General features: G+C 41.1%; 9 non-coding genes across 9 annotated transcripts; 8 read left to right on the top strand and 1 right to left on the bottom strand.

Annotated features, from left to right (window-relative positions):
* Positions 1-12,366: 12,366 nt before the first annotated feature.
* On the bottom strand, positions 12,367-12,438 carry trnam-cau (transfer RNA methionine (anticodon CAU)). The gene has a single exon. It is a non-coding gene; the product is annotated as a tRNA-Met (tRNA).
* A 4,254-nt stretch (positions 12,439-16,692) lies between these two features.
* trnan-auu (transfer RNA asparagine (anticodon AUU)) lies at positions 16,693-16,766 on the top strand. The gene has a single exon. It is a non-coding gene; the product is annotated as a tRNA-Asn (tRNA).
* Positions 16,767-25,950: 9,184 nt separating this feature from the next.
* trnap-agg (transfer RNA proline (anticodon AGG)) lies at positions 25,951-26,022 on the top strand. Its single transcript has one exon. It is a non-coding gene; the product is annotated as a tRNA-Pro (tRNA).
* A 4,379-nt stretch (positions 26,023-30,401) lies between these two features.
* trnai-uau (transfer RNA isoleucine (anticodon UAU)) lies at positions 30,402-30,495 on the top strand. The gene is made up of 2 exons: positions 30,402-30,439; positions 30,460-30,495. It is a non-coding gene; the product is annotated as a tRNA-Ile (tRNA).
* A 5,943-nt stretch (positions 30,496-36,438) lies between these two features.
* On the top strand, positions 36,439-36,520 carry trnal-aag (transfer RNA leucine (anticodon AAG)). Its single transcript has one exon. It is a non-coding gene; the product is annotated as a tRNA-Leu (tRNA).
* A 12,681-nt stretch (positions 36,521-49,201) lies between these two features.
* On the top strand, positions 49,202-49,259 carry LOC148667292 (U7 small nuclear RNA). Its single transcript, XR_015938975.1, has one exon. It is a non-coding gene; the product is annotated as a U7 small nuclear RNA (small nuclear RNA).
* Positions 49,260-50,205: 946 nt separating this feature from the next.
* On the top strand, positions 50,206-50,263 carry LOC148667291 (U7 small nuclear RNA). Its single transcript, XR_015939060.1, has one exon. It is a non-coding gene; the product is annotated as a U7 small nuclear RNA (small nuclear RNA).
* A 12,987-nt stretch (positions 50,264-63,250) lies between these two features.
* trnar-ucu (transfer RNA arginine (anticodon UCU)) lies at positions 63,251-63,343 on the top strand. Its single transcript has 2 exons — positions 63,251-63,287; positions 63,308-63,343. It is a non-coding gene; the product is annotated as a tRNA-Arg (tRNA).
* A 5,401-nt stretch (positions 63,344-68,744) lies between these two features.
* On the top strand, positions 68,745-68,832 carry trnay-gua (transfer RNA tyrosine (anticodon GUA)). The gene is given in 2 exon segments: positions 68,745-68,781; positions 68,797-68,832. It is a non-coding gene; the product is annotated as a tRNA-Tyr (tRNA).
* Positions 68,833-71,866: the final 3,034 nt, after the last annotated feature.

Raw genomic sequence — 71,866 nt, 5'->3', positions numbered from 1 at the left:
GTCGATACAAATAATCTGCCAGGCTGATTTACTTGTCCGACCACCTCCCTCCGTCCCCCTTTGCTGTTAGCACAATTCTTTCAGTTTCTTTTCTTGTATTTTCCTTGCTATTTTAGTGTTCCCCATGTATAGATGGATCCACAACCGAAACCGTTTTCACTCTGTGTTTCTGCAGCGTCAGTCTGTATGAGGAGCACACCTTGCACGGGGCCAGTGGCACAATCGGTCAGCTCATGGTACTTATACAGCAGTGCATAGCGGAGTTATGCTGCGGTTGTGAGTTCGAGCCTCACGTAGAGCAGTGTCTTTAGCTACTGAAAGCAACTGTCAAGTTTAGATACTATCAGGTATCTGATGGAGATAAATTAACATCAAACGAAGAAGTAAAGGTTTATTGTGTGTGATTGTGACTTCGAGTCACAATCAAATAAGGCTCCACAGCTGGAACATTGTGTTTCCTTCTCTTTTCAGCATGGAATAAACCTTGACTTTTTCCTTTGAAGCCTGACGCTTGCTGACGCAGCTCCTTTTTAATGTTCTTTTTCTTTTGAAGTTGTTGCGTTTGTTTGTTTTTTTCGTAGTTGTTAGACTACTACAGGGATTTACCTAGGTTCCTGGAAGACTTCTTGTTTTGTGTTTGTTGTGTTTTCGGGTTACAACATTTTTTTTTATTCTATTGATAGGACCCCACGCATTACTATGGGAGTAGTTAACTTTATTTCTTACATTGTACCTGAAATTACCACATAAACTACTACTCTGTTTCCCTTTTTTTAAAAGGCACAAGTGAAGTTTGTTTTTCCTTGCTGCTGATTGGTAGTTACAATGGGTCAATTGCAATAAACTTATATACAATAAACTCAGCTGAAATTTGTCAGCAACTCTGTACTAAACCTGTTCTCAGTGGCAACAAACCTAAAATAACAGCTGCTGCCCGTTAGATGTTACTGCATTAGGAGTCTAGCTTAAACCACCTCTTCATAGGTTTTAAGCAACTCAGTAGCGCACTAAGCAGAACAATTGATCACATTAGAACTGTCTTGAATGTAATGGAAATAAAGTACTCATTAAGTAACAAGCTTATGCACCACTTGCTTGAAAATTATTATTATATTTAACTAAAATTGCTTTCCAGACACCACAAATATTCACAATGAATGTTATCATTACACGTATTTATTAATAAAAGTGTTATTTATTAATAATTAAGTTCCATGTATATCTTTATTAGTAGCTGTATTACAAGTAATGCATATACAGTCTTTATTATAGTTAGTTTTCAGTTATCCTGGGGAGGGTAGAGAATGGAAATTAAGGAAATAAAAATTTAAAGGGCTTTTAAGTCTTCAATGTGTTCTGTCATAGCTGTGTGTTGTCATATCTGGGTGTTAATTTAGTATATTTGTTGTATTATTTTTTGTGATTTGACACTACACTTGTGTTTCTCATTAGAAAGCAGTAAGATTTTTTTTTATTTGAGGGTACAGAAAATTGTATTGTACGGCCAAATTTAAGGTTATGTTAAGAAAGCCTTATTATTACCTTTTGCAACGTTATTTATTGAAGACGGTTCTTCGGAATAGTGTCCCTTACGTATCTGTGACTGTAGTCCAACAATAACGGTGCTGAAATAGCCGGAATGTGTGGGAAGAAGATGGAGATGGAACAGGAGGCTTATTCAGTCGATAGAAAGGTTGTGTCGGAATGAACACACTACGGTTATGGTACTGGGTTTAAGAGCATTACGATCCTACAGTCTCCTGATCCGTAATCAGATGCGTTATCCAATACGCCACTGACCCTTGTACTGCATTCCTTAAGTGCACCACTGTGAGCTTGCGCCGCTACAATAATACATCGCCCCAGTCCAAATTTTCTCAATTAGGTTCACGTTTTCTATGTGTATTTAGTTAATAAGTCTTTCATTTTGTCTGTTTTAAAAATTGCATCTCTTTAAAACAAACGAGTTTATGTGTCGCGCTGAAATTCACACATGAGGGAATTCAAACGAAAGAAATCACAGAAAATATATTGCGCTTAAAAAGAAATCCAGAGTGGAGACGCTGGTGATAGAAAACAGAGCTTCATACGATGCATGAGATGCTTTACCTCTGAACTAAACTCGGCTCTTTAATCATGTTAGGAAGAGTGTATAGTCAACAGTGTACATTTTAAAAATCAAAGCAAGACAATGAGACACGAAGTGAATTCGGAACACGAGCCTCTCCTTCATTGTTTAATGATCTAAGTGAAAGACAAATTCACTATTTTCACTTTGTGATTAAAAACCACTTTTATCACACGTTAAGCACTCCTGATGGTGTCGAATAGTTCTCTTTTCTACCCTCATCATTTGAGGATCCCCAGCTAAAATATCTTTTTAAACGACAACAAAATTGCAGTATTTTGAATACTATTTAAGTTTACATAGTCACATTCCCGGTGATATTGACTTAGGCGCTCAACTATTAACTTGTTGTAGTTTGACTTGTGCCAAAAGTTTGAAATATCTGCAACTATCAGGATGCTTGAGGACATCCAAAGAAACCCCATCTTTTTTGGGGAGACGGTGTTGAGGTCGGATTAATTTGAAATGCGTCTCTGGGGACTTTTGATTTACCAACGTCATGTTTAACTGAAGGATACGCTGACTGACTGTGCCATAGAAACTAATGCACATCACCTTTCTTCTACATTCACAGGTTTTTGGCTAAAGACAAAAAAATCGTTTTTGTTTCCTTGCCAGCTGGCAGTAATTCCTCTGCACTGACAAAACAGATGAATATTTTATCTTTCGTAATTTGTATGGATTTTTTAAAAAACAAGTTGTTCCAAAAATTGAATGAACACTTCCATTAAATTTAATGTAGAAGCATGTTGCTGTCCATAATGATAAACTGTGTGGCAAGACAGGCACCACTGAGACTCAACCCCAGGATCTCCTGTTTACTAAACAGGCACTTTAACCAACTAAGCCACAGCATTCTCTTATCCTAGTGTTAATCCCGCATCAGCAGGGTCAGCTTGTCGGCACGCCCGTCTCCATTTGGTGGTTTGAGCTGATGTTGACATGACGTTGCCATTAAAGGCGACCGAGAATACTCCAACCGGCGCGCCGCTACGCCTGCCGTCGGAGAACTAAGCCACAGCACTGGCATCAAATATCCCTTTTACAGCCACTTGGACACATCTCAATTGCTCTGAGACACCTGTATTCAGTGTGCGCTGAGCCTGGTCGCTGAGCAAGTGATGAGAAATGGCTTATGTCCAAGGAGCTCAATATGCTTTTTATGTTCAACGGGGTGTCCACTACAGCTAACACTGAAACGCAGCACAGGCTCTGTGGTTTGACATCTCCCAAGGTAAATGTTGAAATTGTAGGTGGAAGAGGAAAATTACCCTTGAGTACGGGGAAAGTAGCCAACTCATGTCCGGAGGGGGCTAAAGTGTGTACGGAGGTGGCCTAGTGGTTAAGGCAATAACCTATTAATACATGATACTCTGCACAAGTAGGTTTGAACCCCATCCTCGTCGAGGAAGGGCTTTGACGCATTTTGACCTTTTTAAACTTGGTGTGCTTTTGTTTCGTTTGTTCGCTCCTGTACTACAGCAGTAATATTTCTATTAGGTGTATGATCATGGTAGGCTGACAGCAGGAACATGTGGCCCACAAGCAGTGACAATATCAGAGGTGTCTGCAGTGTGTTGGTTTGTGAGCAACGATAAAATAACTTGACATGGAAGCAAGTGTGTCTGCATTAATACAGCTCCATTGAGAGGAAAAAGTAACACAAGAACCAACTTAAATTCTGCAGCTGAAAACGGAACCTACAGTACTCCACGTGATGATTGAGCTCACAACCTTGGTATCACTCCACTACAAAAGCACCACACCCTGACCAATTGCGCTACTGGAGCAGCACGGCACAGTAGCAAATTTTTCTCAGTGCACTCAAACAGTGCTTCTTCCCTAGCCTACCAGCTTCAAGACTTTTTTAAATCGATCAAAGATTAATTGGAAAAGGTTTGTAGATGGGTCAGGTGGGAATCACACCCGGATTCACTGCTTGCAAGGCAGCTATGTTCATCATTATACCCTGGACTGGCGCCATTGGAATGATCTGTAGGGGGGGGGGGGTCTGAAATCCTGAGGGGGGCAGTGATATTTTGGTTTAAACGGAGCCGTTGCAACCATCCAAGTGAATTCTCGCAAGCATGCCACTGATTAGTATTTCATGTCAGAAGATAACGACAAGCAATCTGGTATTTAGCGACGAAAAACAGTTCCACGTTCATCAGAACTCACGTGATTATTTTTGCCTGGAGCATCAACCATATGTGTTCTTTTTTGCAGCAACATCAACGGTAACGAGGTTCTGAATCATTAAGAAATCATTGTAAAACCAACAGAAAGTACAAACTTCTATAACTACAGTCCTAGTTATATAACGATTGTACTATAAGTATAAGGATAAACTACTGCAAGGCAGTTGTCCACCTGAGCAAATAAGGTCGTAATAATGTTGACACCCCAAAACATAGACACTATGTAACATGCTGTTCCTGGACGGATAGCCCTCCTGCACATCAAATAGTCCGATGTAGTAACTGTGAATTCGGGGATAGTGTAGTTATCTGACCATTGACAAAGTACAACTATTTTTTACGGCGCAAGTTAAGTGAAAGTGTTCAAAAACTTTTTATCCAAACCTTTTATCCAAAACTGAGGGGGGTGGGACTGTTCAGTTGAGGGTTCAATTTTGGCATGCCAGTAACATTTTCACAAAACGTCCTAGAGTTACAAAAACACTTACTTTGTGTATAAAGTGCATTGTGTACACACTGTAAGTTCACAACGCGAGAAATACTGCTTAATATGAGATCCTGTCCAGGAATATCAGGGCTGTAGGGGGTCAGATCTATAGATGTAGTAAACACATTATTGGAGTCGGTGTGTCTGCTCTCTGTGTGAGAGCCAGACAGGAAGAATAATCTGTGGTCTGGGAAGAAGACTTTTTCAGGGACGCTGATTTTTCTCCTTGGGGGAATTAAAAGCACTTGTATGGAGTAACCTGGTGGCGCAATGGTAGCACATCTGACACCACCTCAGAAGGTTGTGTGTTCGAATCATGTCGAGGTCGGCTGATGTGTTTTCAGGTTCAGCTGGTGCTGAACCCAGACATTACACCATACAGTCCAGTTTTATCTGTATACCACATAGATAATCTAAATGAAATAACAGAGCAGTACAGAACACACATTCAAGAGATTGCACAGCAAGTCATTTTGAACACGACAAGAGAAAAGGCACACTGCACATCCGTGAAACATCACGTACGACTTTAAAGACAGTTACATCACAGAACGGAAGTTTCAGGCCCCTTTTTTATTACAGGTTCAAGCTAACCTGAAAGTTACAGAGTTTTAGGTCACTTTTGTATTAAATAAAATAAATATTATTTGCCCTTTTTTAAATTGTGGATGAATCCACTCCCATGTACCAAGACCTTACAGTATATTCATGTTAATTAAAATGACCAACGCTATTGGACATTAGCTGGTGCTTTTTGAAACAATTTGCTATTTCATGCAGGAAAGAAAGGAAACCTGACCCAACGTTTGCTTTCAGGTGCGGTTCATTCACATAATGGACATCTATTTCTGAGGAGCCTGATTTAAAATCACACGAATCCGGTAGAAGTCGAACCTACAATATCATGATGCAAAATCAGATGCGCTATCCATTAAACCACCGGCCAATCATGTAACCGAATTGCACCATGGTGAGTTCAGCACTGCAACTAGTAATACACCACCCCATCTAAAATTTCTAAGTGGGAAACGTGTTTTCTACATTTTTATCAGTTTTAAAATATCATATCTTTAAAACAGACAAAGGGTTTGTGTGTCACTCTGAAATTCTGATTGATTTAAAATTCAAAGAAAAAATGTTTTCTTTAACAAGGCAGTGAAATTATGACATCTTCACTCTACTTCTCTCTTGTAGTAAAGCAGACCTTGCAGTGTGAGCATTTGCTACAGTAAATTAGGTAATGTATCATGTTAAATCACTTCTTCAAAACAAAACATTTCCTGGTGCACGTTTTTTCTCCATGAAAAAAATACATTTTTCCCTTACATGCTTTCTCATTTTTTTCCATCAGAGTACAGAAAGAAGATAAAAGGGAAAAGCAGTGTCACAAAAGAACTCCGTCACCCTTGGGAGATGTCAAGCTCATCGGATATGAAAAGTGCCCAATAAAAGCAATTTCTCTTCATTTATCTTAGCTTTAGGGCTGCTATTGTGTGTGAGGAGGCAACTTGCTCAGCCAGCAGACTCAGCGCTTACTGAATACAGGTATGTTTTGAGTGTCATGCTGATCGTCTTATAAATACAAAAGAAACTTTTAAAGCTGATGAAGTAATTTCCATGTGGCTACAACATCCCTGGAAGAGAGATTTTATCAGTTGCACATAATCGGTATTTTTTACTTTTTGTTCAGCACTGGAAATATATTTTTTTAGGTGTTCTTACGAAGATCTCATGAAGTATTGCCAGGACCTACCTTTAGCACTCAATAGCGATATTAATGGAGTAGAAATGTAAGATACATTGATGATCTGAGCTAAAATAGTCCTTACGCGCCTCATGTAACAGTGTTCGTATTCATAGCAAGTAATAATCTTTTTGAACCCCAAACGTTGCTATTGCATTAAGCTTTGTGCGACCATTAGAGGTTTCGGTAGCTTCTGGAGAGCGCACTTTTCCAAACCAAAACCTATAAGAACATTGTAGCGGCAATGCTTGTTAATAAGACAGAATTAAGTGTTTCTGTGCTTTCCCAAATGAGGCCTCATCTCTCCCTTCACAGGCTGCACCACAGAGAAACTATTCATGCAGGCTGATTTAAAGATGTTTTCTTTTGATAAGGGACAGCTCCCAAATGGGGATGCACTTAGCTAAGCCTGGCTATCATGATCAATGGACATCCATTGGTGCCTATCTGTCTAGGGAGTGCCAGATGGACATCTGGACTGCATTCCTAGGTGTCAGGAGTAAATGACTCATATCTCACCTTGATCAACCAATCAGGGACTGGTAGGGCCGAGTAACCCATGTGGGACTCTGATGCCCATGGAACTTTCAGCCATGAACGAGCTGAAGTTCCTCCAGGTAAAAACAGGCAACACGGAGGGCCTGAGAGAATTCTGTGGACTTTTCTAAAGATAATTCAAAGGAGAATTCCAGGGCAGGACGGCCCAGGAGTAGAAGGCTTCCAAGGGCAGAACATTCTCGCAGCGCGCCTCCTGACCATCCTGAGACTCAGCCTGGACAACCACGGAACAGCCAGTGCGTCTGAGTGCCAGAACTTTCCTTTGTTCTAAGAGTCTAGAGCGGAGGTTGCCAGAGAGTAACCAGAGGATCCACCCGAGGTTAGCACCAGCAGCAGGCCTCGTGAACAGGTCAGAACTGTGGACAGCTGAATCACTATTCAGAACTAGCTCTTCATCAGGAACGAACCGGTCCTCTTCCTGACCTGCTGGGACCCACAGTCATCTTTTCTCCTTAACTTTGCTAGTTAAAGCCAACACTGACTAGCCGGTCAGTGAGCATCAGCAGCACACTGTCGCAAGCTGCACAGCACAGCCTGGCACGGAGCCAGAGAGCCCGCAGGAGATCTTAATCCCCAGAGATTGGATGAGTATTCAACTTCAATGCATTACAGCTCGAGAATTCAATTGTTATTCCAACCAGTTGATATCAATTTAATTCCTAAGAGTTATGTACTTGTTTTGAGTATCTAATGTAGAAGTTGTAACCAAGTTCAATCACGAAACGGTCTAAATGAATGATATACTGAACGTATGTCCTCTTGATATATGTAACTCTTCGTAACTGACGGAATATATACCTTTTGTATTCTGATAACCCTCTTGATAAGATCTGTTAGGTTTACATGCATATTCTATGTATTAATAAATGTATCCTCGTGTATTAGTACCTGTGTGTGCGTTGTTTGAGTTATATCGCATGGTTGGATTCTAAAGCCATCAAAAGAATCAATTTTGTGATTTACTGCTACAATTAATAATTGTCCCAGTAAATGCCCAAACCCCACAGAACTGGTGCCTTCAGAGAGCACACTACAACATTATTCAAGGTACACCATGTCCCAGAATCGCTCATCGGGACTAGGATTAATATCAATGGAAAGTACTTCAAAATAAAAGTTTTAACTGAAATATTAAAAGAGTAGGAAAGCATTTAAAATAGAAAAAATCAGTTCAGATGATATTTAATTTTTGAGAAATGGGCACATACATCAGCTCAGTGAGCAGTGCGAGGTGCTCTCCTGGAGATGATGTTATATTAGTTAAAATCATGTGATAGTTGAAAAAGCTTAATACTTAGTGAAACAGCCAGCACAAATGGTTGCGTTTGTGATTATGCCACTTCTCTACTATAGCAGCGTCGATAAAAGACCCTCTGAAAGCAGTAAAGCAATGCACAACTGAATTCATTGCTATTTGGAGAAATCCACAAACTCGTGTTTTTCATGTGCTTTAAAAGACAGCCATACTCACCAAAAAAATAATGACACTGCAGCTGATTTTTTCCGAAGCACAGTTGACCTTTCTGAGCCAATGATGAAGCTCACCCAGTGAATACTATAGCAGAAGGTGGAGTAAAGTGCAACTTTGTAACTACTGCAACCATAGGAACAACTGCAAGAAGCAGAATCAATTTCCCATCGAATGGTGGTGTTGTCTGAGGTACGCGATGTGAACGTGTGGAGAGAATCCCACAATTTCTTCAAAACTTTGACAAAGTATTTCTAATGGAGCGCTGTGCGCAAAGATTGAATAAGCTTTGCTCCTGCCGATGATTCTGCGTGAAAAAGCACAGCATTCAAGTTTCACAGACAAATGCACCATGCCTACAAAACCAATTTAAAAAACAATTGCGGCACACTACGATTCACACTGACTCAAAAGTGATCACGGCAGATGTTGTTCCTTGCATAATGCTAAAGGGACCAAAGAGCATTGCTGTTGGAACACAAAATGAGGCTTTTTTATACCTTGATGTTAAGCTGACAAAGATTATCTTGAAACACCTAGTTCAGTCTCTCGACAGACTGTCAAGCAAAGCTTTTACCCATTGAATTCGCAATAGAAGGAAGGTCAACCCACCAACACTTAGCAGCGGCAAGATTCAAACCTAACCCAGCGAAGAAAATGGAGCATAAACCCAGCACTTAGACCACCCAGCCACACTCCCAACACCTTACTCTTTTGGAGAACGTCGGGTGTCAACAGACAACACCGTTGAAATCGCTGAACTGCCTAGCGGACACTTTGTCGCCTTCTTCTGACCTGTATTTAATGCGGTTCTCTGAAAACTTGGCAAGTTATATCTGTGCTACCTTTATGGAGGGCACACTCATAAGAATCATAGATTCGATCACAAGCGTCAAAAAATGAGCATGAGAAAATGACATCACGCTATAAGGCTGAATGGCACAAATTCTCCTGTTACTTCTGCAGCAAATGTGTGTTTTTTGCTTCTTAACACTAAGATAGTTGGAGATATTTGGCAGCAGTGGGATTCCAACTCACACCCCCAAAGAGACTAGAGCTTTAATCCAGCTCTAAATTAAAAACTGGGTGACTTGTAAGGGCTGGTAGGAGAGGAAAGGTATAAATGCTTCTTTTTTGGACAAAGTCTTTATCTTTACTAAAAGAAGGAAAGAAATATTTGATTATTATTTTTTCACCAGTTGTTTTGATCAAATTATTGTAACGCAGTGCCATATTAAGGTATAATATGTACATGAACGTCATGTCTGAGTCGATGATGGCAGCTGAGTATCGCTGGAGGACAGTTCATCATGAGTGGGTAAGCCTGCATAATGAGGGAGAAGAGATCGGCCTCTCTGACGCAGTGTCCAGTGACACTAACCACTGTTCTCTGCTAATGTAGAGGGTGAATGTTGATTTAGGTGAATGGAAGGTTTCATTCTTGTTTCCGAGCACTTTTTTTGTTGCTGAAAATTAATCTTGTGCATTTGAATGAATTCCGATATTGTCACCTAATTCTATACATTGTTTCATCAACATTTAGAGGAGCTCAATCGCATTTATGAATTGCATAGTGATAGTATTTCTTGTTGTTTAAATGCTTCAGTCAAAAATGTAGGTGCTCCTGTTTTCACCATTATAAGAACTGTGATGCACCAGTAATATTTACTCTCACAAAAGTATTTTAATTGTATTGTTCTGTAACAATCCTGAGTGACACAAACCTTCTCCAGAGGCCAGTTCAGCACACAAGGATCCTCAGTGAAACAAACACTGCAATCACTTCATAAACGCCATTTCTCATCCTTTCTCTTAGTGTCGGTTCTACTATTTTATGCAAAGGAGGCAACTTGACAATGAAATCTTAAAGAGAGTCTTCATGAAGGTGTGCGTCGGCAAGCTGGGCAATTGACTGGGCTTGTGAAGAAACCAATCTCATTCATCAACCATACAAATTACACATCTTAAGGCACATGAAGCGAAATCTGTGAGCTGATTGACACAAAACAATGTCACTTCACATTATCTGCAAAGTTGTTTTGCTTGTCTGACCACCTCTTCCTACTTTACAGTGAGCACATATATTTCAGTTGCTTTCCCCCATGTGGAGATGTATCCACTGCCAAAACTGCTGTCTGATTATTTAAATTATCTATAAAACTGTTACATGACTTCATCTAATTGTAAATTTATAAGACGGTCTATGAGACATTTGTGAGAGTAGCTGAATCCCAGGGCTGGTATGGAATAACACACAGACGGGTCTTCTGTGTGATCTGAGTCCCACTGCTCAGAGCTACAGACTGGTCAAATGGTCACTATTGTAGACACTACCATCGGACCATTGGCTACAAATAATCAATATACTGATCATAGCGTCACTACTGGTGTTTATTACATAAATACTATATATAAATAATAAGATAATTCCACACTCATATGTGTTATAAAACATTTATAAACATTTTGGGAGGCTGACATACAGTAAAGAAAGTAATACTGAAGGGCTGGAAGTCCTGGAAAGGGTTAATAGAACCTTCTTGCTTTCGACCTGGAACAGAGCCCACAACTGCCAGATCAGTGACCCCTGAGCCCAGTTCACAGAGAGGAGAACCAGGAGCTTTTTTATGTCTCTAAGAGGGCTGGGAGGAAGGATAAAAGGGGGAAATGTGACATGAGTCCAGGCTGTTCTGTTTGATATTGTTCATGTAGCAGCACTGATTGTCTGAATATCTTCTGGTTCTGGATTATGAGGATTGAGAGCAGTACAGAGTTGAGATCCTGTGTGAGTGTGAGCCTGAGCTGTGAATCTGACTGAGAAGAGAATAATGAGTTTTTATTCTGCCTAAGAATTTTCCAGAGAATTTTTCCTGATAATTTTTCTTCTTTTCCAAGTGGTGTTACATCCCCTTCAGATACCCTGCACAGACTGCCAGAGAGAAGAGGAGAGAGATGGACAGATAAAAGCACACACAGCAAGAGACACATATGTCTTGATTTACTTTGAAGCAAGTGTTCATTTCTTTTCTGGAACAAGTTGTTTCTGAACTTCAAGAAATTCATACAACTTCTGAAAGATAAAATACAAATCTTGCTTCTCAGGACAGAAGAAATGCTGCAAAAAAAATGCCAGTGATTTGTGAAAAGCAACGGGAATGTGTCCCTGTGCAGCTGTTAAACAAAGGGCTGGTGGGTCAAACGCACTCAGGGACGCGCTTCAGATTGTGATGATGTAAACATAATCTCCCCTAAAAATTGAAGGGATTTCTTTGCAAACCCTCTTGAATGTTGCAGGAAATCTTCGTGTTTTACTCGTGTGCAACTACAACAAGTAAACAAATAAGTACCTAAGTCAATGTCCAAGAAAACCATCTTCACATGTGGAATTTTTCTTTAACTGGCTGTTGGGAGAATTCATTTATACACCCGTTGTATCCTTAGCAAAAATATTTTAAAATTAGAACACAGATTTGTTGGAGAACTTGACAATCCTTGACAATCAATATTAAATGAGCATTATACAAATGTGCGTTGATATTTTTAATATGTACCTTAATTGTAATATATATATACATAATTGCTTTGATATGGATGTTCATTTGAAGGAATTGAGGAAACTATGAAGGATCGCAGAACAACCAAAGATACATTTGGGCATCTGCTATTGGTAAAGATGAAAGAGTACCTTAAGTGTGAAGCTTTCATACACACGAGAGAAAAAAACAGTTTTAATGCACTTCATTAAACTGATGGTATGCTTATCAATCGTGCATAAAGTGTACATAGCAGAGGATGGTTTCGATCCATCGACCTCTGGGTTATGGGCCCAGCACGCTTCCGCTGCGCCACTCTGCTGACAGCTGTTATAATGTGATTCAACACAACTGCTCTATCTTTGCTTTCTAAAAGTGCACCCGAGATGAAAAGTCTAAACACTAAACGCAGACGTCACTTTGAGCACTTTGTCTTTTATAGCACAAATCATCACCTGCTGCTCTACATGGGCGTGTCTTCAATATCGTTGAGAACCAAACCTTCTGCTTTCCGAGGCAACTGATTCTTTCGTCGTTAATTCCCAAATCTTCAATGAGAATCAGTGAAACGAAAATCAAACACATGTACACACTCGCGTCCTAACCTGAAAGAAAAATCTACACCCACTTTATAATACTGAAAATGATTCAGGAAGTACAGCACAGTTCTAAAACCAGCGAATGCATCTGCATCCAGTACATAAAATGTCAATTTTTCAAAAGTAAAATCTTCAGCTTTGAAAGATTACCATCCATATATTTTCGTTTTTCTCTTTTTTTACATAACACGTTTCGAGAAACAAACTGTCTTTTAATTAAGGTTTCATTAGAAAATGTGTATCTTGGTTTGCCAAGTTAAAATCGGCACATCCCAGTGGGCAAGAGATGTAGAATATACGACTATTAAACGCATACCAGACGTGTAACTGTGCTCCGTAACTGGTCTAGAATGAAATTCTAATATACGTATATCGTTATACGTCAATTAGACATCTATGATTATATGTTTATTATACATAAATGGTTGTAGTTCTATTATACGGATAAATTTAGAAGACTACTATACATATATAGTTAAAGGTCTATTATACATCAAAGAAAGATTTTTATAGGTGTAGAAACTAGTAAATAAAGCCATTGATTTATTTTAGAAATGTATTCTTAAAATATTCAATTATTCACACCTGAAAAATATGTAGTTCAAATTATACATTATATACAATATTGTAATCAACAAATGTCTAACCATCATAAAAAAACTCAACTAGTAAACTTCAGTTACAAATTCAAGTAACATGGCAATATATATATATAGTAATGACAAACACAAACTAATTACATGAACACGCTAATATTTAACTCAAAACCACATTTCGATTCAAATATAAATTTTAAAATTTACAACTTCTTTATTTCCACGAAAATATTATTAATGTAGCACAAACGCTACTTTCTAATAAAGGCAGAAAGAAACTGTTTGTTTTGTGTCTCATGGTGATCCTCCTCTCGATACTAATGAAATGTTTAATATTATCCCTCGAGAAAAAAAAGGAGTCAATTTCCGCCTGGAATGATTGATGCCCCATCAAACATTTTGTAATATCCCTGGAAGTTTATACAGTAGAATCCTGGTTTGTGGCTTAAATTCAAGGTAAACAAGACTAACGAAACGAGTTGGAAACTTGATGTCGAAGTGGGATTTAAATCACCCGGAACATTTCACTACATTGGGCAGTATGTGCCAGAAAGCCTACCGTCATCCCTTTGATAGTTCAGTTGGTTGAGCGGAGAAGTGCAGGGGAATCAGCAGGGAGTCCTTAGGTCGCTGGTTCGATTCCGGTTCAAAGGAAGGTGCTTTTTGTGTACTTTAATCAAAGAGTTAAAAAAGCGAATCTGTTTCATTCAGACATTGATCAAAAGCTCAATAAACGACGAAGTAGAGGTTCCTGTTCCGAATTCAGCTCACGTCTGATTTTCTTGTTTTGGCCAAGATCTGAACTTTGAATTCAGCGACTACTTGGTCTGCTTTGTAATTCAAATGTTGATACAAATGTCACGTTTTATTGTAGATATAAAGGTGTTCTGTTTTCAAAGGATAGGTACTGTAGGGAAAACCGGTTCAGGGACGCCAAATATGTAATCATAGTGGCTCTTTGAAGGCACCAGTTCTGTAGGGTTTGGGCATTTACTGAGACAATTATTAATTGTAGCAGTAAATCACAAAGTTGATTCTTTTGATGGCTTTAGAATCCAACCATGCGACATAACTCAAACAACGCGCACACACAGGTACTAATACACGAGGATACATTTATTAATACATAGAATATGCATATAAACCTAACAGATCTTATCGAGAGGGTTATCAGAATACAAAAGATATATATTCAGTCAGTTACGAAGTGTTACACATATCAAGAGGACATACGTTCAGTATATCATTCATTAAGACCGTTTCGTAAAGTGAACTTGGTTACAACTTCTACATTAGATACTCAAACAAGTACATAACTCTTAGGAATTAAATTGATATCAACTGGTTGGGATAACAATTGAATTCTCGAGCTGTAATGCATTGAAGTTGAATACTCATCCAATCTTTGGGGATTCAGATCTCCTGCGGGCACAAAGAAACAGTTGCAGGCTGTTGCTGTCCAATCCGCGCTCTCTGGCTCGGTGCCAGGCTGTGCTGTGCGGCTTGCGACGGTGCGCTGCTGATGCTCATTGTTGGCTTTAACTAGCAAAGTTTGTGCACAGGAGAAAAGATGACTGTGGGTCCCAGCAAGTCAGGAAGAGGACCGGTTCGTTCCTGATGACGAGCTAGTTCTGAATAGTAATTCAGCTGTCCACAGTTCCGACCTGTTCACGAGGCCTGCTGCTGGTTACTCTCTGGCAACCTCCACTATAGACTCTTAGAACAAAGGAAACTGGCACTCGGACACACTGGCTGTTCCGTGGTTGTCCAGGCTGAGTCTCAGGATGGTCAGGAGGCGTGCTGCGAGAATGTCCTGCCCTTGGGAGCCTTCTGCTCCTGGGCCGTCCTGCCCTGGAATTCTCCTTTGAATTCCCTTTAGGAAAGTCCACAGAATCTCTGAATCTTACTGAATCTCCCTGAATCTCCCAGGGTCTCTGTGTTGCCTGTTTTTACCTGGAGGAACTTCAGCTCATTGATTGGCTGAAAGTTCCATGGGCATCAGAGTCCCACGTGGGTTACTCGGCCCTACCAGTCCCTGATTGGTTGATCAAGGTGAGATATGAGTCACTTAGTCCTGACACCTAGTAATGCAGTCCAGATGTCCAACTGGCACTCCCTAGACAGATAGGCGCCAATGGATGACCATTGATCATGATAGCCAGGCTTAGCTAAGTGCATCCCCCTTTGGGAGCTGTCCTTATCAAAAGAAAACATCTTGCATGAATGGTTTCTCTGTGGCTGCACCACAGAGATGAACAGAGAAATGGGGCCTCATTTGGGAAGCTCAGAACACTTAATTCTTTCTTATTATTAAGCCTCGCCGCTACAACATCTATTACTGAGGAGCTTGAATAAAATTTACATGAGGCAGGTAGAAGTCGAAACTACAATCTTATGATCCAAAATCAGATGCGTTAATTATTAAACTGCTGGTATTTCACATAACCGGAATTCCCCCATAGGGTGCTCAGCTTCGCTACTAGTAATATACCGCCCCTTCTAAAATTTCAAAGTGAGAAACGTGTTTTCTGATTTTTTATGAGTTTTAAAATATTATCTCTTTAAATCAGAAAAAGGGTTTATGTTTCGCACTGAAATTCCCATTGATTGAGAATTCAAAGAAAGACTGTTTTCTTCCACAACACCGTATAATTATTACATCCACCAGACTCTCCAACTTCTCCAGACCTTGCTGGTTGAGCAATTGCTCCGATAAATTAGGTCACGTATCATGTTAAATCATTTCTTCTCAACACAACATTTCCTGGTGCACGTTTTCTCTATGAAAAAAAAGACATTTTTCCCTTGCACGATTTCTCGTTTTTTTATCAAAGCTTACAGAAATAAAAAAGAAGAAGAAATAGTGTTGCAAAAGAACTCTGTCGCCCTTGGGAGATGTCAAACGCATTGGACATGAAAAATGCCGGATAAAAGTCAGTTCTCTTCGTTTCTCAGTGTCGGGGCTGCTACTGTATGTAAAAGAGGCAATTTGCTCTGAGAGCAGGTTCAGCGCTTTCTGAACGCAGATGTCTCAGAGCGGTGTGTCCAAGTGGCTGTAAAAGGTGATGGAAGTCCTGTCACCGTAGCTTAGTTGGTTAACGTGCCTCTTTATTGAACAAAAGCACCGGTTCAACTCACAGCCGTGTCTTTCTTCCTATCTTGTAGTACAGAACGTACCATTTTGGGCACTCACAAAGGGCTTGATTTCGTTAAATGCATGTGTTCATTTCCTTTCTGGAAAACTTGTTTTTGATGAAATTCACACAGCTTGCGAAACATGAAATTCAGTTCTTGGTTATCGGTGCAGAAAAAATATTACCGGCTGGCAAAATAAACGGTAAGAGATTTTTTTTTTGATTCGAGGAAAGACTCTGCTCGTCAGTCTCTGTGGCGCAATCGGTTAGCGCGTTCGGCTATTAACTGAGAAGTTGGTGGTTTAAGTCCACCCAGGGACGGGTTTCTTTTGCGATGTAAACATTGTTTTCGCATAGGTCGATTGGATTTCTCAGCTAAACCATAGCCATTTTAATATTTGTAGGAAATGCGACTGTTCAACACGTGTCAAAAATGTCCAATAATGCCCAACATCGCAACTCCCCAGAAAACCATATTCACCCAAGAAAAATAATCGTCGAATCGTCATTTATACTCCCGTCACATCCTCTGCTGAAATATTTTAAAAAAACAATGCAGATTTGTTTGAGAACTTCTTGACAAGCATTGTTTTGCTAGCACTGTGCAGTTGGATTTTGATATTTTGACATATTTACCTTAATTTTAAACTGTAAATACTGTACAATTTATTGGAATTGTGTTGTAATATTAAAATATGTTAGCTGAGGATGCAAAAGGGTGAAAGGGAAAGGTCAGAGGGTACAGTAACAACAAGGTTAGGATTGGTGGAGGTGGTAGGGGTGTTGATGGTTTTTCACTGTAGAGGATGATTGAGTTTTTTATCCTTCTCTGAAGTGAGAAACTGGAAGAGTTGGGAGTTGAGAGATCTGATGAGGTTAGTTATAAAAGGAAGTTGATGTGGAGCTGTTAGCCGTAAGAATCCCTTAATGTCTTTGATGTTGTCATCAAAGATAAACTGCAGTAAGCAAAGATAAAAAGAAAATTATCTTTGCATACTGCCCTGTCTTTCTAACACCTGAAGAAGGCTCCACGGCCAACACGTTGTGTTTCCTTTCTTCTCTTTTCAGCATGGAATAACCCTTTACTTGTTCCTTTGCAGCCTACGCATGCTGACGCAGCTACTCACCTGATATTTAACATTTCTATAATCACAACTATGAATGTCCACTGTGAGTATTTTTTCCATGATTATTTATTCTGTCATTGAAGCATATTTTACCTCATACCGAAGTGTCATAATCACTGAATTTTTTTTTTCATTTAGAAAGTAAGAAAATGATAAATTACTATGAATTGCATTTAGCCTGTTCTGATCTGATTCTATATACTTTAACATGCCATGTTCACAATGTCACAACTTAGAAATGCAACAGTGAAGTGTTGTAATTATCAATGTACATAGTGTCGGAACATTGAGATGTTTTGGTAATGAGGAAGGAGGGACATGCCATGTTCACAGGGTCATATTTAAAAAATTGGCACAGTAAAATTTCCTAAAGTTCAGGATTTTGATAGTCTGTTCCATTGTCTCTCACACCTCAGTGTCAGAATTTTTAGATGTTTTTATAACCAGGGGGTAGGTTTATAGCAAGAAGCAGAAAGTGCAATCACCCGTTGCTCATCCTCGGTTAACCATATGTTCTCATATGCCATGTTCTAAATGTCCCATTTATATTAAAAAGGTTCTTGTAAAATGCAAGATTTTAAGACTTTTTATGATCAGAAGGTAAGGTCGTGGTAAATATGCAGAAAGTGCCTGTGAACTTGTTTTGCCTTTGTTTTATTTACTTATTGTGTTTGTGTTATTGTGAGTTTTGAAAATTGGTTAACAATTTTCTGAAATGTGTTTCACACAAAAATGTTATTTGGATAGTCACTACTTACATATTCCCATTTACTGAGGATAAATACAGTAATCCATCCTGATTATTACTTTTAAAAATTACTGTAAAGAGCCATCTACAGGCGAAAGGCGGCATAACATCACAGCAGCAGCATTTAAGGCAGAAGAAGAAGCTGGCGAATAAGAAGCCAGCTTCAGCCTCGTTAATGCAATACCATTGGGTGAAGTGGAAAAATATTTCTTGCTCTGAATCCTAACATTTTTATAGGAGGTGTTCTAGTACTTCTTGCCTCAGATAAAATTGCCAATACACTTAATTTCTACTCCATCAATATCAGCAGCGTTATCGGTACTGAGTCCTAAATGTACGTCCTGTCATCATATAAAATGTCAAAAGTTTCGACTGCATTCAACTGATCAAATTTCTCTTCGATGACAGTTATCATTTTATCCAAAATACATCCAAAACAAATTTGCACTGTTTTTTTTTTTATCCAGAAGAGCATCATCATGAGACTCAAAACATACCTGTTTTTTCTTCTTTCCAGGAGGAAGGATTGTTCAGATGCAAACATTGGTCCAAAATCAATGTATTCTCCTATCGCTGTTGCTTCTTTAAATCCTTCATTTGAACGTCGATATTGAGGGATGATATCGTACAAATTGTGGTTTTCTTTTAAAGCAAATTATATTAAAATATGAGCCTCTGTTATAGTTGTCTTGGAAGTTTCGGAAGGTATAATAGACCCCCTTGTGCCCTCAGCTAAAATATGATAAAATACAACAAAATGTATTTACATAGAACAGCATTTATGGTTACATGTATATTACAATTAAGATAAATATACAAAAGTATTAAAATACAAATGTACAGTCCTAGCATAATCATGCTGTCCAACTGTCTTTTTTGCTTGTCAAGTTCTCCAACAAATCTGTGTCGTAATTTTAAATATTCTAACTAAGGATGCATCGAGAGAATTCTTCTGCTAGCCGTTCGAAGATCAACTCCTTGGCTGAATATGATGTCCTTGAATGTTGGTCATTATTGGCCATTCCCAGTGATATTGACTTACATACTTAATTGTTTAACAAAAACATTCACATTTCTTGCAAATATCAAGTGGGTTAAGGTTTTGCTAAGAAATCCGAATAAGTAGAGATGAGGTTTACATTGCAATAATGAGAAGTGCATTTCTGGGTGGGCTCAAACCACTAACCTTTCAATTAACAGAGACTCACATGTGTCCCTTTTTTCCATTTGCAAGCTTAAAAAAAAGAAAATAATGCTTTTTTCTTACCAGCCTGCAATATACAAGGCAAGATTTGTATTTCATCTTTCACAAGCTGTATGAATTTCATGAAAAGCAAGTTGTTCCAGAAAGAAAATGAAAACTTGCGTTAAACAAAATCAAGCTGTACGTAATCATCCATAGTGATACATTTTGTAAGACAAGACAGGAAGAAAAGCACTGCTGGGATTTGAACTCAGCATCTCCTGTTTAAGAGGAAAGCATGTTAACCAAATCAGCCAAAGTGCCGTCAGTGTATCAACACCATGTCTGAGTCAGTGATTGCAGCTGACTGTCACTGGAGGACAGTTCATCGTGAACAAGTCAGCCTGCATAATGAGGGGGAAGAGACTGACTTCTGTGATGCAGTATCGACAGATACTAACCTTCTGTCCAACTGTTCTCTGCTGCATTCTGGATTAGCAGGTAAATATTGGTTTCCATGCGTGTGTAGGGGTTTTGTGTATTTACTGGGACAATTATTAATTGTAGCAGTAAGTCACAAAATGATTATTTGATGGCTATTAGAAAACCGACCTTGCGGGTTAACTCATTAACGCACACACACAGATACTAATACACTTATTAATACATAAAATGTGCATATAAACATAACAGATCTTAAGAGTGTGGGTTAGCAGAATACAAAAGGTATATATTAAATCATGAAGAGTTCCAAACCAAGAGGGACATACATTCAGTATACCATTCATTTAGACTGTTTCGTAAATGAACTGGGATTACAACTTCTACACTAGATACTCAAAAGCAAGTACATCACTCATAGGTATTAGATTGATATCAATTGTGGTTGAGGTAACAATTGAATTCTCGAGCTGTAATGCAGAATGTTGAATACTCATCCGATCTGTGTGGATTCAGATCTCCCGCGGACACAAAGAAGCAGTGGCAGGCTGTTGTTGTGTGCAATCGGCACTCTCTAGCTCGGTGCCAGGCAGTGGCCAGTGCGGCTGGCGAGAAGGAGAGGATGGAGAGATTCCTGCTGTGATGCGCTGCTGATGCTTTTTGAAGACCGGCTAGTTAGTGTTGGCTGAAACTAGCAGAGCTTGTGCACATGGAAAGTGACTGCGGGTCCAAGCCAGTCACACTCTTTAGATGGGAAGAAGACTAGTTCGTTCCCGATGTAGCGCAAGTCCTGAATACTGAGATTCAGCTGTCAACAGTTCCAACCGTAGTTCACTCGTTGATCAGGCGAGCTTTGACGGTGGAGTACCTGCGGTTCACGGGGCTTGCTGCTGGGCTAACCTCGGGCGGATCCTTCAGTTATGCGTGGGCAACCTCCGTTCTCGACTCTTAAAACAAAGTTAAGTCCTGGCACTCGGACACACTGGCCGTCACGTGATTGTCCGAGCTGAGTCTGGGAACGTCCTGGAGGGGCACCTTCTGGGCATCGTGCTGCCTGTTGTATCTGTTGGAACTACGGTAGTTCAGTGGCTTAAAGTTCCGCGGGCATTCGAGACCCACGTGGGGTTACCCTGCCCTACCAGTTCCTGATTGGCTGATTGAGGTGGAGGATGAGTAACAGTGACCTCTGACCTTAGGGTTGTAAACCTTGGGATGAGCCTCTCCCATGGAATCTCCCAGACAGTAAGGCGCCAGAGATTACCACTTATTAAGGTGGCTGGTGAATCTCAGCCTTGGGAGCTGTTCCTTATCAGGAAACTCTATCAGCTAGAAAAACACCTTAAATGTGAACCAGATGGAATGGCCTCTCTGTATCCAGCTGCACTGAGATGAGGGAGAGAGGGACTGGCAAGGGAGCAGCAAACTTAATTCCTGTATTTTAAATACGCCTTGCCGCTACAGAAGTGTCCTTAGAAGAAAAACATCTTCTATGATAGTGGTACAGTCCATCACACCCCTCCTATAGCCTTTCAAAGAGAAAAAAAACTGACGACAAAGTATGTCTATGTGTGGTAATCAACCAGGTCTCACAAACATTCTTAAACCCTTCCACCTCCTTTCATTGCAAATAATTTGTACATGTTAGAAGGTTAATTTTGGCTTCTGATATTATGGTGGATTAAGAGTCCTGAAATCTTTGTAGAAGTACAAAGATGAAAGAAAGGGCAGTGTAATCATGGCCAAGATGTTGGACTATCTGCTTGGATTGAATGGAGCAAAACGTAGGCAACTCCTTGAGCAGAACCTGCTTCATCCTTCAGACTGGGGTTTCTGAAGATCTGTACATTTGAACTTTCAAAGTGACTAAAGTAAAGGAGTTTTCCCTTTTTACCACATAATTCCCACAGATCAACACTAACAGAGAGCCTAATTCCACCCATGATTCAATCACTGTCTCTCAGGCATCCCAGCAGTGGATTTCATGACTTCAGAAAGCCATCTTCACCAGTGGAGAACTCAATGCTCTGAGGTTTACTGGCAGAGTCTCACACTGGGTAATGTTAGATGTTGATAAATAATGTCCTATGGAATTCTACTATTGATAAATTCTACTATGGAACTGCGATGTGTCTTGAAAAAAATCTTCTATGATAGTGGTACAGTCCAGCACAGCCTTTAAAAGAGAAAAAAAAACAAGGTAAGTCTGTGGTGTAATCAACTAGGTCTTGCAAACATACTTAACCTCTTCCAGCTACCAACATTACAAATGCTGTTTACACATTAGATGGTTATTTTTGGCTTCTGATATTATGGTGGATAAAGAGCCCTGGAATCTTTGTAGAAGGACAAAAGACGGAAAGAAAGGGCAGTGTAACCATGGCCAAGAGAAGGGAAATGTTGGGGAGAGCTTTTTTCATACACTTTTTATCATTGTTTTTCCAGCCCAACAAAGATCAACATATATGAGCAGGCATCCTGTGCCAAATCCAATCTGCCTTCCTTCCAAGCATACAGGAATGTGAGTGAATTAAATATTGACATATGAAAATACACAAAAATATGCAATCACACTGTAGTGTGCTCTCTGAAGGCACCAGATCTGTAGGGTTTGGGCATTTACTGGGACAATTATTAATTGTAGCAGTAAATCACAAATTTGATTCTTTTGATGGCTTTAGAATCCAACTATGCGACATAACTCAAACAACGCACACACACAGGTACTAATACACGAGGATACATTTATTAATACATAGGATATGCATATAAATCTAACAGATCTTATCGAGAGGGTTATCAGAATACAAAAGGTATATATTCAGTCAGTTACAAAGTGTTACACATATCAAGAGGACATACGTTCAGTATATCATTCATTAAGACCGTTTCGTAAAGTGAACTTGGTTACAACTTCTACATTAGATACTCAAACAAGTACATAACTCTTAGGAATTAAATTGATATCAACTGGTTGGGATAACAATTGAATTCTCGAGCAGTAATGCAGTGAAATTGAATACTCATCCAATCTCTGGGGATTCAGATCTCCTGTAGACTCAAAGAAACAGTTGCAGGCTGTTGCTGTCCAATCCACGCTCTCTGGCTCGGTGCCAGGCTATGCTGTGCGGCTTGCAATGGTGCGCTGCTGATGCTCACTGACCAGCTAGTTAGTGTTGGCTTTAACTAGCAAAGTTTGCGCACAGGAGAAAAGATGACTGTGGGTCCCAGCAAGTCAGGAAGAAGACCGGTTCGTTCCTGATAAAGTGCTAGTTCTGAATAGTGATTCAGCTGTCCACAGTTCCAACCTGTTCACGAGGCCTGCTACTGGTGCTAACCTCGGGTGGATCCTCTGGTTACTCTCTGTCAACCTCCACTCTAGACTCTTAGAACAAAGGAAAGTTCTGGCACTCGGACACTCTGGCCGTTCCGTGGTTGTCCGGGCTGAGTCTCAGGATGGTCAAGAGGCGCTCTGCGAGAATGTCCTGCCCTTGGGAGCCTTCTGCTCCTGGGCCGTCCTGCCCTGGAATTCTCCTTTGAATTCCCTTTAGAAAAGTCCACAGAATTCTCTTGAATCTTACTACAGGCTCTCTGTGTTTCCTGTTTTTACCTGGAGGAACTTCAGCTCGTTGATTGGCTGAAAGTTCCATGGGCATCAGAGTCCCACGTGGGTTACTCGGCCCTACCAGTCCCTGATTGGTTGATCAAGGTGAGATATGAGTCATTTACTCCTGACACCTAGGAATGCAGTCCAGATGTCCATCTGGCACTCCCTAGACAGATAGGCGCCAATGGATGACCATTGATCATGATAGCCAGGCTTAGCTAAGTGCATCCCCCTTTGGGAGCTGTCCCTTATTAAAGGAAACCTTAAATCAGCCTGCATGAATAGTTTCTCTGTGGCTGCACCACAGAGATGAACAGAGATGGGGCCTCATTTGGGAAGGCTCAGAACACTTAATTCTTTCTTATTAATAAGCCTGGCTGCTACAACACATATGCAGTTTGAGCAAACATAAGACAATAACCAAGTACCACAAACTACCAGGCATCTAGTATCATTAGCAGTTCAGGTGGGGAGCTGCATCACCATGTGTAGGCTGCAAAGGAACAAGTAATAGGTCTATTCCATGCTTAAAAGAAAAGAAAGAAAACAAAACATTTCAGCCGTGGAGCCCTCACACCTGAAGAAGGCTCCACGGCTGAAACGTTGTGTTTTCTTTCTTCTCTTTTCATCTAGTGTCATTAGCCTTTTAACAGTTCCTGTCAAAATAAAATAGAAATGGATAACATTCTAGAAAGAGTTTGAAATACCAAGGTACAATTTAAAACATATCTCTTCCACTACAACCACAATATTTTGGAGAGATCGTTGAACCTCACTGTTCTGACATGTCCGTTAGCCTCCGTCCTGCTTCAGCAATGAATGTGGCGGGGCACGTTCTGAGGGAGATGAGGTCAATCAGGTGGCAGGAAAACCACGCTTTGCTTTTTTTTGAGATCCTGAAAAGGACAGAAGGGCCATGTATATGTGTGCAGCTGGATATGTAATTGCAGGTGGCGTAGCAAATTCTGCTGAAGCCCCACTGCCTGGTGTGGACGGTACCTGTGCATGTTGCAGCAGAATTGTGCATGTGAGATCAAGGGGGCATGTCATGTGTTTCAGCACTTCACTCCCTTCAGTAGCACATGATTTCCTGAGTTCTTTGGATGACCTGTGGACAGATCTTTCATGATGAAGAATTCCTTAATAAAAATAGATCTCGGCCCACCATCCCAATGCCTCCGTCTCAAAACAGCAACCTCCCACTGCCCTTGGTCTGCAAGGCAGTCCTTTCAAGTGCGATGACGACGCTGGGACCTTCGTTGCCTATTGTACGAGCTGAACTTTTGTGCTCATCAATTCAACGCTCTTTCCATCAACTCATCTTGTCTTTTGACGCTTCGTGTTTTGCGCTCCTTTGACTATCGGCATATCGGGTGACTGCAAACACTGAAGTTCTTGCTTACGGAGTGTGGAACATTGTTTTCAAGTGATCGCTGTTCTGCCATGTTGACGCCGAGTGAATCTTTCTTTGGCAACATGGGCAGGCTGACAGCAGTGCGAGCGAAAGTAATGGCAAATTTCTTGACTTATTTCTGATGTGAATGTTCTTTAGAAAAGGGATGCGGCGTTGCATTCCAGACATGGTTATGAGCGAACAGTTGCCGCAAGTGTTTGAAAAGAGCAAGAGAGGAAGCAGCCCTGCCCCGTGTGAGGATCAAACTCAGGCCCTTCAGATGACGAGACTGACGCACTACCAATTACGCCAACAAGCCCAGCTGCAGTACACACACCGGAAAGTTTGCCTCACATGGATTTCAGTCGCCCGTTCCCTAATCTTTAGACGCCCTCTGCTGAATGTTGCATTTGCCTTTTGATCTCACCGATACATTTTTGGTCTGTTTCTGTTACGAGTCCGTCTTTCAGATCTCACCTAGCACAAGTCTCTGTGGCTGAAGTGGCCTCTCTGCTTCAGCATCGTGCCCTCACTCAGCCATTAAAAATGTCACTCGGACTTCTGACATGCTGACATGAAATGTCAAGAGAGAGTGGCGGAGTGACGCTTAAGCCAGAGAGAAGATGAAAAGGGGGCGTGGGTGCGAAATGCTTGACAGCTGCACAATGCTCTCCATGCAAGGCGTGACCACAGGCTGAAGGACACCTTTCGGTACATCAAGCTCTAAGCACACACCTGGAGGATGCGGGAATTAATCCTGCTACCTCCCACATGCAAAGCAAGCGCTGTACCATACAAGCCAACCCCCCTCGTTGGGGCTTATGCCTCGGTGTCACCTGGTGCCGCTTGTTCCCCTCTTACCGGGCACAGTTCACTGCCCTTCGTCTGCAAGGCAGTCGTGTAATTGCGGCTTTCTTGACTTATTGATGAAGGTCTGACTGGACGAGCGAATGACGCATCTCCCCCATCCTCAAGCTCGCTGACAGATTGAAATGGAAAGTGCTGTCGCGGCTCGTTGGTCTAGTGGTATGATTCTCGCTTAGGGTGCGAGAGGTCCCGGGTTCAACTCCCGGACGAGCCCTCATGTGCTCTTTTCCTCCTCTTCCACAAGACTGGGATCTGATATCCACATCACTTCGCAGCGTCTGCTTATGGCAAACGATGGAATGTGACTAATGACTGAACGAGCCTGGTGAATTCTCATCACGTGGCACATTGACAGAAGAGGGAAACCGTGCTCAGTACCGTCGAGGATGAGCAGGAAACTTTGTTAATAAGGAGATGGACACCGCCCAACATGGGGCTCAAACCCACACCCCTGACCTAAAGAATCACATGCTCTACTGACTGAGCTAGCCAGGCACCAGTGTTCTCAAAGACGGTTTTCCAAACTCATACATCAGAAAGACCACCGAAACTAAAATTATTCTGCAGCTAGGATCACACATTCTCCCTTCCCTTAACGACAGACTACTGTTCTTTTCAAATTTTCTCCATTCATTGGAAGCTTCATTTCATACCTCTCTGCACCCATTCTGACTTCACACCTCTTGATTGGCCTCTCTTTATGTCCCCTGCTCCCGCCTCTCACTCTTCCTCCCTCCCAACCTTTGTTCTCCCGCTACTTTACCTTTGCCTACTGCCCTGTCTCTCTCACACCTGAAGAAGGCTCCACGGCCGAAACGTTGTGTTCTCTTTCTTCTTTTTTTCAGCATGGAATAAACCTTTTACTTGTTCCTTTGCAGCCTACGCATGCTGGCGCAGCTACCCACCTGAACTAAGACCATTAAACTGTCTAGTGATATTGCTGCACGGGGCGCAATATCACAATAGAACACGTTACTGTAAAAAATGTTAACATTCGTGAATGAGTATTTTTTTAATTATACCAAATGTCTGTTAAATAATGAATGATGTTTTTCAGACCATAAACACTATTATATGAAAAAAAAACATTTACTATATATACATTTAACTTGTTTTTTTTAAAAAAACATTACAATACGGTAGATGAAAATTGTTGTTCAGCGCTCTTGTATTAAATATACTCTACCAGCCTTTTAACTCATGTGTCAGAAATAAAGTGTATAAAATTCGCTAAATCAAACAAAACACAAACGCTACGAAAAAGAAAAAAGATGTGTTTATCCTGCAATTTTATCTCGTTGAAACGTTTTTTTTTTCTCTGTGGCACTAACGGGCTAACGGTTAGGATTCCTGGTTTCCTGATTACATAGAAATGTGTCTCTCTTGCCTTACGATGTCCAAATGATCAGTTCAGTGTAGAAAAGAGCACCGTAAAACCCCGTCAGGCGTGCAAAACGTATAAATGAAAGAGATCGCTTTGTTTCTGCCCGCTATCTCACTGAAGCCCTTTGGTGTGTTAATAGAAGGTTATAACCGCTACACTGCGCGGTGTGGGGAGGGGTGACTTGCAAGCAGAGTTGACCTTTGAGAAAGGACTCGTCTCGGGAATATATTTCCACATTTTGAAGAGATTTTCTCCATTTCTGTAGCCTGATTTCCAATATTCCTAGAGAGCTGTAGAATCTGGAATCACCTATCTGGGAACAGTGTGTAGATGACAGGTTTGTGACTTTCTCATGAGCACAGTATATGAATCCATCAGATTAAAGACACTGTGAGCATTTGAATTAAATTAACGATAGTCTGTCCCAGCTCGCCTGCGATGGTATAGTGGTCAGTACTTTGTGCTGTGACCGCAATACCTGCGCTTTGAATCCGGGTGACAGCAGCCCAAGACAAGAGAGTTTCCTTCGTCTATGTTATTTCAGTGAAGGGGGGCATGCGTGTACAGCAGCGATCTTCGAGTTGATGTGTTGCCCCATATAAGCAATGTGAGCCAACACTGCTTTACAAAGGAGCACGGTCTGATCTTATAGTTGATAATCTGGAGACCAGACCTCTTCTCTAACGAGAAGAAAAGGTCAGGAGCCGCAGTATTTAATATAAATAAGAGATTTCATTTTTTCTGTGGCGCAACTAGTACCAAGCACTTAATCTCGGGGTTGTGAATTCGAGCTCCACGCTGGTAAGAAATCATATAGGTTATGATAAATTTACTTTTTTTAATAAAAACAAATATCGGAAAGAATTCGCCTGTCACTAAGGAATTTAAGTGGAAAGATAAGTAGAGACATAATCAGAAAACCTACATATAGGAAATGTTAGTTACTTTGTATGTGCTTTAGCGTTTTCTTTTATATACCGAAAAAAAAGTTCAAGGCGTTCTAGTCGCTGTACTCCTCGTAGATAATCTCAACGAAATCACAATACAGTACAGGACACGCAGTGAGGAGCTCACGCAACGAATAGTCTTGAACATGCCAAGCGTAAAGGCACACTGAACATCTGCGAAACATCACATCCTAGTTTAGTTACAGTGAGATTATAGACTGGGAGGTAGGAAGTCTCAGATCACTTTTTTATTAAAGGTTCAAGCAAACCCAAATACATTTGCAAGAGACTTTGCAAGAGAGCTGTGCGGACCTTATCTTCATTTACCTAGTTTAATCGTTTTCAGAAAGTGTAATTGTATTATTTTATGTACCCCTGACGATTCTACTGATGTTATAAGTGCTCTTGTTTATATTGAATCTATTTTGTTGTTCAAATAAAAAGTTAAAAAAAACTTTCCGGATGCGTCTGCTGTAAAAATAAAATGACATCAAAGGCGTTGTACGTAGAGTTCTGAAGCCTGCTCCACAGAAGAACTAGCTGAGATGAAAAGTTCAATATTCTACTGACAGGGCTATTCCCGTCAACTCAGTTTCTTTCTGAAACAACGTTTTATAAGAAAAACTTACACTTTGCAAAATGTGAAATAAAATACTTGCTTAAAAGTTCAGATTGTTTTTTACCCAAAAACTGTAAATGGAGAAAACCGACCCGTTGGAGTCTCTGTTGTACCATTGCTCAGTGCGGTCAGGTCGGGACTAAAATGATAGTAAGGTGCTGGTTCAAGCACATCTAGGCACGCCTTTCTCACTGTTCCACCGTGAACATCATCTGGAGAAAAAGTGGCATGTAATGTTTAATACATTATTGACCTTATTAATAATTTGAGGGAATACAAATGCTTTGCATGTATCGAATTACAGCACGTAACAACTGACTACCTGAGTCGATATCACCGGGCAATTTCCAATAACGACCAACATCAGAAACTTCAAGAAAAATAAGATTCCATATCTTGGAATGTAGGGCGGGAGAATTCATTTATAATCCTGTTGCATCTTGAGCTAAACTCAAGAGGGCACAAGCCCTAGAACCCGAATCCGTTACAATAACAAAAGGACAGACATTGAAATATGGGCTATTTCGAAGTAGCAAATGTGAGATATAAAGTCGGAATTCTGAGTTGCTAAGTCGCAATTCTGAGATACCATAGCGGTTTTTTTTTTACTCCCTGGCGGAAACGGGCTTCCATAGAAATCCGGGTTGTGAATAACAACTGTCACTACACACGATTGAGTTCTTGAGGCTGGCACCTAAGACCACTCAGCCATCCTGACAAGCAGTGAGGATGCCCGTTACTTTGTCAAGGGATTATTAACTACTTTTCTTTTCTTATTATTACAGAGATTTCTACATTGCAAGACAATTGACGATTTAGATAAAGGTATATCGTGGCACGCAAACCAGGCACGGAGGGGGTTTGAACCCGCGCTCTTCGGTTTATGAAACCGATGCCTTACCACTTGGCCACCGCACAGACAGTTTAGTTTTTTTTCCCATCAAGGCTAATACATTTTGAAAAAAAAAATCTGTGCGCAAATTGCAATGGCAGGAGAAGTAAAGAATATAGTTCTTCTGTGGAGCTGGCTTCAGACTCTGCTTATAGCGCCCGTCAAATAAAATAGATATTTTATTTTTACAGGAAGACGCATTCCGAAATGTATCTCTGCAGTTTTAGAAAAGTTTTGAATGGTATATTTTATACAACGCACAAACCGTATTCTAATTGCAGACTGCAGATCTGTGCAGCAATCCTACTACATTTCACTGTGATTCTGAAATACTTCTAGCAAACATATTCAGGTTTCCTTGAACTTTAATAAAAAACTACTTCGCTTTCAATCTCTGGTGTTACTGTAAACTCGGACGTGATGTTCCGCAGATGTGCAGTGTGCCTTGTCTTATTCGTTTACTGGATTTGTGAAACGAAAATACAAACTGGACAGTTTCAGACACATGAAGACTCATAAATGTCACTACAAATGACAAATTTGTAGTGTAAATCCGCCGGGCTGATTTACGTGTCTGACCATCTCTCTCCTCCCTCTTCGGCAGTGAGCACTATTTTTTCATTTTCTTCCCTTGTAGTTTCCTCGCTCTTTTACTGTCCCTTTCTCCCACGGAGAGACGGAAAACATGCCGAAATCGTTTTCACCCTGTGTTTGTGCAACGTCAGTGTGTGAAGGGAAAGGAATCTATGTGGTTCCAGTGGCGCAATCGGTCAGCGCACGGTACTTATACAGCAGTGCACAGCGGAGTCATGCCGAGGTTGTGAGTTCGAGCCTCACCTGGAGCAGTGTAGCCTGTCTTTAGCTACCGAAAGCAACCGTCCACTTTAGATACTGTTACTTATAGGTCGTCCTTAACACCTTATCTAACGGGATTGTAGCCTGTTAGGTGTTTGCTGGAGATCCAGTCTAAATTAACATCAAAGGAACAGTTAAAGGTTTATTCCACGTCACACCCGAAGAAGGGTCCACGTTGTGTTTCCTTCTCTTTTCAGCATGGAATAAACCTATAATTTTTCCTTTGCAGCTGACGCAGGTCATTACTTAAATTCCCATCAGCTGTGGACCCCCAGCTGATCTCTACACAGACAGATGAGAGATATCTCATCTTCTTAGATGAGAGGTCTACTGGGACTAAGGGAGCACGATGGTGTACCGAAGACTTGAAAAAGCTCTCGCATTAGATTCTGTTTTTGTTGTTTCCCAGATTTGTTTTTAATGTTCTTTTTGTTTTGAAGTTGTTCCTTTAAGTATTTTTTTATTTTATTTTCTGTAGTCGTTAGACTACTACAGTGATTTACGTAGGTTCCCGGAAGGCTTCTCGCATCGTGGTTGTTGTGTTTTTGGGTTACAAGTATTTTTTTTCTATTGATAGGACCCCACGCATTACTGTGGGACTAGTTAACTTAAGTTCTTACATTGTACCTGAAATTACCACATAAACTACTACTCTGTTTTTCTTTTTTTTAAATAAAGGCACAAATGATGTTTTTTTTTCTTGCAGCTGATTGGCAATGACCCTACAACGGGTCATTGCAACGAACGTGGCTGCTGAAATTTGTCAGCAGCTCCATACTAAACCTGTTCTCAATTGCAACAAACCTAAAATAACATATGCTGCCCATTAGATGTTACCGATGTAGGAGACTAACTTAAACCACCTCTTCACAGGGTTTATGTAGTTCAGTAGAGGAACAGTCGATCGCATTTGAACTGTTCTGAATGTAGTGGAAATAATATAGTCACAAAGTAACGAACATACGCACCACTCGCTTGAAATATTTACTGTAGCTAAAATTGTTTTCTACACACCACAACTATTCACAATGAATTTGATGAATACATGTCTTTATTAATAAAAGTGTAATTTATTAATAATTAAGATTAATGTATATCTTTATTAGTAGCTGTATTACCGGTACTGCATGTACAGTCCTTAATATGGGATAGTGAACTTTCAGGTATCCTGGGGAGGTAAGAAAACTGAAATGAAGGAAATACATATTTAAAGGGGGTGTAAGTCTTAAATGTATTCTGTTACATCTGGGTGTTAACTGAATAGATTGTATTACTTATTGTGATTTGACACATGTCTGTCTCAGGAGACAGCAGAAAAATTGGGGAATTTGCAGGTACAGAAAATAACTTGAACTGAACAGGCAAATGTAAGGTTATGTTAAAGAAAAATAAACTTTGTCACCTTTTTAAACATGATTATTTAAGACAGTTTATCGGAACCGTATCTCTCCTCGATTCTGTGGCTGTGGTCCAACAGTAACGGTGGTGAAACAAGCAGAATGTGCGGAAAGAATTGGAGACGTAACGGGAGACTCATCCAGTCGATAGAAGGGTTGTGTACGCTGAGAAGTGTAGTTTAAAAGCTTAACGAGCCAGGGAGGAGTCAAACCTGCAATCTTCTGAGCCAAAGTCAAACACATTATCCATTGCACCACTGGCTCTGATACCCTAAAGCCACCACTGTAAGCTTTGTGCTGTCATTAGTAATACTGTAGCACTCCGGTGTTCACAACAGCCCCCCACCACCAGGAACTCAAACCCAGGCCTCCTGCATCACTCAACAGGGACCTAGCCTGTTGAGCTAAAGAGCAATCTCCCTCAGTCCTGCGGCTGTGGCCCTGCTATTACATTGAAGGGCAGTGACATCACCGCTCTGGTAAGCCGGCTCTTACACACTCAATGGTGGCCGTATGCGTTACACTCTCCCCCGCTTAACTCACCAACCTCAGCAAAGGGCTATCCCATCCCACTGCTGACACCAATGTAACGCTCCAGGGTTCACATGGGCATCCTCGCCACTGCCACATCAGGTCAGTCCCCCACCGTCAGGGACTCAAACCCAGACCTCTGGCATCACTCAACAGGGACCCAGCCTGTTGAACTAAAGGGAGACCGTCCTTAAGCTCAAGCGGCTGGGTCCCTGTTGAGCTATGGTGGCAGTCGCAGGTTTGAGTCCCCGACGGTGGGGGGCTGACTTAAGTGGCAATGGCAAGGGTGCCCGCCTGAACCCCCAACCATTACAATACTATACATCGCTCCAGTCCAAATTTTCTCAATTAGATTCACGTGTTTTCTACTTGTATTTAGCTACTAGGTCTTTCGTTTGGTCTGTTTTAAAAATAGCATCTCAAACGATTTTATGTGTCATGCTGAAATTCACACACGGGGGACGTCACATGAAAGACAATCACAGATAAGATGTTGCATTTAAAAAGAAATCCAGAGTGGCAGTAGAAAACAAAGCCTTATACACGAGATGCAAGTGCTCTACCACTGAACTAAACTGACAGGCACTTTTGCCTGCAGCTCTTTAATTGAGTTAGGGAGAGTGAAGGGTCTACACAGTGTACAATTTAAAGATCGAAGCAAGACAATCTGATGCGAGGAGAATTCACAAAACGAGCCTCTGCTTTATCGTTTACTGAGCATTCAATGAACGTCTAAGTGAAAGACAAATTCACTATTTTCACTTTTTGTTTAAAGAACACTTTTATCACGTTCTGCACTCCCGGTGTTTAACGGTGTTCTTTTCTACACTCCTGATTTGAGGATCCCCAGCTAAAATATTTTTTAAATACAACAAAATTCCGATATATTGAATAGTATTTATGTTTACATTTATATTCACTCGTGCCAAAAGCTTGTGTTCTCTGCATATATCAGGATGTGGAAAGAGGCCCAATCACATCTGGAGTAGATAGTATTTAGGTCAAAGCTAATTCAAAGTGCATCTCTGGGTGTGTTTGAATTACCTACGTGTTTGACTGAAGGACAAGCTCACGGTGCCATAAAAATTGACACTCGTCATCTTTTCTTCTACATTCACAGGTTTTACGCTAAAGACAAAAAAAAATTTTTTGTCGTTTTCATGCCAGCTGGCACTAATTATTCTGCACTGACAGGGAAGATTAGTATTTTATCTATCGCAATATGTGTGGAATTTGTTTTTAAAAAAGTTGTTCCAGAAATGAACACTTCCATTAAAGTTAAGGCAGACACCTGTTGCTGTCCACAACGACCAACTCTGCATGGCAAGAGAGGAGAAAAGCACTGTGGTGATTTCAACCCAGAAACTTATTTACTAGACATGCACATTAACCAGCTAAGCCACAGCACCAACAGAGCACTATCCTTTTACAGCCTCTTAGACACACCGCTCTGAGATACCTGCGTTCTGTGTGCGCTGAGCCTGCTCGCTGAGCAAGTGATGAGAAATGGCTTTTATCTGGTAATTTCAAGTCCAAGGAGCTCAATATGCTTTTTATGTTTGACATCTTCAAGGAAAATGGTGAAATCGCAGGTGGAAGAGGAAAATGATCCTTGAGTAGAGGAAAGACGACCATCTTGAGTACTAACTCATGTCAGGAGGCTAACTTCTGGGATGAGGTGGTGGAGTGGTAAGGTGATGGACTACTAATCCATTGTGCTCTGCACATGTGGGTGTGAATCCCATCCTTGTGAAGTTCAGTAGTTGACAAATGTGCCTTTTTAAACTGGGTGTGCTTTCGTTTCGTCTTTCGCTCCTGTACTACAGCAGTAATATTTCTAGATGTGCATGAACATGGTATAGTAGGCTGACGGCAGGAACACGGGGTCCACAAGCAGTGACAGTATCAGAGGTGTCTGCGGTGTGTTGGTTTGTGAGCACTAATAAAATAACTTGCCGTGGAAACACATGTGCCTGCATTAATACAGCTCCATTGAGCAGAAAAAGCAACACAAACACCGACTTGTCAACAGGAAGTTTCCGTAGCTGAAAACACAGCCATTGTGCTCCAGGTGAAGCTTGTGTCGCAGGATGTGGGTCATTGAGGCAGTCACGGGCTGGGATTGATTGGGTTATGTTGATTTGTGTTACAGGGTGTGGGTCATTGAGGCAGTAACAGGCTGTGATTGATTAGGTTATGTTGAATTCCAGGATGGTGTCAATGTTGCCTCTCACTCAAGGGGGTGACTGCAGTTGTCCCAATTAATACAGGAACAGTCAGTAAAAACAGTCAAACCCAAGTCGTTCAGGGAGCAATTAGGTATCGAGACTTGGAGGTGTGAGGAGTCGCTGAGCCAGTTTTAGCCAGACCAAGGGGTGAACTGATAAGGTTCCATGACACCTAGCTCAGCACTCCCACACCCCTCAAACAACACAAGCTTCCTCCTGGAAAAATACTGGGCAGACCTGATTCTGACAGGGACAGTGGAAACCCCCCTGAAAGGGATTGGCTAAGGAGAGGGATAAAAAGACCTGAGACAGAACAGAGGCTCCCGATTCCCACTGGATCCTGGAGACGACACAGGCAGCACAAGGGAAGCTGCAGAGTGCAAGACCCCGGAGGAACTCTGCAGAGACTTCTAATACCTGGAGGCAAGGATCTACTGGTTCAGTAACTGACGACAACGAGAGACATTGGCATTGAAACAGAGGTACTGTACAGACTTTTAACACCTGAAGGTGAGGAACAAGGAAACTGGCACAGCTAGCCGATTCAAACTGAGAGGAATGTAATACAGTCGCAGAGGATTTCTATTGTAACCTGAACAGAGACTGGGAAAATAGGACTGGGTGATACCCCTCTCCTCAAAGTGGGCCATCAGAGACTACAGGTACTAAGTAGAGACGTTCGAGTGACCTCTCTTTAATATTTTACAGGAAAGACTGCTGCCCCTCTGTATTCATTATGACCCTGGGAAGGACCTTTTGCTGCTGTGAATTCTGTTTTCGTTGTGTTTTTGGGTGATAGTGCATGTGAATGTAGTTGGAAAATAAAAAGGGCACTTATACAATACAAATGCTTGTCGCTGGTCTATGTGTGCATTGGTGATTCTAGGAGATAAACAGAACCTGTGGTAATGTAGAGGGGCCCTAGCACCCCGTTTGTATTGCTAGGTGGTATAGTCGTACACGAGGCAGGAACATCCCTCGCCCATAGGGTTCACCTTACTGTGACACCTTCTTCATCTATGTTTTTTGAGTGCACTGCAAATGATCTTAGTATCGAAGTGCCATCCCACATAACCGATCCGAACAGTCTGCTTTACAGAGGAGCACTGCCGGAGCTTATCGTTGGCAACGATTGCTGGATCCTTTGAATTCGACTGAACTATAGCACAGATCTGCAGTCCACCATTAGAATACTGTGGGTGTGCTGTATAAGCCATACCGCCCAAAATAGTTCTAAAACAGGAGAAGCATCCTCGTTTAGGAATGTGGTATAAAGTGAAATGGTCTGGGAAGAGTCCTACGTTTGAACAGTTCAAAATAGACGTAAAGGGGTATTTACGGACTCTTTCGAAATGTAAGAACAAGCTGTGCGGACCTTATCTTTATTTACCTTGTGTAATCGTTTTTCATAAAGTGTAATTGTATTATAGCATGTGCCCCTGACGATTTTCTTGATATGTTATATGTGCTCTTGTTTGTGTTGTATGTAGTTTTGTTGTTCAAATAAAACGTAAAAGACACAACTTTCTGGATGCGGCTGCTGTAAAAATAAAATGACATCAAGGGTGCTGTACGCAGAGGTCTGAAACCTGCTCCACAGAAGATCTTTATCCAGAGGTGTTAAAGAAGTCGAGATCTCGCCATGAGAGGGGAAGCATCTCAGAAAAAGCAGGTGCAGTCGGTTCCACGGTCATAACGCCACTAAATCGGGCGACAAGAGCAAAACCCACCCGGCTTCCTCTGGGCAAGTAATGAGACAAAGAGACAGCACACAGCGGGTAGCGTGGCCGAGCGGTCTAAGGCGCTGGATTAAGGCTCCAGTCTCTTTGGGGGCGTGGGTTTGAATCCCACCGCTGCCAGGTGCTCCTGTTGAGATGCCCTTTCAGCTGGCTTCAGACAAAAGGGAGGGAACTGCTTTTTGGCAGTCTCTCGAGAAACTAAGCAAAGTGTTTAAAGATACTTTCTCAGCTTGACATCAAGGCACAAAACAAAAACCTTCTTGCGTCCTCTCAACCCAAAAGCGCTTTGCCACTTTTTGCGTTATGGAGGGAACGACGTCTGCCCAGATCACTTTTGTGTCAATGCAAATCGTAGTGTGCCCTCCGTTTTAATGTTGGCTGTGCTGGCGTGCTGCTTCTGTCTGTGAAACTTGAATGTTCTGCTTCTTCACACCAAACCGTCGGCGGGGGTTGAGCTTGTTAAATCTTTGCGCATAGCGCTCCTTTGGAAGTACTTTGTCCAAGTTCAAAAGCGATCGTGGGATTTACTTCATGCGTGCAAAAAGCATGCCTCGCACGACAGATCTAAATGGGGAATGGAGCCTGCTTCTTGCTGTTTTTCCTGTGGTTGCAGTTACAAAGTTGATCGTGCTTTCACATTCTGTTAACAGTATTCACTGGCTGAGCTTTATCAGTTGGTTCGTAAAGGAATCTCTGCTTCGGTTCCAGAAAAGTCATCTGTAGTGTGTTTTTTTCCGTGCCCATGGCAGTCTTTTAAAGCTGGTAGTAATGGCGGCGAAGTTAATTTTTTATCCTCTTTAAAAGAATAAGGACGGGCTGGGGCGAGCTCCATTTACCACTCTTTCAGCTAACCGCCGAACTCGCGAACTGATTACACTGCAGAGCCACAGGCGCCTCGCTTTTCTCCATTCTCTGGGTCAGGGTGAAAAAAAAACTTTGCTGGTATTAGCTGGCCTGCTGGGAGCACCTCTTCTTCACTGATAAGCAAGATTTGTGTTTCATCTTTCGCAAGCTGTATAGATTTCTTTCAAAACAAGTTGTTCCAGAAAGGAAACGAACACTTGCATTCACCTGAATTAAAAGGCATGGGATTTGCCCATAAGGATAAATTCTGTACAGTAAGACAGGTAGAAAGGCACCGCTGGGAATCGGACCCAGGATCTCCTGTTTACTAGACAGGCGCTTTAGCCAATTAAGCCACGGCGCCAGCAAAGTGCTGTCCTTTGACAGCCACTTGGACACGTCTCAACTGCTCTGAGACATCTGCGTTCGGTGTGCACCGAGCCTGCTCGCCTTGCAAGTTGCCTCATTTACATGCGATAGCTCCACCACTAAGAGAAAGGATGAGAAATGGCTTTTATCTGGCACTTTTCATGTCAGAGGATCTCAATCTGCTTTCCGTGTACAAGAGGATGTCCAACTCATGTAGCTAAAGACGTAGACGACAGTGCTCTACTGAAATCTTGATCTCACAACCCTCGGCATGACTCCGCTGTGTTCTGCTTTAGACAAAGGGGGGAAAAGACTTCTTTCATCACACGTTTTGCACTGTTTACGGTGTTTGCAGTGCTCTTTCTTAAATGAAAACCAGGAATCGGCACCATATGAGGTGAGACTAGATAATATTGGATCAAGTAGCCTCGCCATTCCATGCGTGACGTGAGCAAAGTGTAATTCCTGTCTTTATAGTGTGCTTGTTAGAGACATAGCTGGCACCCAGAGCGCTTTAAATCCGGGAGTCAGCAGCCCAAGACAAGAGAGTTTCCTTCGTCTATGTTTTGTGCGTGAAGGGGGAAACCATGCGTGTGCTGCAAACGATCTTAGTATCGAAGTGCCGTCCCACATAACCGATCCGAACAATCTGCTTTACAGAGGAGCACTGCCGGAGCTTACCGTTGGCAAACTGAAGACCAGGCTGACCTCTTCTGTGACTCTTGAACACTGAGTCTCAAGGTTGTGAATTCAAGCTCCACGCTGGCGGGAAATTCCATAGGTAATGATCACATTTTCTTGCATGCTTCTGTAGGGTTTGGGCATTTACTTGGACAATTATTAATTGTAGCAGTAAATCACAAAATTGATTCTTTTGATGGCTTTACAATCCAACCATGCGATATAACTCAAACAACGCACAAACACAAGTACTAATACACGAGGATACATTTATTAATACATAGAATATGCATATAAACAGATCTTATCGAGAGGGTTATCAGAATACAAAAGGTATATATTCAGTCAGTTACAAAGAGTTACATATATCAAGAGGACATACATTCAGTATATCAATCATTTAGACCGTTTCTTAATTGAACTTGGTTATAACTTCTACATTAGATACTCAAAACAAGTACATAACTCTTAGGAATTAAATTGATATCAACTGGTTGGGATAACAATTGAATTCTCGAGCAGTAATGCAGTGAAGTTGAATACTCATCCAATCTCTGGGGATTCAGATCTCCTGCGGGCACAAAGAAACAGTTTCAGGCTGTTGCTGTCCAATCAGTGCTCTCTGGCTCGGTGCCAGGCTGTGCTGTGCGGCTTGCGACGGTGCGCTGCTGATGCTCACTGACCGGCTAGTTAGTGTTGGCTTTAACTAGCAAAGTTTGCGCACAGGAGAAAAGATGACTGTGGGTCCCAGCAAGTCAGGAAGAGGACCGGTTCGTTCCTGATGAAGAGCTAGTTCTGAATAGTGATTCAGCTCTCCACAGTTCTGACCTGTTCACGAGGCCTGCTGCTGGTGTTAACCTCGGGTGGATCCTCTGGTTACTCTCTGGCAACCTCCGCTCTCGACTCTTAGAACAAAGGAAAGTTCTGGCACTCGAACACACTGGCTGTTCCGTGGTATTCCGGGTTGAGTCTCAGGATGGTCAGGAGGAACGCTGCGAGAATGTCCTGCCCTTGGGAGCCTTCTGCTCCTGGGCCGTCCTGCCCTGGAATTCTCCTTTGAATTCCCTTTAGAAAAGTCCACAGAATTCCACCAGGCCCTCTGTGTTGCCTGTTTTTACCTGGAGGAACTTCAGCTCATTGATTGGCTGAAAGTTCCATGGGCATCAGAGTCCCACGTGGGTTACTCGGCCCTACCAGTCCCTGATTGGTTGATTAAGGTGAGATATGAGTCACTTCCTCCTGACACTTAGGAATGCAGTCCAGATGTCCATCTGGCACTCCCTAGACAGATAGGCACCAATGGATGACCATTGATCATGATAGCCAGGCTTAGCTAAGTGCATCCCCCTTTGGGAGCTGTCCCTTATCAAAAGAAAACATCTTTAAATCAGCCTGCATGAAAAGCTTCTCTGTGGTGCACCACAGAGATGAAGAGAGAGATGGGGCCTCATTTGGGAAAGCACAGCAACACTTAATTCTGTCTTATTAACAAGCATTGCCGCTACATATCCCCCCTTTTTGAAGGTCACGAGGTCCTGAGGCGTTGTTGCCTTCAAAACAAAACAGAGTTAAGTGATGTCCCTTGCCATTAGAACATTAACCTTAAATGTCCACATTACTCCTCGAGAATTCATACAGGAACCAGCATTGGGAACAAACAGGATGAATAACATCTGGAGTACGTATAAACAAGGTAGGAGACATCATCTCAGTCTAGGAATTACACATCAGGAAGTTCACTGTCAGTATCTGATACCTCTGTAGTAGATATTTGGGGAGAAGTCACTTCCTTTCTTTTGACATTCTACCTTTGAGTCATTCGTGCTACCCAGAGTATATCTTGATGTAAGAGTACAACAGTCAGAGTACACTGTCAGTCATGATCCAGCTACCCGGCAGTAGTGTTACAATAACACCAGTTCCTGTTCCCAGCCCCCCGATAAACCACAACACCTGTGTTGGGTATCTGCTAGGGTGGTTTGGAGGTTTGTTCCATTAAAGCAACCTCTTCAGGGCTTACTGTTTCTTGGATTTCTATCCAATTCAATAGTGTGGCACCTGAAGGCATCCACGACCTCAAGTTTGGTCTTATATTGTCTGGTTACAGACCGTACAGTGTTAAGTTCAAGCTGTACTATGGCCTCCTCGGGAACTTGCAGGAAAACTGTTTGATTAGGTAGCTGCATTGCAGTAGCTGTATCATGCCTGTCACAAGTCATAGTGTCAGTTAAATGTGGTGTGCTGACCAGCCATTTACTTCCCACCTGCACTTCATGGGGTTCATTAACCTCCCTCTGCTCGTTAGTAGCTTTACACCCTTCATTGGTGAATCGTTTAGACACAGCCAATGGATAGCTTTGGTAGCCATACCCATCTCAAGATTTGGAACCAAATTAAATCTTGGATTGCCTCCTGGGTGAGCTATGAGCGATGGGGTTAATGTCACATACTCCTCTACTGAGAAGAGTAGAATCAAGTGGGTTGGGATTTGTGCCATGGTTAGACTGGCTACAGTGGCACTAAGCCCCCATAACAGGTCTTGTGTCAACATTCTGGCATGTTGCACACAAGCATAAACCCATTGTATAACACTGGCAATCATGTCCACTGGTTGGGGGATAAGGTTTAACCCTGTTGCATAGAAAGTTGCCTGTAGGGTTTTCCCTAAGCTTTCCAGCCTTTGCTGCTGTCGATACAGTCTGTCACTACCCTCTGGCATCTCTGACACCTGCCTTCTTGGGGCAGTCAGGGTGAGAGTGCCAGTAGCACACAAACCTACCAGAAAAAGCAAACGTGCAACAGTGGTGGCAGCAATCAGTCCTCCCAAAAGTCTTTTCAGGTGGCTGATCCCAGTCATCTCCTTCTGAGTGATTGTTGCCTTTCTAAGCTGGCGCAGCATGTACATGGTGTCTTTCTCAGTATGCCATGTGGCATCTTGGGCACCAACATCCTGGAAATCTGGGGAGATCTGACGCAGCTGCTGATGCTGCTCCTCCTTTTCCAGGGCATCTGCTTTTTCAATTTGTTCATGCCTGTGCTCTAGGAACCCTGCAGGGGGTGGTGCAGCGGTGGAGCATGCCTGACCCTTGGCTGAGTGGTCATCTGGAGCACCTGAGTGATCTGGGATTGTTATCCCATACTCACTGTTCAGGTCCACCCTGCACACCTCCTGATTGAGGAATCCCTCTATCGGTATGTTTACAATCGTTCGCTGGGCGTGGGTGTAGGACACCTGCTCGCTCCCCCCTTCCCTCGCTAGGGGTTTAGGGAGCTGCCCCAGCACTGGGATAGCTAGTTCACTGTCTTCGAACTCGCTATCACCCACCAGGCCCATGTCAGTGAGGGCGGGGATTCTGACACCCCTCTTTGCGATGTCCTGCACTGGCAGGCGGGTGGCTTGACCATCCAGCTCCAGTCTGGGTGAACCACTGTTGGTCAGACTCAGACTGACAGACTGGGCTGGTGGCTGTAAGAAAACCAGCTCGGCTTTCATTCCCTGTCCCTTCCTGGGGACTGGGTGTGTTGGAAACCCTGCTGTCAAGGCAGGAACAATCAGGTCAGTCTCACTCACTACCTGGTAGTTGTGAGAAATAATGTTACCTGGCTGCAGGTTCCCTGGGTCACAGCAGAGGAAATCGGCATCTGGGATCAGGTGTGTCCACAGCGCAGTAGTCTCAGCGTCCAGCTGGACCTCCTGTCTAACCTGTGAATATTGCACCAGGGGCACCTGGTGGTGGCCCTGTGACAGCTGCTCAAGCAGATCCTCACTGATAGAGGACCTCTCAGGGCTAAAGGCTAAACCAACCTGCTCTCCTGCCATCAAGATCCCTTCCACCACTGCGAGGTGGTGGTCCTGACCCCTCTTGGGTGCCAGGGTGCAGAGGGAAAGCTCCTTTTCATCGCCAGGTGGGGAGATCTGCTCCTCTTTAGGGATGTAAAAGGGGTGTGCTTTACCTGGTGGATCAGGCGGCTGCTCGGAGCACTGCTCCTGTGGCAGGGAGGCTGTTGTGACCTCAGCCGGGACATGACTTCCCTGTATATCTGGGGAACAAGAAAATATTTGTATTTCTTGTCCAGAGGGAACAGAAGGAATCTCCGCATTGGCTTCTATGTTCGGTGGGCACTGTGTGAGCACAGTCTGCCTCTTGGCCCCCCTTTCCTTCTGTACAGAAGGCTTAGGAGCCTTGACCTATTTCCACACTTTGCCTTTCTGGTGATCCACCAAAGGTTCCTCTCTGAGTCGCATGCCCTTTTCTTTTTCAACCCGTTTGAGCTTGCTGTGTGACATCAAACACCTTTCAACCTCAGTGTCAATCAGTGTCTCACTGTGTAAGACATCTCCCATGGCAGCCTTGAGGTAAAAGCTTCTTGCTTTTCCTCTGTGTTTTACTGCCTGCTCTGTGATTTCAGGGGTGGAGTCAGCACTCGCTGGGGAGTGGCTGACCTCATCCAGGCAGGAACCCTTCCGCTCAATCAGATAGACTGAGGGAGGGAGCTTTATCTAACTCTTTCCCTCCCCCGGTGTTCTCATGACACTTAGAACGCTGGGTGCGGTCCTGTGTGCCTGCTTTGGAATGGCTCCTTCGAGCAGGAGGGAATTAAACCTGCTGGCTCTGACAGCAAACACAGTTGCTTTAGCAGCTTTTTGCTTAGAGCGACTTTGGACATCATACTCCCAGGCTTTCTGCACGAATCTCTTAATATCAGTCATTTTCATGGTCTGTGCATCTGTATGCATTAAGATCATCTTTCTGATTGATGGGTGGAGATTCGCAATGAATAAACCCTTGAAATGTGTGTTCTCTTCGCAACCCTCATCATTTCGCCCTGCAAAATAAGTTCGTCTATGTCTCTCGTAATATTCGCAAGGGGACTCTGCTCTCTCGTGCTTAATGTTAAGGGCGGTGGCTATCGCAGCAGTTGGGTCAATAAACGCACTGTATTCTTCGATAAGTGCTTGACACAGCTCCTCAAAATCATTACAGACTTCTTTCATCTGCCTAGCCATCCACTCATGTACAGCTCTGCTGGTAGTTTTCCTGACCAGAAACACTTTCTCCTGTTTTGTGGCGTTTGGTAGGTACTGCAGGGTATACCTGAGGTCTTGAATATACCTCTCGATATTATTCTCTGACACTGTGGGGTCAAATCTCTCTATGTCCTTCGCTAGCTCTCTCAGAGAATGGAGGTTTATTCTCCTAGCTTCTCCGCTGACGGAGATATGGCAGAGATCGTGGTCAGACCTGTCGCTGCTAGAGAGAGTGCTTAATAGCGACTCGAATTCAGACCTTTTAGCAACCATCGTTAAACTTAAGAGTATTACTTTTAAGTACGAAATCACAGTTTTACCACAGAAAACCACAAGATCAAGTATGCAATCAACCCGGTAGATCGCAAAAGATCACAAAACAATCAAGCACTGCTTAAAGAACAAGGGGAACTTTTTTCCTTTCGGCTTTCAGCACACTGTATTGTCGTGTATGAAACCCGCGGCGTTTTATGTGAATTATTTCGCTTGGTTGACTCATTTCATTCTTGCCATAGCCCACCCAGGGACGCCAATAAAAATGTAGTGTGCTCTTTGAAGGCACCAGTTCTGTAGGGTTTGGGCATTTACTGGGACAATTATTAATTGTAGCAGTAAATCACAAAATGATTCTTTTGATGGCTTTAGAATCCAACCATGCGATATAACTCAAACAACGCACACACACAGGTACTAATACACGAGGATACATTTATTAATACATAGAATATGCATGTAAACCTAACAGTTCTTATTGAGAGGGTTATCAGAATACAAAAGGTATATATTCAGTCAGTTACGAAGAGTTACATATATCAAGAGGACATACGTTCAGTATATCATTATATTCATTATATCAGTATATTATTCATTTAGACCGTTTCATAAATGAACTTGGTTATAACTTCTACATTAGATACTCAAAACAAGTACATAACTCTTAGGAATTAAATTGATATCAACTGGTTGGGATAACAATTGAATTCTCGAGCAGTAATGCAGTGAAGTTGAATACTCATCCAATCTCTGGGGATTCAGATCTCCTGCGGGCACAAAGAAACAGTTGCAGGCTGTTGCTGTCCAATCCGCGCTCTCTGGCTCGTGCCAGGCTGTGCTGTGTGGCTTGCGACGGTGCGCTGCTGATGCTCACTGACCGGCTAGTTAGTGTTGGCTTTAACTAGCAAAGTTTGCGCACAGGAGAAAAGATGACTGTGGGTCCCAGCAAGTCAGGAAGAGGACCGGTTCGTTCCTGATGAAGAGCTAGTTCTGAATAGTGATTCAGCTCTCCACAGTTCTGACCTGTTCACGAGGTCTGCTGCTGGTGCTAACCTCGGGTGGATCCTCTGGTTACTCTCTGGCAACCTCCGCTCTAGACTCTTAGAACAAAGGAAAGTTCTGGCACTCGGACACACTGGCCGTTCCGTGGTGGTCCGGGCTGATTCTCAGGATGGTCAGGAGGCGCGCTGCGAGAATGTCCTGCCCTTGGGAGCCTTCTGCTCCTGGGCTGTCCTGCCCTGGAATTCTCCTTTGAATTCCCTTTAGAATAGTCCACAGAATTCTACTGAATCCCACTGAATCTTACTGAATCTCCCTGAATCTCTGTGTTGCCTGTTTTTACCTAGAGGAACTTCAGCTCATTGATTGGCTGAAAGTTCCATGGGCATCAGAGTCCCACGTGGGTTACTCGGCCCTACCAGTCCCTGATTGGTTGATCAAGGTGAGATATGAGTCACTTCCTCCTGACACTTAGGAATGCAGTCCAGATGTCCAACTGGCACTCCCTAGACAGATAGGCGCCAATGGATGACCATTGATCATGATAGCCAGGCTTAGCTAAGTGCATCCCCCTTTGGGAGCTGTCCCTTATCAAAGGAAACCTTAAATCAGCCTGCATGAATAGTTTCTCTGTGGCTGCACCACAGAGATGAACAGAGATGAACTTAATTCTTTCTTATTAATAAGCCTCACCGCTACACTGACATTTGCTCTGCTTTAAGTAATCAATGAAGAACACAATGTGCTTCACTAGACTCCGGTCCAAACAGGATTAAAAGCCAGCAAGTATACCTTTTCAAATTGACGTCAGCAGGGACTAGATTGGCACTTTAACCAGTGCCTGATTGGCTCAGTCAGTAGAGCATGGAACTCTTTATCTCAGGGTTATGAATTCAATTTTGGGTGATACAGGTGTTCTCATTAATTAAGTTTCCTGTTCATCTTTGACCATGTTACATCTTGATGGTGACTCAAATTAAGAAAAAAAGGACTGATCTAGCTCCTCATCTGAGTAGATAAGTCATAGACTCCGTAGATAACCTATTCATACCAAGCACTTGGATGCAGCTTCACCTATCACAACTAGTATTTAACATTATAATAGCTCCTGTCTATTTACACTATAATTTACACTAGTGTTTCCTTAAAAATTGCTTGTAAGAATGAGACATTACACATGTATTCCAATAAAATAAATAGTATTAATCTTTTCACTGTAACAGTTTCACTGTGACTTGGCAGATAACTGGCAGTGATCAATAACCACACCAAAAAATATGGGAAAGCAATGGGGAAAATCGACTCTTCAACATGTGGAAATGTATTACTGAGAGGAGGAGTCCTTTTCTCTTAGGTCAACACTCTTTGTAAGAGTCAATTCTCCCAGCTCACATCCCTGGGTTTCCGTAGTGTTCCTGCAAAGAGTGATCAATTTGAGACAGGTAAACGTCCTGATTTTATTTAACAAAGCTAGATGCACATTTGCTAATGCTGCCTTCATTGTAATAGGCGGTTTATTTCTCGAAAGCATGTTATGTAAAAAAAGAAAAAATGAAAACATGGATAACAATCTTTCAAAGCTAAAGATTTTACTTTTGAGAACTGGACATTTTATGTTTCTGGGTGCTTTTCAAATGCTGGTTTTAGAACTTTGCTGTGCTTCAAGCATAATTTTTCACCTTATAAACTGGGTATTGAGTGTTAGGGTTAGTGTTTTTTATTTTGATGACTTAGTAAAATGTCTGGAATTTTTTCACTTTGATATTATAGAGCACTTTGTGTTGATGAGTGCAACAATTCTCAGTTAAATACATCATGGTTCCATACTGTAACACAATAAAATGTGAAAAGGCCAAGGGGGGTGAATAGTTTTTATAGGCACTAAACGTATTACAAAAATATAATGCTTAATTTTATGGAAACTTCTTACTATAACCACCAACGCACTCGCTGTTTAAGCAATGGGGGTTTCACAATCCTCTTTCTCACTGGTAATGTTATGAGCAGGAAAAGCACCATTGAAAATGGATTTCAATCACTCAAAACTAATAGTTGTCACACCCTCTACAGCTAGAGGGCGCTCCCACTCTGTCCTGTCCTAGTTTCCCTGTGCTTTGCTTGTCCTTCTGGTTTGTCTTTGTCTGGGGCTATATATTTCCGGGTCACCCTTTCCTCCTCATTCAGTATTGAGGGTTCATATGTCTTCAGACCTGCCTAGCACCAGGCCATCTCCTCCGCAACCTGAGGACTTAAGTTTCTACCCGACATCATCTGACCTCCTAAACGGGCTAACACCCGTTTTGCCACTACACATAGGGCCTATTTTGCTCTCCTGGCCATTCCACGGTATGCCCTTATAACATCCGTGACAGTAGTTCCAACGCTGTGCTGCCCTTTTAATTAACATTGGCTGTAACAATGTGTTGTTTTTGTCTCTTAAAGGGTCTGCTCCTTTACTCCGTCTTGCCAGTGTCGTATAGAATTGAGTACCCATAAAATCTGAGACCCCTTTCAAAGTCTGCATGTGCAGTGGACATAAGAGGCTTGGCGCGTGTCGCAATTGTTGCCCTATCTACTAAGCCCATCCTCCAAGTTTGCACTTCTGTGATGTAGTCTCACAGGCCTGAGAGACATAGATTTCACACATGTAATTACTTATAAAAGCCAACAAACCTTTTCTGAGTGGTCTAAGGCTCTGTGTTAAGGTTGCAGTCCCCCTGAAAGCTGGGGTTATAGTCCTGACGTTATACTTCAACTAATTCTCAGTAAATAGATCTTGCAGTACTCTGAGTGCCAGCTAGCTATGGAACAAGTGTGCTATAAAGACAGAAATTACACATTGTTTGTGAGGCTGTGTGCTCCTGTATGGTCTAGTGGTTAGGATTCTGGATTTTCACCCAGGTGGCCTGGGTTAAACTCCCAATAAGGGAAACTTTTCTCTTCCCTTATGTTTTCCAAATAAGCAGCTCAGTGTAGAAAAGAGCCCCGTTAAGCACTGTCAGGAGAGCTAAACTTTTGATAAAAGAGATCGCTTGTTTCCTCCTGCTTTCGAACTGAAACCCTTCAGTGTGTTAAGAGAACGTGAAAATCACTACACTGCACAAGGTGGGGAGGAGTGACTTGCAGAGAAAAGGACTCAATCCAGGAAAATATTTCCACATTCTGGAGAGGAGATTTTTTCCATTCCCCCACTTTTGCAGCCTGACCTCCTCTATTTCTAGAGATCTGTAGAATGTGGAGAAAACGTTTGAAGTTGTTACTGCTACCTCCCCTTGCTTTGAACAATGTGTGGAGTTGTTTGAGTCAAAAAGAGTGATAGTTCAGGCCCATGGGAAGATCCACATTCAACTGTGCATGAAGTTTTGTTCTCAGAGTTTGCAAAGATGGAGGACATTCGCACCTGGCTAAGCCAGTATTCTATAGTCCTTCATGGAACTGAGTTCAGAGGTGCTGACGGAATAAAAACAGGAGGTTGAGGAACATGGGGGTGTTCAAAGGCATTGAGGTTCCAGTCAAGGGAGCAGGTAGCCTGGCCCTGTCCATTATTAGAGCACTATAACCTAAAGAGATGGTTTCATATATATTGTTTTGGGTATTGTCATGGAAATATAACTATCAAGGAAGCCACAAAAGAGAGTTCTCACCTGAGTAAGATCTTTATTTCAATATTGCAATATTGGGAGCCCTGCTGCCACTTCGCAAAGTGCAACCAGAGACTCAATTTGTTACAAGCAGTACAGGGTTTTTATAAGACGTTGCGCTGTAAAAAAGTTCAGCACTTGGACCCTTCTAAAACTTCCCCTTTCTCTAAGAGAAAACAGATTACATCATAGAGCGAGAGAAGAAAAACTAGATTTGTTATTCAAAGCTTATCAGTTACTTTCAGCTAATTCTAATGACCCAGACAGCATATATTGTTTTGGTACATTGTCTTCTAAACTAACCTAAACAGTGTACTTTGTTGACGAACTGTTTTCTAAAATTCTGTAGCACAGCAGTTACATCCTTGAAATATATTATCTAAAAGCACCAATATATTTCTCTACATTTTTAAGAATCAATTTACTTATTAGATTTCCACTTCAGTATATTTATTAAAGTTTCCTATTTTGTGATTCTTTGTATTTGTTTGTGAAATTAAAATAGTTCTTAAAAAATAAATGGAAGGTTTTTCTGAAGTCAGAAAGCCAATTTATTTGGTGGAAAAACAGATTGGTGAAGCTCCAACAAATAAATCCAGTTTATTTGTTTACTTTTTTTTCTGAAACAACTGAATTAGATGGTGTGCTAATATGCAACCTAACACCAGTGTGAATAACTAGAAGAGGGGAGCAGCGCTATTCCAGACCATGGGAGCTTTGTGATTGGCTGGCACAGATCTCTAATTTGCATATCAGATTTGGAAATATAACACTAAATTTAGTGGATTTAATTTACACTCAAGAGTCACCTACTGTGTATTGCCACTTCATTTTTTTTATGAGTAGCTGTGATTACCAGTTGACAGCTTTTATTTGTTTAATTTTAAATTGTTTTGTATTATCACGCTGAATGGCCTGTACTCGAGGTTTGGTAGGGTATATGTGTTTTTGTTTTTTTTCACCAACTGGATTTTTTGCTCTTTTAGTATTTGTCTAGAAGGCTTTCTGAAGTCAGAAAGCCTGTTTTCTGGTAAAAAAATAGATGTGTTTAACAATAATTTTCAAACAATTTAATTGGGACTTTTATGAATAAAAAGATCTTGTATGATAGTTTCAAGAACACTGCTGTTGTCAGCTGACTTTTAGTGAAGCTCTTTCCTCTGGCCACCTGCACAGAATTTTCTTGTGCCTTTAATTTCAAGATGTAAAACCTAACAAACAGTTGCGTTTGTTCATGTATATTTCTGAAACTGTTAAATGAACTACTGTGTGTAAATCTGCAAATGTTGTTTGATAGGATGCTGGATAAGCAAAGTACTTTCTGATTGGTTAGCCAGATATCATATTTGCATACAACATTTGAAACAAAACCATGTGGTCTCTTTCTTATATGCACTGAACGTTACAACCACATTCTTCTACATCTTCTTTATGAGCAGGTTAGTTTGAAAGCCATTTTACACGTTTTGTGTTCAATTTGAAATGCTCTTACATTCTTGAAATCTTGTGTTAGGCAGGATATGTCAGCTTCAGTAAACTTTCTTTACAGGGTTTATTGTTCTTTTAGTCCTTGTCCTTCATATCTTATGAGAAGGTTCACAAGCTTATCTGTCAAACTACAATCTAATGGTTGTGTTTAAATTCCAGGTCATTTGTTTACATTTTTTAACAATAACAAGAAGAGGAGAGCAGCTCCATTCCAGACCATGGCAGCTTTGTGATTGGCTGAGCCAGATCTCTCATTTGCATATCAGATTTGGAAGAATAACACTAAACTCTCTTCTTGCATGGATTTAATTTACACCCAAATATCACCTACTGTGTATTGCCACTTCAGTTTTTTATTAGTAGTTAGGATTGCCTGTTGACAGGTTTTATTTGTTTAATTTTAAATGGTCTTGTATTATCACCCTGAATCGCCTGTACTCAAAGTTTGGTAAGGTACATGTGTTTTTGTTTCCTTCAGGAAGTGGAATTTTTGCTCTTTTAGTATTTGTTTAGACGGTTTTCTGAAGTCAGAAAGCCTAGTGTTTTGGTGAAAAACAAACATCTGTATTAATATTTCTCAAACAATATAAATAGGGTCTTGCATTTGGATATCTTGATATAGCTGTGTGCTTCTGTAGTATTCCTGGTATTTGACTGTGGTTACTTGGGTTCAACCTTAGGTGTGGGAACGTGTCTTTTTCACCCTTTAGTTTCCAATTGATCAGCACAGTATAGAAAATAGACCCATAAAGCAACGTCAGCAGTGACAATTGTGAGAAAAGTGATCACTTGTTTTCGCCCGCTTTCAAACAGAAACCCTTTGCTGTGATAAGAGAATGTGGTAACCACTACACTGCGCAAGGGGGGAATGGGTGACTTGCAGGGAGTGTTGAACTTCGAGAAAGGACTTCTCTCAGGAATATATTTCCACATTCTGAAGAGGAGATTTTCTCCATTTCTGTAGTCTGACTTCCTCTATTGCTAGAGAGCTGTAGAATGTGGAGTCACCTATCCAACTCTAGAAACAGTGTGTAGGTAACAGGTTTGTTACTGCCTGATGAGCACAGTAAATTAATACAGCAGAAGACTGTGAGTATTTGAAGAGAATTAACAATGTTCTACGTCTCGCCACGTTCAATGCTGCTGTCATTTCTGTAATATTGTGATTATCACTGTTACAACCCCAAGTGTCTATGGGTAAAGGGGTGTAACATTTAGGATAATTTTTGGAAGCAGGTGGGTTCTGGTGAGGGACTAGGAAGCGTAATAACAAGGGTTGGTGCAAAGGTGATGATTTTAAGTTGAATAAGTGACTGGTAGGACACAATATCACACAGGGTAAGGAACTAGTGTGGTGCCAAAGAAAAGAAAATAACAAACAAAATGGAGCTGGCTAGGAAAGTGAGGGAAAGCTAATCTGACTACAGAAAACCCGAAACACACGGTCTTCGGCATCTTCAACACCCTAGCCAACCTCCACTGACTACCCAAAACCATACAAGACAAATGGCACTCACCCGTACTAAACTAGTGTTAGTAATACAAAATCAACTTAGTGCGTAGAATGTACCCAACAACCTAAACTAAACTATACACAAAAGTTCACACAAAAACACAAGTGAACCAGGAATACAAATAAGGGAAGAGAGTAATCAACAGGAACAGTGTACAATAGAACACAAAGGTTGAACATATAACACATTAGGGCAAGGTAATGGCAAAACAAGGATAACACAAACAAACGAAAGTATAAAGAAACTAACAGAAACCAACAACACAAGAAAGCCGAAGTTATACGAAAATACACACACAAAGCAAAACAAACCAACAAAGCCGAAACAAAATCAGAAGCGAAGCGATAACCAAAACAAAATGAAGCGAAGCAAAAACGAAGCAGGACCAAAGTCAAACGAAAGGCTTCTCCTTCCTGAAAACCTCCATGTTATATGCTGAATAAGGTGCAGTCTGATTGGCTGAGAGGCTGATTGATGATGATGTCATACGGAACAGTGCTGTAATGGTGGGCCAATGGGGAAGGGAGAACAATCAAAGGTCAGCAGTGTGGAACATAAAAAAAAAAAAACACACACAGACCACACACTGGGACGTAACAATCACATTCATCACACATGCGCAAGATCCCCTGTTTGAAATCAGGCAGAAACAGGTGTCTTTTTATCCGCTCAAGTTTTGTACTTCTGCCAGTGTTTTATGGATCTTGTTTCTCTTATTGCAAGAACACGCATTTACCGTGTCATTCATGATTACGCCAAACAGCCAGAAGATCATGGCACCTTTCAGATAGTCATTCCTCTCCTTCCTAAATATCCCTATAGACAGGCCATTTCAGCAGAACTGACAAACGTGCCAAAGCAACCTGATAAGACCAGGTCCTTGGAGTCACTTCTCAGTCAGTTACTGCTGCCGAAATGCGAGCCCTTCCTCCAGCCTGAAGAAGTTGATCCTACATTACTCATATGGAAAATGTATCTACCAGACCTCAGAGAGCTAAGCTGGATCACTTCCCTTCTGAATGACATCTCAGTAACACTCTACCACTCCTCTTTGTGCACTCATGCTGGAACAGTGGGTGGCTAATGCAGACAGCATTATTATTTATACTTACTCATCAAAAGAGGATAGCTGAGAAAAACGTGACAGTATTTAACCTAAATGGCAAACAACAAAGACAGCTTTGCAGCCTACGCATGCTGACGCAGCTACCCACCTGAACTACTACCGCCTACAGCTGCTGCGACCCACTATGCCTTCCTCCAAATCTTTTTCTAGATCTCTTCGTCATACCTTTGCCTACTGCCCTGTCTCTCTCACACCTGAAGAAGGCTCCACGGCCGAAACGTTGTGTTCTCTTTCTTCTTTTTTTCAGCATGGAATAAACCTATTACTTGTTCCTAAATAATAATAATACTATTTAAATACATACAGGTCTTACTTAATATTATTTTGATTAAAAATAGTACGTTAATAAGCAATAAATGGCACATCAAAATATTGTGAAGGTGAAGATCATACAACATCAACTACAAATGTGGAAATTTAACAATTTCAGGATTATAAATTGCATGTAGCACATTAACAACACTACAGTTATGCTAATGTAACAATAGTGTAAGAAAATCCTGACCTAATTCCTTTCAAATGCTGATACAAAATGTGAATGATTTCAGAGTTTTGGGTATTGGGTCTCCTGATAGAGATCAGAGATGAACTGAGGCGTGTGGGAAAGTGTACAGAACAGGTGGACTCCCAATTCCACATCAAGAGGCTGAGCACAATGGAAGAGTCCTGTACACACAAGCAAGTCTTTGACAACATGGACAATCAAAACCTACTGGTATGATATTATATTCTCTCTGTGGTGTGGAAAATATTCACTACTAGTATTCTAGGTTACAGATAGGTCATTATATGACAGCTTACATCTGATTAATAGGATCCACCTCTGGCATACTTTCTTTTTTTAGTTTATAATGTATAATCTTGCTGATCTTTTAATGCCAAAATAAAGTGTTTTACAAAAAGCTCCATGTTCTAAAAAGTTACTACAACTTTTGAACTTTGAAATATGGTCACTTTGTATTCTATGACTGAGCAAATACTGTAGAAAAGTGCAGTTAATATGTGAAAATGTGTAATGGGTATGTCTGATTGGTTGATTTGTGAAGATCTAGTAGTAGTTGATGATTAGCCATATGTTGATTACAATATTGTATATAATGTACTATAATTTGTGACTACTTAAATTACCATCAGCTGTGTACCTCCAGCTGACCTGTAAACAAATATATGAGAGAGGTATACTGAGACGAGAGGAGCACTGAAGACTTGAAAAAGCTCTCGCATTAGATTCTGTGTTTTTGTTGTTCCCCAGATTTGTTTTTAATGTTTTGTTTTCTTTTTCTTTTGAAGTTGTTGCGTTTGGTTGTTTTTTTTTCATAGTTGTTAGACTACTACAGGGATTTACCTAGGTTCCTGGAAGACTTCTCGTTTTGTGTTTGTTGTGTTTTCGGGTTACAACATTTTATTTTCTATTGATAGGACCCCACGCATTACTATGGGAGTAGTTAACTTTAGTTCTTACATTGTACCTGAAATTACCACATAAACTACTACTCTGTTTCCCTTTTTTTAAAAGGCACAAGTGAAGTTTGTTTTTCCTTGCTGCTGATTGGTAGCTACAATGGGTCAATTGCAATAAACTTATATACAATAAACTCCACTGAAATTTGTCAGCAGCTCTGTACTAAACCTGTTCTCAATTGCAACAAACCTAAAATAACAGCTGCTGCCCATTAGATGTTACTGCATTAGGAGTCTAGCTTAAACCACCTCTTCATAGGTTTTAAGCAACTCAGTAGCGGACTAAGCAGAACAATTGATCACATTAGAACTGTCTTGAATGTAATGGAAATAATGTACTCATTAATTAACAAGCTTATGCACCACTTGCTTGAAAATTATTATTATATTTAACTAAAATTGCTTTCCAGACACCACAAATATTCACAATGAATGTTATCATAACACATCTTTAGTAATACAAATGTTATTTATTAATAATTAAGTTCCATGTATATCTTTATTAGTAGCTGTATTACAAGTAATGCATATACAGTCTTTATTATAGTTAGTTTTCAGTTATCCTGGGGAGGGAAGAGAATGGAAATTAAGGAAATAAAAATTTAAAGGGCTTTTAAGTCTTCAATGTGTTCTGTCATAGCTGTGTGTTGTCATATCTGGGTGTTAATTTAGTATATTTGTTGTATTATTTATTGTGATTTGACACTACACTTGTGTTTCTCAGGAGAAAGCAGTAAGATTTTTTTTTATTTGAGGGTACAGAAAATTGTATTGTACGGCCAAATGTAAGGTTACATTAAGAAAACATTATTGTTACCTTTTGCAACGTTATTTATTTAAGACGGTTCTTCGGAATAGTGTCCCTTACGTATCTGTGACTGCAGTCCAACAATAACGGTGCTGAAATAGCCGGAATGTGTGGGAAGAAGATGGAGATGGAACAGGAGGCTTATTCAGTCGATAGAAAGGTTGTGTCAGAATGAACACACTACGGTTATGGTATTGGGTTTAAGAGCATTACGATCCTACAGTCTCCTGATCCATAATCAGATGCGTTATCCAATGCACCACTGGCCCTTGTACCGCATTCCTCAAGTGCACCACTGTGAGCTTGCACCACTACAATAATAAATCGCCCCAGTCCAAATTTTCTCAATAAGGTGCATGTTTTCTATGTGTATTTAGTTAAACAGTCTTTCATTTTGTCTGTTTTAAAAATTGCATCTCTTAAAAACAGACAAACGAGTTTATGTGTCGCGCTGAAATTCACACATGAGGGAATTCAAACGAAAGAAATCACAGAAAAGATATTGCGCTTAAAAAGAAATCCAGAGTGCAGACACCGGTGATAGAAAACAGAGCTTCATACGATGCATGAGATGCTTTACCTCTGAACTAAACTCGGCTCTTTAATCGTGTTAGGAAGAGTGAATAGCCAACAGTGTACATTTTAAAAATCAAAGCAAGACAATGAGACAAGAAGAGAATTCGGAACACGAGCCTCTCTTTCATTGTTTAATGAGCTTTTGATGAACGCCTAAGTGAAAGACAAATTCACTATTTTCACTTTGTGATTAAAAAACACTTTTATCACACGTTAAGCACTCCTGATGGTGTCGAATAGTTCTCTTTTCTACCCTCATCATTTGAGGATCCCCAGCTAAAATATCTTTTTAAACTACAACAAAATTGCAATATTTTGAATACTATTTAAGTTTACATAGTCACATTCCCGGTGATATTGACTTAGGCACTCAACTATTAACTTCTTGTAGTTAGCCAAAAGTTTGAAATCTCTGCAACTATCAGGATGCTTAAAGACATCCAAAGAAACCCCATCATATTTAGGGGAGATGGTGTTGAGGTCAGATTAATTTGAAATGCGTCTCTGGGGACTTTTGATTTACCAACGTTATTTTTAACTGAAGGATATGCTGACTGACTGTGCCATAGAAACTAACGCACATCACCTTTTTTCTACATTCACAGGTTTTTGACTAAAGACAAAAAAATCATTTTTGTTTCCTTGCCAGCTGGCAGTAATTCCTCTGCACTGACAAAACAGATGAGTATTTTATCTTTCGCAATTTGTATGGATTTGTTTAAAAACAAGTTGCTCCAAAAATTAAATGAACACTTCCATTAAATTTAATGTAGAAGCATGTTGCTGTCCATAATGATAAACTGTGTGGCAAGACAGGCACCACTGGGACTCAACCCCAGGATCTCCTGTTTACTAGGCAGGCACTTTAACCAACTAAGCCACAGCATTCTCGCATCCTAGTGTTAATCCCGCATCAGCAGGGTCAGCTTGTCGGCACGCCTGTCTCCATTTGGTGGTTTGAGCTGACGCTGCCATGACGTTCCCATTAAATGCGACCGAGAATACTCCAACCGGCGCGCCGCTACGCCTGCTGTCGGAGAACTAAGCCACGGCACTGGCATCAAATATCCCTTTTACAGCCACTTCGACACATCTCAATTGCTCTGAGACACCTGTATTCAGTGTGCGCTGAGCCTGCTCGCTGAGAAAAGTGACGAGAAATGGCTTATGTCCAAGGAGTTCAATATGCTTTTTATGTTCAATGGGGTGTCCACTACAGCTAACACTGAAGCGCAGCACAGGCTCTGTGGTTTGACATCTCACAAGGTAAATGTTGAAATTGTAGGTGGAAGAGGAAAATTACCCTTGAGTATGGGGAAAGAGGCAACTCATGTCCGGAGGGGGCTGAAGTGTGTATGGAGGTGGCCTAGTGGTTAAGGCAATCTCCTCTTAATACATGATACTCTGCACAAGTAGGTTTGAACCCCATTCTCCTCGAGGAAGGGCTTTGACACATTTTGACCTTTTTAAACTTGGTGTGCTTTCGTTTTGTTTCTTCGCTCCTGTCCTACAGCAGTAATATTTCTATAGGTGTATGATCATGGTAGGCTGACAGCAGGAACACGTGGCCCACAAGCAGTGACAATATCAGAGGTGTCTGCAGTGTGTTGGTTTGTAAGCAACGATAAAATAACTTGACATGGAAGCAGGTGTGCCTGCATTAATACAGCTCCATCGAGAGGAAAAAGTAACACAAGAACCGACATAAATTCAACAGCACGTTTCTGCAGCTGAAAACAGAACATACTCCACGTGATGATTGAGCTCACAACCTCGGTATAACTCCACTATAAAAGCACCACAACTGACCAATTGCGCTACTGGAGCAGCACAGCACAGTAGCACATTTTCCTCAGTGCACTCAAACAGTGCTTCTTCCCTAGCCTACCAGCTTCAAGACTTTTTTAAATTGATCAAAGATTCATTGGAAAAGGTTTGTTGATGGGTCAGGTGGGAATCACACCCAGATTCACTGCTTGCAAGGCAGCTATGTTCATCATTATACCCAGGACTGGCGCCAGGGGAATGATCTGTAGGGGGGGGGGGGGAGGTCTGAAATCCTGAGGGGGGTAGTGATATTTCGGTTTAAATGGAGCCATTGCAACCATCCAAGTGAATTCTCGCAAGCATGCCACTGATTAGTATTTCATGTTAGAAGATAACGACAAGCAATCTGGTATTTAGTGATGAAGAACAGTTCCACGTTCATCAGAACTCACGTGATTATTTTTGCCTGGAGCATCAACCATATGTGTTCTTTTTTGCAACAACATCAACGGTAACGAGGTTCTGAATCATTAAGAAATCATTGTAAAACCAACAGAAAGTAGAAACTTCTATAACTACAGTCCTAGTTATATAACGATTGTAAGTATAAGGATAAACTACTGCAAGGCATTGGTCCACCTGAGCAAATAAGGTCATAATAATGTTGACACCCCAAAACATAGACACTATGTAACGTGCTGTTCCTGGACAGATAGCCCTCCTGCACATTAAACAGTCTGATGTAGTAACTGTGAATTCGGAGTTAGTGTAGTTATCTGACCATTGACAATTTATCCAAAACTGAGGGGGGTGGGACTGTTCAGTTGAGGGGGCGATTTTGGCATGCCAGTAACATTTTGACAAAACGTCCAAGAGTTACGAAAACACTTACTTTGTGTATAAAGTACATTGTGTACACACTGTAAGTTCAGAACGCGAGAAATACTGCTCAATATGGGATCCTGTCCAGGAATATCAGGGCTGTAAGGGGGTCAGATCTATAGATGTAGTAAACACATTAGTGGAGACAGTGTGTCTGCCCTCTGTGTGAGAGCCAGAAAGGAAAAATAATCTGTGGTCTGGGAAGAAGAGACCCTCGTTGGAAGAGCGGTGCTTCTCACAGGAGAGAATGAAAAAAAATATTTTTCTCCTTGGGGGAATTAAAAGCACTTATGGGGAGTGGTGTGATGGTAGTGCATCTGATACCACATCAAAAGGTTGTGTGTTCAAATCATGTTGAGATCGGATGATGTATGTTCAGGTTCAGCTGGTGCCGAACCCAGGAATTAGACCATGCCGTTTGGTTTTATCTGTACACCACATAGATAATCTAAATGAAATAACAGAGCAGTACAGGACACGCATTCAGGAAATTACACAGCAAGTCATTTTGAACATGACAAGAGAAAAGGCACACTGCACATCCGTGAAACATCACGTCCGACTTTAGAGACAGTTACATCACAGAATGGAAGTTTCAGGCCCCTTTTTCATTACAGGTTCAAACTAACCTGAAAGTTACAGAGTTTTAGGTCACTTTTGTATTAAAATGTGTCTGAAGCCTATAAATATAATTTGCCCTTTTTTAAATTGTGGATGAAATCCAATCCCATGTACCAAGACCTTACAGTATATTCATTAATTAAAATGACTAATGCTATTGGACATTAGCTGGTGCTTTTTGTAACGATTTGCTATTTCATGCTGGAAAGAAAGAAACCTGACCAACGTTTGCTTTCAGGTGCGGTTCATTCACATAATGGACTTCTATTTCTGAGTAGCCTGATTTAAAAACACACGAACCCGGTAGAAGTCGAACCTCCAATCTCATGAAGCAAAATCAGACGCGTTATCCATGAAACCACTGGCCAATCATGTAACTGAATTGCACCATGGTGAGTTCAGCACTGCAACTAGTAATTACTAGTAATAGTAATAATCCCATCCTAAATTTCTAAGTGAGAAACGTGTTTTCTACATTTTTATCAGTTTTAAAATATCATCTCTTTAATACAGACAAAGGGTTTGTGTTTCACTTTGAAATTCTGATTGATTTAGAATTCAAAGAAAAAGATGCTTTCTTCAACAAAACATTCCTGGTGCACGTTTTCTCCATGAAAAAAATACATTTTTCCCTTACATGATTTCTCTTTTTTTTTCCATCAGAGTACAGAAAGAAGAAAAAAGGGAAAAGCAGTGTCGCAAAAAAACTCCATCGCCCTTGGGAGATGTCAAGCTCATCGGATATGAAAAGTGCCCAATAAAAGCAATTTCTTTTCATTTATCTTAGCGTCAGGGCTGCTATTGTGTGTAGAGGAGGCAACTTGCTCAGCCAGCAGACTCACCGCTTACTGAATACAGGTATGTTTTGAGTGTCATGCTGATCGTCTTATAAATGCAAAAGAAACTTTTAAAGCTGATAAAGTTTTCCATTGTAATTTGCATGTAGCTACAACGTCCCTGGAAGAGAGATTTTATCAGTTGCACGTAATCAGTATTTTTTACTTTTTGTTTAGTACTGGAAATATATTTTTTTTTAATTTTTCTAAAGAAGATCTCAAGAAGTATTGCCAGGACCTACCTTTAGCATTCAATAGCGATATTAATGGATCAGAAATGTAAGGTAAATTGGTGATCTGAGCCAAAATAGTCCTTACACGCCTCCTGGAACAGTGTTCATATTCATAGCAAGTTATATTCTTTTTCAACCCCAAACGTTGCTATTGCATTAAGCTTTGTGTGACCATTAGAGGTTTCGGTAGCTTCTGGAAAGCGCACTTTTCCAAACTGAAACCTATAAGAACATTATTCAAGACGCACCATGTCCCAGAATCATTCATCGGGACTAGGATTAATATCAATGGAAAGTACTTCAAAATAAAAGATTTAACTGAAATATTAAAAGAGTAGGAAAGCATTTAAAGTAGAAAAAAATCAGTTCAGATGATATTTAATTTTTTGAGAAATGGGCACATACATCAGCTCAGTGAGCAGTGCGAGGTGCTCTTCTGGAGATGATGTTAAATTAGTTAAAATCATGTGATAGTTAAAAAAGCTTAATACTTAGTTAAACAGCCAGCACAAATGGTTGCGTTTGTGATTATGTCACTTCTCTACTACAGCAGCGTCGGTAAAAGACCCTCTGAAAGCAGTAAGGCTCTGCACAGCTGAATTCGTTGCTATTTGGAGAAATCCACAAACTCGTGTTTTTCATGTGCTTTAAAAGACAGCCATACTCACCGACAAAATAAAGACACTGCTGCTGATTTTTTCCGAAGCACAGTTGACCTTTCTGAGCCAATTGATGAAGCTCACCCAATGAATACTATAGCAGAAGGTGGAGGAAAGTGCAACTTTGTAACTATCACAACCACAGGAACAACTGCAAGAAGTAGAATCAATTTCCCATCGAATGGTGGTGTTGTCTGAGGTACGCGATGTGAGCGTGTGCAGAGAATCCCACAATCTCTTCAAAACTTGGACAAAGTATTTCTGATGGAGCACTGTGCGCAAAGATTGAATAAGCTTTGCTCCTGCCGATGATTCTGCGTGAAAAAGCACAGCATTCAAGTTTCACAGACAAATGCACCATGCCTACTGTAGCGGCGAGGCTTATTAATAAGAAAGAATTAAGTGTTCTGAGCCTTCCCAAATGAGGCCCCATTTCTGTGTTCATCTCTGTGGTGCAGCCACAGAGAAACTATTCATGCAGGCTGATTTAAGGTTCCTGATAAGGACAGCTCCCAAAGGGGATGCACTTAGCTAAGCCTGGCTATCATGATCAATGGTCATCCATTGGTGCCTATCTGTCTAGGGAGTGCCAGTTGGACATCTGGACTGCATTCCTAAGTGTCAGGAGTAAGTGACTCATATTTCACCTTGATCAACCAATCAGGGGCTGGTAGGGCCGAGTAACCCACGTGGGACTCTGATGCCCATGGAACTTTCAGCCAATCAACGAGCTGAAGTTCCTCCAGGTAAAAACAGGCAACACAGAGAGCCTGAGAGATTCAGTAAGATTCAGGGAGATTCAGTAAGATTCTGGAGAGGATTCTGTGGACTGTTCTAAAGGGAATTCAAAGGAGAATTCCAGGGCAGGACGGCCCAGGAGCAGAAGGCTCCCAAGGGCAGGACATTCTCGCAGCGTGCCTCCTGACCATCCTGAGACTCAGCTCGGACAACCACGGAACGGCCAGTGTGTCCGAGTGCCAGAACTTTCCTTTGTTCTAAGAGTCTAGAGTGGAGGTTGCCAGAGAGTAACCAGCAGCAGGCCTCGTGAACAGGTCGGAACTGTGGACAGCTGAATCACTATTCAGAACTAGCTCTTCATCAGGAACGAACCGGTCCTCTTCCTGACTTTCTGGGACCCACAGTCATCTTTTCTCCTGTGCACAAACTTTGCTAGTTAAAGCCAACAGTGAGCATCAGCAGTGCACCGTCACAAGCCGCACAGCACAGCCTGGCACCGAGCCAGAGAGCGCGGATTGGACAGCAACAGCCTGCAACTGTTTGTTTGTGCCCGCAGGAGATCTGAATCCCCAGAAATTGGATGAGTATTCAACTTCACTGCATTACAGCTCGAGAATTCCATTGTTATCCAAACCAGTTGATATCAATTTAATTCCTAAGAGTTATGTACTTGTTTTGAGTATCTAATGTAGAAGTTGTAACCAAGTTCACTTTACGAAACGGTCTTAATGAATGATATACTGAACGTATGTCCTCTTGATATGTGTAACACTTTGTAACTGATTGAATATATATCTTTTGTATTCTGATAACCCTCTCGATAAGATCTGTTAGGTTTACATGCATATTCTATGTATTAATAAATGTATCTTCGTGTATTAGCACCTGTGTGTGTGCGTTGTTTGAGTTATGTCGCATGGTTGGACTCTAAAGCCATCAAAAGAATCAACTTTGTGATTTACTGCTACAATAAATAATTGTCTCAGTAAATGCCCAAACCCTACAGAACTGGTGCCTTCAGAGAGCCACTACAGTTACATATTTGGCGTCCCTGAACGGCCGGTTTTTCTTACACTACAGAACCAATTTTAAAAACAATTGCGGCACACTACGATTCACACTGACTCAAAAGTGATCACGGCAGATGTTGTTCCCTGCATAATGCTGAAGGGACCAAAGAGCATTGCTGTTGGGAACACAAAATGAGGCTTTTTTATGCCTTGATGTTAAGCTGACAAAGACTATCTTGAAACACCTAGTTCAGTCTCTCGACAGACTGCCAAGCAAAGCTTTTACCCATTGACGTCGCAATAGAAGGAAGGTCTTAACCCACCAACACTTAGCAGTGGCAAGATTCAAACCTAACCCAGCGAAGAAAATGGAGCACAAACCCAGCACTTAGACCACCCAGCCACACTCCTTACACCTTACTCTCTTGAGAACGTCGGGTGGGTTCAGCTCTTGTTGTGCGACGCGTGGAAATGACTGCATCTTCATTTTCCGAGATGTTTCCTATCACATCTTTGTCAGCTCTGAATAAAGTGCTTCTTTGGAGCAGGCTTCAGACCTTTTATTTTATTTATAAAGGAGGGCCATTCAGAAACATGTAATTCCTGTTTTAGAAATGCTTTGGGCGGTGTGTTTTATATAATGCACAAACAGTATTCTGATTGTATACTGTAGACCTTTGTAGCAATCATACTGGACGTGACTGGGATTCTGAAATGTTTCTTGAAAAGGTATTCAGGGCTGCTTGAATCTATAATAAAAAAGTGACCCGAAACTTCCAACCTTCCAATCACTGATGTCGCTCTCCCTAAACCTGTACGGGATGTTTTGCTGATGTGCAGTGTGCCTTTACTCCTGTATTAAAAACGACCTCTGTTGTTGGGCGGAGTTGAAGGAGAACTTACTGCACAGAAAAAGTACGTAACGATAAAATATTTCTGCGCGTGAAACACATCAATCGTTCAGCATTTCTAAAATGTTTAATTGAATTGACAAAGAAATCCTCTCCTTAAACTTCGAAAAGGATTATCTGTTGAGCCAGCAGGCGTAACACTGCAGTTGCCCGTTTCTCACAGGTGGTTGAAGTTGTGGATAACATTTAGCAGGTTTGGCACCATGGCTTAGCTGGTTAAGACGCCTCACTAAAAACCAGGAGACCCTGGGTGTGAATCCCAGCGGTATCTATTCGTAGACAACAGGCCACTCATTGTCAATATTTATGGAGCTTAATTTAAAGACAACGGGAGAAGCATGAGTTACAGCTTTCTGTAGCTGTTTTATATAGCGATGTATCGGTTGGCTCTGTGGCGCAATGGAGAGCGCATTGGACTTCTAGGCTTTGATAGAATGAAGTCATTCAAAGGTTGTGGGTTCGAGTCCCACCAGAGTCATGTATCATTTTGATTCAACCTTTCAAAATCCTCTAGGGATCAGTGTTGATCAAGTCAAATAAAGGACTTCTTAAGAGTCCACAGTTGAAAATGAACCAGCAGCCACAAGAAAGAAATTAGCACTGGACTGTGATCACATTACTCCTGTCCTGGACTCCTTGCACTGGCTTCCTGTCAACTTCAAAATCCTCATGCTCACCTATAAGGCTCTCCATGGCTTGACACCACAGTACCTGTCTGGGTTATCGCCCTACTCCCCACCTCACAACCTTCGCTCTTCTAATTCTGGTCTCCTATCTGTCCCCCAGTCCATCTACACTCTATGGGTGACAGGGCCTTCTCCTGTTTTGTACCAAAGCTCTGGATCTTTATTCCCAAGGATATCAGAGAGTCACCTTCTCTAAACTCCTTCAAATCCAGACTCAAAACCCTCTTCTTTAGAAGAGCCTTTAATGAACTATTCTTTACCCCTCTGTTCCTACTGTATTTAATACCACCATCTATTGTCTCCTCTAACTGTGTATTCTCATCCTGCTTATCTTGTGTATTTTTTAACTTTATTGGTTTCATTCTGTAAAGCACTTTGAAAAGCCACCTTTAAAGGCACTATATAATGTATAGATTATTATTATTAATAATAATAATGAACAGCGCATTTAACACTGAGCACATGCGGTCCTTCTTTGCAAAGGATTGCAAAAGCTGGGAATTAGCCTTTCACTCGTGTTGTTGAAGACCGTATCCTGGCTTTGTTGCAGGAAATGTCTGGATGCCATCACCGGATCAAGGAGAGGATCAGGGTTTTGGGAAGTCTTTTTGATGCCTGACACTGTGTGTTTCCTGGTTGTAACGGGTGTCATTCTGGACCTAAACAACAGAGAACACCGTTGAAATAGCTGAACTGCCTAGCGGACACTTTGTCGCCTTCTTCTGACCTGTATTTAATGCGATTCTCTGAAAACTTGGCACGTTATATCTGTGCTACCTTTATGGAGGGCACACTCATAAGAATCATAGATTCGATCACAAGCATCTAAAAATGAGCCTGAGAAAATGACATCACGCTATGAGGCTGAATGGCACAAATTCTCCTGTTACTTCTGCAGCAAATGTGTGTTTTTTGCTTCTTATTTGGCAGCAGTGGGATTCCAACTCACACCCCCAAAGAGACTAGAGCTTTAATCTAGCTCTAAATTAAAAACTAGGTGACTTGTAATGGCTGGTAGGAGAGGAAAGGTATAAATGCTTCTTTTTTGGACAAAGTCTTTATCTTTTTTTTCACCAGTTGTTTTGATCAAATTATTGTAACGCAGTGCCATATTAAGGTATAATATGTACATGAACGTCATGTCTGAGTCGATGATGGCAGCTGAGTATCGCTGGAGGACAGTTCATCATGAGTGGGTAAGCCTGCATAATGAGGGAGAAGAGATCGGCCTCTCTGATGCAGTGTCCAGTGACACTAACCTTCTGTCCTACTGTTCTCTGCTAATGTAGATGGTGAATGTAAGGTTTCATTCTTGTAAAATATTTCCGAGCACTTTTTTTGTTGCTGAAAATTAATCCTGAGCATTTGAATGAATTCCGATATTGTCACCTAATTCCATACATTGTTTCATCAAACTAGAACATTTAGAGGAGGTCAATTGCATTTATGAATTGCATAGTGATAGTATTTCTTTCCATTTAAATACTTCAGTCAAAAATGTAGAGAAGGTGCTCCTGTTTTCACCATTATAAGAACTGTGATGCACCAGTAATATTTACTCTCATAAAAGTATTGTAATTGTATTGTTCTGTTCTGTAACAATCTTGAGTGACACAAACCTTCTGTTTTACTGCACTACACTTCTCCAGAGGCCAGTTCAGCACACAAGGATCCTCAGTCAAACAAACACTGCAATCGCTTGATAAACGCTTTTTCTCATCCTTTCTCTTAGTGTCGGTGCTACTATTGTATGCAAAGGAGGCGACTTGACAATGAAGAGAGTCTTCATGAAGGTGTGTGTCGGCAAGCTCTCCACTGTCAATTGACTGGGCTTGTGAAGAAATCAATCTCATTCAACAACCATACAAATTGCACAGCTTAAGGCACATGAAGCGAAATCTGTGAGCTGATTGACACAAAACAATGTCACTTCACATTATCTGCAAAGTTGTTTTGCTTGTCTGACCACCTCTTCCTACTTTACAGTGAGCACATATATTTCAGTTCCTTTCTCCCATGTGGAGATGTATCCACTGCCAAAACTGCTGTCTGATTATTTAAATTATCTGTAAAACTGTTACATGACTTCATCTAATTGTAAATTTATAAGACGGTCTGTGAGACATTTGTGAGAGTAGCTGAATCCCAGGGCTGGTATGGAATCACACACAGGCGGGTCTTCTGTGTGATCTGAGTCCCACTGCTCAGAGCTACAGACTGGTCAAATGGTCACTATTGTAGACACGACCATCGGACCATAGGCTACAAATAATCAATATACCGATCATAGTGTCACTACTGTTGTTTATTACATAAATACTGTATATAAATAATAAGATAATTCCACACTCATAAAACATTTATAAACATTTTGGGAGGCTGACATACAGTAAAGAAAGTAATACTGAAGAGTTTGGAAGTCCTGGAAAGCGTTAATAGATCCTTCTTGCTTTCGACCTGGAACAGAGCCCACAACTGCCAGATCAGTGACCCCTGAGCCCAGTTCACAGAGAGGAGAACCAGGAGCTCTTCTATGTCTCTAAGAGGGCTGGGAGGAAAGATAAAAGGGGGAAATGTGACATGAGTCCAGGCTGTTCTGTCTGATATTGTTCATGTAGCAGCACTGATTGTCTGAATATCTTCTGGTTCTGGATTGTGAGGATAGAGAGCAGTACGGAGTTGAGATCCTGTCTGAGTGTGAGTCTGAGCTGTGAATCTCACTGAGAAGAGAATAATGATTTTTTATTCTGCCTGAGAATTTTCCTGAGAATTTTTTTCTTTTCCAAGTGGTGTTACATCCCCTTCAGATACTCTACACAGACTGCCAGAGAGAAGAGGATAGAGAGATGGACAGATAAGAGCACACACAGCAAGAGACACCGACGTCTTGATTTACTTTGAAGCAAGTGTTAATTTCTTTTCTGGAACAAGTTGTTTCTGAACTTCAAGAAATTCATACAACTTCTGAAAGATAAAATACAAATCTTGCTTCTCAGGACAGAAGAAATGCTTCCAAAAAATGCCAGTGATTTTTTCTCCTTTTAACGAAAAGTGGAGAAAAACAACAGCAGTGCAACTCCGTCGGCTTGATTTAGCTTAATACAAGTATTCACTTCCTTTTCTGTAGATTACAGCCTGCGAAAGATGAAATGAACTTCTTGGTTACTCTTAGTCAGTGCAGAAGAAATACTGCCAGCTGGCAGGAAAATGACAGTATTTTATTTTCTTTAACTACAAACATGTGAGTTGTGAAAAGCAACGGGAATGTGTCCCTGTGCAGCTGTTAAACAAAGGGCTGGTGGGTCAAACGTACTCAGGGACGTGCTTCAGATTGTGATGATGTAAACAAAATCTCCGCTAAAAATTGAAGGGATTTCTTCGCAAACCCTCTTGAATGTGGCAGGAAATCTTTGTGTTTTACTCGTGTGCAACTACAACAAGTAAACAAATAAGTAACTAAGTCAATGTCCAAGAAAACCATCTTCACGTGTGGAATTTTTCTTTAACTGGCTGTTGGGAGAATTCATTTATACACCCGTTGTATCCTTAGCAAAAATATTTTAAAATTAGAACACAGATTTGTTGGAGAACTTGACAATCCTTGACAATCATTATTAAATGAGCATTATACAAATGTGCGTTGATATTTTTAATATGTACCTTAATTGTAATATATATATACATAATTGCTTTGATATGGATGTTCATTTGAAGGAATTGAGGAAACTATGAAGGATCGCAGAACAACCAAAGATACATTTGGGCATCTGCTATTGGTAAAGATGAAAGAGTACCTTAAGTGTGAAGCTTTCATACACACGAGAGAAAAAAACAGTTTTAATGCACTTCATTAAACTGATGGTATGCTTATCAATCGTGCATAAAGTGCACATAGTAGAGGATGGTTTCGATCCATCGACCTCTGGGTTATGGGCCCAGCACGCTTCCGCTGCGCCACTCAGCTGACAGCTGCTATAATGTGATTCTGCTTCTGACCTTCTGCTTTCCGAGGCAACTGATTCTTTCGTCGTTAATTCCCAAATCTTCAATGAGAATCAGTGAAACGAAAATCAAACACATGTACACACTCGCGTCCTAACCTGAAAGAAAAATCTACACCCACTTTATAATACTGAAAATGATTCAGGAAGTACAGCAAAGTTCTAAAACCAGCGAATGCATCTGCATACAGTACATAAAATGTCAATTTTTCAAAAGTAAAATCTTCAGCTTTGAAAGATTACCATCCATATATTTTCGTTTTTCTCTTTTTTTACATAACACGCTTTCGAGAAACAAACTGTCTTTTAATTAAGGTTTCATTAGAAAATGTGTATCTTGGTTTGCCAAGTTAAAATCGGCACATCCCAGTGGGCAAAAGATGTAGAATATACGACTATTGAACGCATACCAGACGTGTAACTGTGCTCCGTAACTGGTCTAGAATGAAATTGATTATATGTTTATTATACATAAATGGTTGTAGTTCTATTATACGGATAAATTTAGAAGACTACTATACATATATAGTTAAAGGTCTATTATACATCAAAGAAAGATTTTTATAGGTATAGAAACTAGTAAATAAAGCCAATGATTTATTTTAGACATTTATTCTTAAAATATACAACTATTCACACCTGAAGAATATGTAGTTCAAATTATACATTATATACAATATTGTAATCAACAAATGTCTAACCATCATAAAAAACACAACTAGTAAACTTCAGTTACAAATTCTAGTAACATGGCAATATATATATATAGTAATGACAAACACAAACTAATTACATGAACACGGTAATATTTAACTCAAAACCACATTTCGAAACTTCTTTATTTCCACGAAAATATTATTAATGTTGCACAAACGCTACTTTCTAATAAAGACAGAAAGAAACTATTTGTTTTGTGTCTCATGGTGATCCTCCTCTCGATACTAATGAAATGTTTAATATGATCCCTCGAGAAAAAAAAGGAGTCAATTTCCGCCTGGAATGATTGATGCCCCATCAAACATTTTGTAATATCCCTGGAAGTTTATACAGTAGAATCCTGGTTCGTGGCTTAAATTCAAGGTAAACAAGACTAAGGAAACGAGTTGGAAACTTGATGTCGAAGTGGGATTTAAATCACCCGGAACATTTCACTACATTGGGCAGTATGTGCTAGGGAGCATTGCTTGACATCCCTTCGATAGCTCAGTTGGTAGAGCGGAGGACTGTAGTGGAGTCAGTAGGGAATCCTTAGGTCGCTGGTTCGATTCCGGCTCGAAGGAAGGTGCTTTTTGTGTACTTTAATCAAAGAGTTAAAAAAGCGAATCTGTTTCATTCAGACATTTATCAAAAGTTCAATAAACGACGAAGTAGAGGTTCCTGTTCCGAATTCAGCCCACGTCTGATTGTCTTGTTTTGGCCAAGATCCGATCTTTGAATTAAGGGACTACTCTGTCTGCTTTGTAATTCAAAAATACATACAAATGTCAAGTTTTTTGTAGATATAAAGGTGTTCTCTGTTTTCAAAGGATAGGTTCTTAATTGGCATAATGATTTGGTATTGATTTTGTATCGTTGTATTATGAAGTTTGTGCTTTCTGTGTTTTTATCGTATTGTGAACTTATTTTTTAAACAAATGCTTACAAAGGCAAACAGGGCACACATCTGTTTATACCAGTGGTGAATTGTACATTTGTACAAGCTACTGTGCACTTCTGGGAGTATAACAGGTTCGATATAAAGTGGCAAAAATATAAAAGGGGAATATACCCCAGACTGCGTATAAGCTCTCGTTGTGACTGTTGTTTTATTTTTAGATAAAAATGGCGTACTGTGCACGAAATGTTGCAGAAACACAATTTGATATTTTAATAATTATTATTTTAATAATTTGATCAAATTGAGGCCCAGGATCCAAATCTTCAGTTCTGATTTTTTTAAGTGATATCTTTCCTTCCTGTCGTGGAAGTCACACGATGTGAGCAATTGTTTTTTTTTACGTTGCGATCCAAAGATCCTCAGGCGCACTGTAACCAAACCAGGATGGATTCTGCTCGGAGCCGGACTGAGCTCATTCTCACTCCCTGTGCTAAAAACAGAATTAGCTCTTCCCCGAACATCGTCTACAGCTGCTGGATGGTGCTCTGCGTCTTACTGCTCCGGCAATTACTTTGACGAAAGACAGATCACTTGTGCGCTTTTAACCTTCTCGCAGCTGCAGCTATAGCCCTGAAAAAAGCATTAGCTTTATCAGTTTTTACATTAATCTATTTTGAATCAAAGTTTGATATTTTTTTTATTGCATTTTACATTACAATTATAATAATAATAATTATTATTATTATTACGCACACTTATATAGCGCTGTTCTGGATACTCCACTCAATGCGCTTTACAGGTAATGGGGACTCCCCTCCACCACCACCATTCTCCTGAATGATCACAGAGAGTCAGGACCTCGGTTTTACGTCTCAGCCGAAGGACGGCACCTGTTTACAGTTTAGTGTCCCCTTCATTGTACTGGGGTATTAGGACCCGCATGGACCGCAGGGTGTGCGTCAAGCGACAGAAACCAGACGTGTGTCGGGCTCGGCTGCGAGCAGGACAATGACATCACAGGGACAAAGTAGAGGAAATCAAAAGGGTTCTATAAAAGACCTGTGTAAGCTGTTGGTTTGCAGTCTGGACTCTAAATCCTCCGATCCGATTTTAAATCTCTCTAATACCTGAGCTGCGGCTTCTTCCGAGTATTTATTCGTATACTTATTATGTGTAAGTGTATAGATGAAACCTTTCATATATTGTTCAGTTTAAATCAAAATGCTTTACTAATACAAGAGAGAAGTATAGTATGAAGGATGTGACAAATCTATGATTTCTTGGAACAAAACGGTTTTTATTTGCATTCGAAATGAAGCGGAATTTTAGCGGGACACACAAACCCTTTGTCCTTTTTAGAGTTTTTAGAGTGAACAGACATAAATGTAGAAAACGTGTTTTTTAGCACTACAATAGCAGGGTCAGTGGCATAATGAATAACGCGTCAGGCCTCGCGTCAGAAAATTATAAGTTGGACTGCCGTCTGGCTTGTTGCGTTTATACCACTTACGTTGTTTTATATAAATGAACTCCACCTGAAAGCTATAGAAAACACTTTGGGTAAGTTGTCTGCAGCCTCATGCGAATTTCGACAACTTACCCAAAACACTGTACTGTCTGGAGATCAGCTCCAGCTCTGAACTCAATTGCAATGAAAAACCATGCGTAACAAAACTGGAGAACAGCTGAACTTGTGTTCAGTTCGGTGATGAGGGATCAGAACTGTCCTTGTTGTAATTAGCACGAACTGCACAGGCTCTGAATCAGACCATGTCAATTAGTCTGATCAATGTAGGACACGTTAATGTAGAATTATTAAAAGGTTTATTAGTTAGTTAGTTCAGGTTTACCCACCTGAACTAATGTAGAATTATTACTTGGTCTGTCTCTTGTTTGTATATAAATGAATGTCTCTGACAACTTAATGTTAGTTTTACGATGTAGGTCAGGCGTTGACATATGCACGAGTATACTAAATGTCTCACTCCTGATTCAACTCATGTTCTATAGGAGATTGGCGATTCCTCCTGTTTCTCATACAACCATATCAGAACAGACGCCCATTTCACCCAGCTCTGATTCAAGATCGACTTGCATCTTTATCCCTTTTTTGTTCGTGATCATTATTTTCTTTAGTTATGATCAATATTGAACTTTTTCTAAGTGAAATGACAATAATCAAACATGCAGGCAGATTTTTGAAAAGTATTCGGAATTGACAGGGTGCCCCTTTGGAACAATCGTCAGAAATTGTGAGAAAATGAAAGTTATGTAAGCTCTCACACAAAGCATTGAAGATTGGAATCTGAGTGTAAAAAAGTTACCCGTCTCCCAATGATAGGCAGGGATACACACCATGACTCGAATAGACTCAGCGAACTTTAACACCTATGATATTACGAGTGCTTTGCACGTGTCGAATTTCAAGAAGGAACTACTACAACAGTTGTGGACATAATTCAATACCACCGGCAAAGTCCAATGCCGGCAACATCTGAGAAAATAATGTTCACTCATGGAATTTGGTCTTTGAATGGCTGGCGGGAAAATTCATTTATACTCCTGTTGCACCCTCAGCTGAAACATGTTAAAATAACAACGCAGATTTGTTGCAGAACCTGACAAGAATTATTGGGTTAGCACTGTATGTATTCTTGTATATTTACTTTAATTTTAATATAAATGTAAACATGCATGCTGTATAAGCTATTGTAATT

The sequence above is a fragment of the Lepisosteus platostomus genome, chromosome 5 (genome assembly GCF_059453375.1).
Source record: "Lepisosteus platostomus isolate fLepPlt1 chromosome 5, fLepPlt1.hap1, whole genome shotgun sequence".
Taxonomy (NCBI): Eukaryota; Metazoa; Chordata; class Actinopteri; order Semionotiformes; family Lepisosteidae; genus Lepisosteus; species Lepisosteus platostomus.
Note: the sequence above shows the minus strand (reverse complement) of the source record. Positions and strands in the feature narration are given on the sequence as shown.